Source organism: Rattus norvegicus, chromosome 7, assembly GCF_021556685.1.
Source record: "Rattus norvegicus strain SHRSP/BbbUtx chromosome 7, alternate assembly SHRSP_T2T, whole genome shotgun sequence".
Lineage (NCBI taxonomy): Eukaryota > Metazoa > Chordata > Mammalia > Rodentia > Muridae > Rattus > Rattus norvegicus.
The window spans coordinates 98,351,100-98,404,043 of NC_141540.1; the positions used below are offsets into that span (position 1 = coordinate 98,351,100).

General features: G+C 39.8%; 2 pseudogenes; one reads left to right on the plus strand and one right to left on the minus strand.

The window, feature by feature from the left end:
- Positions 1-11,417: 11,417 nt before the first annotated feature.
- On the minus strand, positions 11,418-15,732 carry LOC148004799 (uncharacterized; annotated as a pseudogene).
- A 16,176-nt stretch (positions 15,733-31,908) lies between these two features.
- Positions 31,909-34,056, plus strand: Ctnnb1-ps1 (catenin beta 1, pseudogene 1; annotated as a pseudogene).
- The last annotated feature ends 18,888 nt before the right edge of the window (positions 34,057-52,944 follow it).

Here is a 52,944-nt window from a genome sequence, read left to right on the forward strand (position 1 = left end):
CTCTAAGAGCTTTGAAGAGGAAGAGTAGGTTGTTAATTTTGGGGAAACCCAATGAGACACAAATTCTGGAGCTTGTCCTAAGAGTTTGTAATGTTCTGAGATCAATGAGAAAAATGGAAGAACTAAATCCGATGCATATTTGAGAGTTTCTTTTAGGTACCAATGTGATGAGCCTTTTTTAGATGATGTGTATAAATGAGACATGGGTGGAGTGCCAATCATATTTCACAGGTGCAATGCCGATTTAAACATAAACATAAGGCCATGTTTACTTCACAAAGGCAGCAGCTCAGATAACAAACCCAGCTGCAATCTGAGTCATGACCAAAGCCTCCTTTTGAAGCAAGCTAAGGGAATGTGAAGAATTCTGTGCTAATTAGTGTGATAAATAATGGTCCAAAAATTCAATTTCTTCTTCTCTTTTCTGAAATACTAAAAGGATAAAATGTGTGATTCTTATTCTCTATGTGGGCAAGCACAGGGAGGTCAATATTCTTTTACTTCAGAGAGAAGAGAAATGGATGGTGTGTCCTACCACTCAGAAAAGACAAATCACCTCAGAGAACGTGTATTGTAAGGCCCTGTCATGAGAATTATATACCTGAATGTCCCTGATCTGAAAAAGAAATCAGTAATACCTACCTGGAAAGAATGCTACAAAATTACACAAAATATTTGCCAAGTGCAGAAAAAAATGGAATTTGAAAGCAGTTCTTTAATAAATGCAACTATGACTATTTGCATGTCTGCATTTAAATTGCTTAAATCATTCTTTCTGTCAACAGTTGTCTCTTTTGCAAATAATTTTTAAAGATGCAAATATGTAACCCTTTAAAATAGCAGTAATTGACATAATGAAGTTAAGTATCAAAAGCATACATGTCCCTAAGCAACTATAATAAATTGAAATTTTCATTTTTTCTCATCTTTGTCTCTAGAAAAGCTATTATAAAACATACTTGGGATCTTGTCACATATACACTTTGTAAGCAGCAGAGAATCACTGGACAGATCTAGAAAGGATGTTTAGAATTATGTGGAGAAAAAATATGTAAACAAGGAGAAATCAGTTATAGCATTCATATTTCATAGACTTTGACTACACTTCCTACCAATTTGGAACACATGGTTTCTAAAACCACTCAGTGACTGGAGACAGGATGGTGGGAGAAGTGAAGCAGATAAGGTCGTGCACAGCTGTGGCTGTCAGGGTGATGCTATCAGAGATGATTAGCAGGCATCCACGAAAGACAACAGGGCTTGAAAGCACCAACAGAGAACAGATAAATGTCAAGAAACTTAGAAATAGAGGGTGAGATCCAAAGTTATCTTATCACCAGACTTGCTGAGAGACAGCCACAATGTTCCCATAAAGAAGTTTCCAGACCTGAAGTACTCAGAGGTACATGAGAAAGCCTGGAAAATCCTGTGCACTGACAGAACCTGAAGAAATATATGTTAGAAGTCTCCCAGGACAGACTAAAGAACTATGTATGCAGCCAACCATGTGTTTATAATAGAAGCCAAACAAGTCATCCCCAAGCTTCTGGGTTTGCTTGGGAAGCTCATCTGGACTTAGGTTGTGACTTTCAGTACTTTTCTTAATACTTTTGACATTTTCCACACTGTGTAGAAATATTCCAAAGACATTAGTTCAATATCTTTATGGTGAGAATGCTATCTACCACATCCCTGGAAACTGATGTTTAAAGGGCAGCCATTCATTCATTCATCCACCCATTCATTCATTCAACAAATGGACTAAGTCTTCATTGTGCTGGTTTCTGGGGACAGCAACAAGAAAAGACATCAGGATGCTGGTCTATATGGAACACTGCATTCTAGTACAGCAAATATTGAACAACTAATCACATATCCAGTCTTAATATTCACTGATAAAAAATGTGAATACCATATGGAAATATGTACCAATGAAAGCTCTACTGTGTTTTAATAGGAGCAATGGGAAGCCATTGATTATGGTCAGGACCAGCCATAATCATTCTTGCTGTCTGAAATATTATTGAGATGGTCTGTGTGGAAGTCTTCAGACATTTACATTGTTAACTCTTTAAATATGCACACACACACACACACACACACACACACACACACACACAATTTTACATCCTGGTGGCAGTTCTCTTCCTTCTTCTCTTCATAGTCCCTCCTCTTTCTACTCTTTCCTCCAATCCACTCCTCCATTTTTCTTTAGAAAAGGGAAGGCCTGCCTTGCATATTTACCAACCTGGAATTTCAAGTTTCAGTAAGGCTAGGCCTCTATAGGTTCTCCCTCCCCTTTGTTGGGCATTTTAGCCACCCACCCTTCTTAAAATTTTAACCCAGAGTTGTTCCTGTCTAAAGGAAATAACAGGGACAAACGGTGGAGGAGAGACTAAAGGAAAGGCCATCCAGAGACTGTCCTACTGGGAATCCATTCCATATGCAGCCACCGAACTCAGACACTATTGCTGATGCCAAGAAGTGCTTGCTGACAGGAGTCTGATATAGCTATCTCCTGAGAGGTTCTGCCAGAACCTCACTGGTACAGGTGAGGATGCTTGCAACTAACCATCAGACTGAGCATGGGGACCCAAGTGGAGGAGTTAGAGAAAGACTGAAGATGCTGAAGGGGTTTTCAACCCCATAGGAAGAACAATACCAACCAATCAGACACACACACCCAGAGTATCCAGGGACTAAACCACCAACCAAAGAGTACACATGGATGGACCCATAGCTCCAGCTGCATATGTAGCAGTGAATGGCATTGTCTGGAATCAATAGGAGGAGAAGCCTTTGGTCCTATGAAGGCTCAATTCCCCAGTGTAGGGGAATGCCAGGGTGGTTAGGTGGGAATGGGTGGGTGGGAGGGGGACCATCCTCATAGAAACAGTGGGAAGGGGTATGGGAGAGGGGGGAACCAGAAAGGGGAAAAACATTTGAAATGTAAATACATGAAAAAGAGACTAGGCACCTCCCTTCCTATTAAACTAGACAGGGTAGCTTGTAAGAGGAAAGCATCCCAAAGGCAGGCAAAAGAGTCAGAGACAGCCCTGATCTCACTGTTTGGTGTCAGATACAAAGACCAAGCTACACAGCTGTTACATGTGCACAGAGGACCTAGACCAATCCCATGCAGGTTCCTTGGTTGTCAGTTCAGTGTCTATATGTCAATATGAGCCAAAGTTAGTTGATTCTGTGGGTTTTCTTGGGATGTCCTTGACTCCTCTGGACATTACAATCTTCTCTCTCCTTTTATCACAAGGTTCCATAAACTTTACCTAATGTTTGACTGTGAGTCTGTTCTTTGTAATGAAAGTCCCAGGGGAGGGGTGATACCTTTTATAATCTCAGATTTAAATAGAACAAGATTTCTAAATTATATTTAACTATGAGCATTGCGAAGGTAGAGAGGGAATAGAAGTTAAAATTCCTTTCAGCTGTAATGATTTTCTGTTCTTTGTAAGAAGTCATGAGATTATGCATCAAAATTCAATGAGACCATATAGTACTATCGACAGAGAAAGACAGACAGAGAGAGAGAGAGAGAGAGAGAGAGAGAGAGAGAGAGAGAGAGAGAGAGAGAGATATGATTTGAGGATTTGAGGTTATGCTTGATTCAGTTCTTTAGATCATGGTATTTTCCGTATTCCACCAGTTTTTCCGTTTGTTTCTTACTATTTGTTTTTCTTTTGTTTTTTTCATTTTCTCTCCATTTTAAATGTCATTTTGATACTCCTTTTTACAGGCTTTCATAAAATCTCAGATTTACAACATTATTTTTCCATGGAAATCAGTCATTATTTCTGCTGTTTATTGTGTGGTTAGGATTTGTCTTCTAGGAATCCACATGCAAAAATCTTGGTTCCAGCGTGAGGATACTAAGAGATGGTGAGATACTGAATAGATGGGCCTAGCAGAAGGTGGCATAGTATTGATTAAAATAGCTCTCTGAGAAATGCAGTCCGTCTCCATGACAGTGCTGGTCTGATCTCTGGCTTCTCTCTTTAGCACTTTCTCTGTCTCTCTGTCCTCTCTGTCTCTCTCTGTCTCTGTCTCTGTCTCTCTCTCTGTCTCTCTGTCCTCTCTGTCTCTGTCTCTGTCTCTGTCTCTGTCTCTGTCTCTCTCTCTCTCTCTCTCTCACACACACACACACACACACACACACACACACACCCTCCCATTATGATGTCACCTGCCAGAATGTGCCAATTAAGGCACCTTCATCCTTGCCAGTGAAAGCTATCAAATGGCCAAGACTGTAAGAGAAAATTCCTCTAATATCCACTCCAATGTGATGTGTACTTATGATCCATCATATGATGCATCCTGAATTATATCCTTAGAAGAGAAAATAATAAGAAACTTCCATAACCAATGTTAGTTTATAATCTTAAGAGCAGAAAGAGATATTATAGATACTTCATTTCCATTTAAATCACAGACTGAATGCTAGATGTAAGTCTAGAGTGCTATAGAAGCATGAAATGTTACATTAAAAAGTGCATTCCTAAGAACATTTTTAGGGCTTGCTCAAACTAAAAAGGTTTTTATTCTTCTCTCATATATTATATCTCCAGCTTTAAAGTTTCATGTCCCTCTCCCCCAACCTCTCCCTACCACTTTCCCTCCTTCTCAGATCCATGCCTCCAACCTCAGAAAAGAGCAGGCCTCCAAGGGGCATCAAGCAAACCCTGCATAACAAGCTACAATAAGACCGTGAACATATCATCATCACAGCAAGCCTGCACAAGGCAACCCAGTAGGAGAAAATGGGCTCCTCAGGTAGACAAGAGAGTAAGGAACAGCCTTCACTCTGACTCTTAGGATTCCTACAAGAACATCAAGCCTCTCAACTACAATACACATGCAGAGAACCTAGGTTAGACCCCACAGGCTGCCTGAGCTTTTCGAGTCCCCATGAGTCCTAGTTGCTTCTATAGGCTGTGTTCTTGTAATGTGTCCCTGACCCTTCTGGTTACTCAAATCCTTCCTCCCCCAACCCCCTCTCCTCTGCTGGGCTCTAGAAGCTCCTCCTAATCTTTGGCAGTGACATTGTGCATCTGTTCCCATCGCCTGCTGGATGAAGTCTCTCTGGTCTCTTTGATGATGATTCTGCCAGGTTCCTGTCTCTGAACACTCAGAAGACAGGACAAACTGTAGATCAAAGGTTTTGTGGCTGAGGTAGTGTTCCAATCACTCCACTCTACCAATACCCTACCATATCCCTAACCTTTGTGGGACACTTCTCTTTCTATGTACTTTCTTGGTCATTATAGCAGTGAGAAGCATTTAAAGTTTCTTTCCAACTTATCCACCTTTCTAAGCTTTAAGCTTACATGTGCTGGGGCTAGAATGATAGCTCAATGGTTAAGAGCACTGGCTGCTCTCAAGAGGATCTGATTTCAAATCCCAGAAATCACTTAGTTTCTGACAACTTCAGTCTCAGGAGATTTAACACTCTCTCCCTGCTTCTGGAAGTGCTGAAGGCAGGTAACAGACAAGCATGCAGGCAGGCAAAATACACACGCACACAAAATGAAAGTTATTTTGAAAGGTTGCATGTGTTACTGTCTTTGTGAATCACTTACAAAAGTACCCTCATATCGCAGGAGTTGGTTGTACTTTGGGCTCATACTCCTAACAGTTTTAGTCAATCCTTCCACCAATCACCCTGTAGGGTAAGCTTCCAAAAATCTTCCTTTAGTTTCAAGTTATGGAACAGAGTCCATCTTAACTCTAGCCTACTCTCTAATAAGTTTGCCTTCATATTTGAGAACTGGCAAGGGTTACTGTCACGATATATGTTATCTGTGAAGTAAAAACACAACAGTTGTCCTTTGGTCCCGTTTGCTTGATGTATGCTTATTTTGTGGTAAATAAATCTATCCTTAATTTAAATGAATATGTAAATCTACTCTTTTAAATTTGTTTCCCTTATGGAAACTAATTATAACAGTCAAGGTCTAGCCATTCAGAATTCTGGTTTATGGTAGGAAACTAATTCTCTAACCAATATGCAAATATAAATTAATCAAAGAAATTTGAATTTCTCTAAAGCTACTTGCCAAATATTGAGGTGAGAGAGAAATGAAAAGGAACTTCAAAACCGTAATGAAGCTAGCCTCCTAAAAGCTGAGCACCGGTTTTGATTAAAAGATTTGCCATTTCTTCTGAAACTTAGGCTAGATTGGCAAAAGAAAAAGCAGTCTGAGTTGATATTTATGTAATCACATTAATATGCATATGCACTGTTATGAAAAAATGCCAACTCTAGATGGTAATTATGTTTGTCATAAAAAAGAAAGGCTATCATTGGGAAAAGAATTAGTGGAAATTTACTGAAACCAGGAATTACAAAGAGCACGATTATTCATGATAAAAAAGATCTTAGTTTAAACAAAAATAAAACAAGTATTTGTGAAATATAAAACTAACTAAAGAAACTAAAAGTTGCATTGGATCTAATTTCTACATTAAAAAAAAATGTTCTCAACTGTCCCAGAAAAAGACAACAAGAATAAAATAGGCTAAAAGTTTCATAACTGTTTGGTGTATATTAGATTCAGTGTTTTAAACGTTATATCCCAACAGATCATTTCAAGAACTGTTAAAAAAATATTAGCGATTAAAATGCAGACACTATGGGACAAAAAGAGGTGAGCCCCATATCTATATGTTCTAAGATACTTCTTTTGATGTTGATGCAGAAAAATAGATCCTAAGAATAGGAAAGAGATTCTCTTTTTTTTTTTGTATTTGAGGATCAAAGCATGAGAGGTACAGGAAGATTGCCAAACGGGAGGACTACATCTTCCCTTTTGTTTCTTTATCAGTTTCTGTTCTTTGTATGATAAGGCTCTTGGACTTCCAAGAGACATGGACTCTCAAGAGGCTGATAGATAAGTAGAGATTCTGAAATATTGCGGTCCTGGAAGAAAGGGTATTTTCTTTTTAAAAAAATTTTAATAGCTATTTTATTTATTTATGTTTCAAATGTATCCTCCTCCTCAGTTTCCCATCTGCAAACCCCCTTACCCCTTCCCCCTCCACCCTGCTTTTATGACAGCTCTCCCCTACCTACTTCACCTCACTAGCATTCCCCTATACTGGAGTATCAAGCCTTCACAGGACCAAGGACCTCCCCTCCCACTGATGCCAGATAAGACCATCCTCGCTGGATGTGGCTGGAGCCATGGATCCCTCCATGTGCACTCTTAGGTGGGTGGTTTAGTGCCTGGGAGCTCTGGGTGTCTGGTTGGTTGATACTTTCTTCTTCCTATGGGATCAGCTCCTTCAGTCCTTCCCTTACCTCCTCCATTGGGGTCCCTGTGTTCAGTCTGATGGTTAGCTGCAACCATCCGCATCTGTATTGGTAAGGCTCTGGCAAAGCCTCTCAGGAGACAGCTATATCAGGCTCCTGTCAGCAAGCACTTTTTGGCATCGGCAATAGTGTCTGGCTGCATATGGGATGGATTCCCAAGTGGGGCAGTCTCTGGATGGCCTTTCCTTCAGTCTCTGCTCCATTCTTTGTCCCCATATTTTCTTTAGACAGGAGCAATTCAGGGTTAATATTTTTGAAATGGGTGGGTGGCCCCATCCCTCAACTAGGGCCCTTGCCTACCTCTGGATATGGTCTCTACAGGCTCGCTCTCCCATTTGTTGTGTATCCATCTCAAGTCCTTTTAAATGCTGTGACACTCAAGCTAGTATCTGCCCCCCCACCTCACACCCTAGCTCTGGGTTGTGGAGGATTTGCTCAGGCTCTGAGAATGAAGAAAATTTCCATTTACAACAGCTGCCTGAGAAGGCACTGCTATAGCAGAGATGTTTTGTAACCACTGAACATTGGAAGATCATTTTTCCACAACTAAAAAAATAATGCTGTGCCCATTAGATAATGAGATGGTAAAGCCATGTCTCCATGTTAAACCCTGACATGAAGGAAGAAACGAAAGCATCAATGAAGTCTATGGCCACCTATCTCTGTAAGTGTATTGAAGAGTTATTGTAATGAGTTCAGCAGCTGGGTCAAAGGTCACACCAACCCTGTCATTATAGAATGTCAAAATAAGTTAGATGGGTTCAAAAGCAAAGAAACAATACAAAGTAACATTTCCTTGATTCTGGGCTCTTGTGAATCTGTGTCACATGATAGTACAGCCTGATGGTGGTGTCATGTGACTCTAAATGGAGTCACATGAACTCAAACTCATAAGATTGCACTGTAGAAAGGACCCAGGCAAGGCAATGGTGAAGACCAGTTCACTACCTTGAGCTTTACTCTTCAGAGGTTTGCACGGGTAAGGATTGGAGGAAGCCTTGGGGACTAGCAAACCCTTGCTCCCTGAGGGCTTTGATTTGCTATGTATCAGACATGGAGCAATTTGTGGCACAGGAACTTATGAAAATTAATAGAGTAGTTAAGTATAACTTAGAGAGGCTCAGTGCTCCATGTAACTATAAAAGAAATTGCAACCAGAGGTTAATGGAAGAGAGAAATGTGACAAAGGGAATCCACCCAAACCCAGTCACCCCTGGTTTATGAAGGATGGTACTAATTCACAAAGAGACACCCTCTGAGGAGCAAATGGAGATAGAAATTCTAAGCTATAAGTGCCAGGCTGGACAACAATCAAATTTATTGATTCCATAAGCAGGAAAGCAGTTAACTAGCCACCAAAGAATTCATGCTAAAAGATAAAAATCTCACCTAGGGAGGAGATGCTACTCCATTTGGTCAGTCAGTGGCTTTTCTCGTCATAATACTAACTCAGGAAACACACATAAACCCACTTTAAAAACAAGTGACAACATTGCAGGACAATTTGACATTCTGCCCAAAACAGGAGGAGGAAACATCAATAAATTCATTCAGAAAAATCAGTTAAAATAAAAACATATATACAGTCAGCCAGTTAGACCAGCATCATTTATTGAGGATGCTCTCTTTTTTTCCTCTCTATGTTTTTGGCTTCTTCGTCAAAGATCAAATGTCCATAGGTATATGGATGTATGCAGTGAACAGACAGGGCAGCACAGTCAAAATTTCTGACCCAAAATTGTTCTTGTCTAAAAGAACTACAGGGACAAAAATGAAAAAAGAGACTAAAGGACAGGCAATCCAATGACTGGCCCAACTTGGAATCTATCTCATGGGGGTTAACCAAGGCCTGGCACTATTACTGGTGCTGTGTGATGTGCTTGCAGATGGGAGCCTGGCCTAGCTGTCCTCTAAGAGGCCTTACCAGCAGCTAAGACAGATACTTACACCCAGCCTTTGGTCCGAAAATGGGGACCCCTAAGATTGAATAAGGAGAAAGACTGAAGAAGCTGGAAGGGAGAAAGACCCTATAGGAAGACCAGCAGACTTAACTAACCCAGACCCCAGGGAGCTTCCAGAGACTGAGTCACCAACCAGGAGCATACTCTGGCCAGGCTGAGGCCTCTGGCATGTGTGTTTATATAGCCTAACTAGTCTGACAGCACTGGGAGATGCTCTTAATCCTAGAGAAACTTGAGGCCCCAAGAAAGTGGAGGCCTGGTAGGGGAGGGAGCACCCTCTTGGAGGCAAGGAATGGGATAAGAAGCTATGGGTTGGTGGTGGGGGGTGTTGGAACCAAGAGTGACACAACTGGAATGAAAATACATAAAATAGTGTATGTGTGTGTGTGTGTGTGTGTGTGTGTGTGTGTACATACACGTGTATATACCAAGATGAGCAAAGATAGAAAACTAAATGTTCTAGAGAAAAGATTCTTGGGATGCAACATTTCTATGTACCATTGTCTAAAATGTCCAGCTTCCAAAAATAATTGAAAGAGTTTTGAAAGGACAAGGCAGTAAATGTATATTTGTGTGCACATGCAAAGACAGCAGACAGATCCTAAAACTGATACTATGACAAGTTAAAGGAACTAAAGGAAATGTCATTTAGAAGTAAAGGAAGTTGGTAGTAAATATTTAAACAGATGGGTAAAGAACAAAAAGGTCATGGATCTGGGAAGGTGAAATATTGAGCATGAGGACAGAGTACACGTCCCATGTCCCAGAACCCACCTTAGGAGTCCCAGTCACCACATACAAGCCTGCAACCCCAGAGCTTATGGGTAAAATAGATATGTGACATTTGCTGACAGGAAGCCAACTCTATGTTCATCAGGAGACCCTGACTCAAAGAAATGAGTCAGAAAGTGATAGTGAAGGACATCCTGAGTCCTCCTCTAGTCTCTGCAAAGACTACATACACCAGTATACAGTAGCATATAAACCACACACATAAATACTACAAACACATAAACATAAAATTTAAAAATTATAAAATTAAAGCTAATATTACCATAAATACCTCTAGACTTCCAAACCTTTCAAACTTTCAGTCAGAGTTGTAAGAGTTAAAATTGTAAGAATCTTAAAAGAAACCATGAGGAAATATTCATGACATTGTATTCATTAATCACTCATCGGATATGATACCGAAAACTGGTACCAAACCACAGATAAATGAAACTTCCTAACTGTCCCACACGCGACCTCGCCAGCAAGAAAACACGCGGGGACATACGAATCCTTGCGGCAGCCAAAACCTTTTATTCAATCTTAAGGAGAGCCCGGCGCGCCCGCATGGCGCGGCTTATATACACCCTAGCGCAGCGCATCCACACCTGATTGGTCGCTTACCCATGATCTCATTAGGCACGCCCCGGAGTGGGCAAAGACCTGGCACGAAGGCACTCTTACACATGCGCACACAGTTAACTTCCTGAAAGGAAGTCGGCTGGCGCGGCGGAGGCCAGCGCCATCTTGTAATGGCGGAAGCTATCCTGGCCTTCCACGTGGGGCTCAGTGGAAGCCAGTGCCATCTTGTGGTGGCAAATGTTAAAGCGGTCCTCTACATCTCCCCCTATTTATTTATTTTATAACAGTCCTGATCACCCTATCGCATGCAATGAGGAAACCTCAGCGATGTGGAAGGGCTGATCAAAGGATCATTGAATCTCTCTCATCCCAGTGCAATGGATCCACAGATCCATGGGGTGCAAGAGCAGAGAACTCAGATACCGAGAGAGAGTCTCTCTCATCCCAGTGCAATGGATCCACAGATCCATGGGGTGCAAGAGCAGAGAACTCAGATACCAACTAATTTTTTGAAGATAGATAACCAAATTCCAGGGGAGGCCCCTTGTACAATGGCCACAAGTGCTTGAGTGATAACGGCCTTGTCACGTTTCTGTTGAGATCTGAGTTTGCAAACCAACCATAGCATGAACACTAATCCACAGCATAGGGCTGCACCAAACAGAGCCACTCCCGATAAGTAGCGGGCACCTCATCTGGTTCACCTCAGCTGTTACCACCAAGGCCGTAGTCAAGCCGCTCCTATAATAGAATTTAGAATTTCCCATTGTTAGCAACTACTCCAGAAAGTTCACCCACTGTGTTTGTCTAACAATAGATTGGGGAAGGATAACTCCAGACACTGTAGACACAATGTCTGCAGCAGTAATGGCTGCTACAATAGCAGCGAAAGTGTCAAGGTCTTTTCCAGGACAGTTCAGGATCAGTCATTTTTCTCTGGAACAACCAGCAGACAATGGAACCATTTCTGAGATCTGTACAACCAGGGCAGAGTTCCCCAGTCCATAGCAGCTTTACGCAGGTGGCATTCCTGTGAAGCTACAGTCTGTAAAATGACCAGTTAAGGCAGCAAGAGTCACCAGGGAATGAGGGGGGCAGCAACGGCTGGAGTCCAGTCTTCTCCAGAAAGCAGCAGTGCACAGAGGATCAGAGAGCGGGCCATAGTGGGACGGGACACACGCAGCGGTAACACTGACTGCAGCAATGCCAAAATCTCTGTGATGACAAAAGGTGAGGGGGAATCTTCTATCTTCCTCTCAGGGCAGAGGAATGACTCCAGGGACCCGAACCATGAGAGCTGAATCTTCATGTAACCAGGATCAGCAAGTCTCAGCAACCACTCAGGCAGCTGGCACACTCTTGTAGCATCCTGTAGAAAAAACACAAACATTCCCTCTTCCCCATATAAAATATCTGGACAGGATCATGTCAATATGTGGATCTCTCTATTTCACCTAGGCAGAAGTATGCCTAGTTGTAGGGTGCCATAAACTTTGGCATCCAAATTTTAAAATTGAAATAAAAGGAGCATTATTTAGCGTACAGGGATAACTCCCCCTTTTTATTTATAAAGATATAGTAAAGATATTATTTATTAAGGTAAGTCCTCGAGGATTAAATTGAGGACACTGAGCACTTGTATTTATAAATTGACTTGTATACCAAATTATTGTCTCCAGCATTATTGTTTTGGATATATAAAGAATGAGATTTTTTGACTAATTGTTCCTATGTAAGGCCTATAATCTGTCTGGTATCATTGTTCTCCCTTGCTAAAGAGCCCAGGCAATCCAGTTTGAGTTCTTAAATGTCCTATAAAGGAACAGTACTTAGTGCTCTTAACCACTAAGCCATTTCTCTTGCACCTCACAAACTTTATTTACCTAAACATAAGCATTAATTAGAAATGTCAAATCCTGTAAATAGTGTCCAATTTCAGTCTTACTAGAAATCCCTGCCTGAGCTGGCAGGGTGGGGCTGAGAATTTAAAGTAAGCAAATGGAGTCTTCTTTTTTTCATATCAACTCTATTACCATTTTCAAAGTTAGGTGTATGAGCCTAAGGTTTAAATTAGTTGTCTGAGCCAGAGCACTGAAAGGACAGTGAGTTGTCAGACATTCACACTGAAATCACTCATTGATTTTAAGTAGAAAACCTGTCTCTAATAAAGCATTAAGTAATTGAAATCAATTGTAAACCACAAGCCACACATTGGCTATCAGTATGTGAATTGAAAGTTTGATTTAAAAACCGTGGCTAAACCACAGAAATTAATAATCTGTGTTGAAGCAACAGAAACTCAAGAGAATAAACAAGTGATCCAATCATATATGTAGCCTTTTCATTAGATGAACCACCTATAAATACAGTAAGTGCATTTTCTATGGGTTGCATGCACAAATATACAGGAAGTACAAAAGCATGTAAAGAGTAAAATTATCAATTTTGCCTGAAGAATTTGTATGTGTAATAGGCCAAATATCAGTATTTGTAGTAATCAATAAACTGTTGTTTGGAATAAGATATGTTTTACCAGGTTTCTTTTTAAAATATTTTCATGACTCTAGTCTACAATTCTGTATTAACACAGCTGAAGCTTTATCTCCAATGTGCATAACAAAGACCTAAGTCCTCTGGTAGGGTGAGGTACTTAGCCAATTAACATATCCTTAGAAGCTTAAAATTAGCTTTAAATATTCTTTTTTTTTTTGGAGTAGTGCAACAGCTACTCCCCAAATATAAAAGCTCATTTTGAGAGCAAAGGTTTGTAGTAAAAATTTACATATACACTGAAAGATTTAAGGTTCTAACCTTTTACATTGAAGAAGCAACAAAATTACCTAATACAAGGCTGTTAGCAATCCTCTAAATCTATCTTGAAATGGCAGTTGGAGTAAGTAAACTGGCTGTAATGTTCTCACAAGTTCCAAAACCTCATCAATCCTTCGTAAATCTTGTAACAATCTCTACCTGTTTGATTTTTTCTTAATTAAAAATAAGTTTGAGTTAGTCAATGTAACACTGGCAATCCTTAATCACAATCTTTAAGTTCTCTTTGTAACACTAGAGCACAACCACAAGGTTACCTGAGTTCTGAGTACATGACTAGGCAGCTGTCCTTGGGGCAGTGGAATTAGCATTAAAATACAGATAGCTTCAGGGCAAACCACAACTTTGGAAAGCAAAACTCGACCTCCAACAAACTAGTACAAAGTTTGACTGCCAATTCCTATATATGAACGCACGATGGCATAGTCTCTAGTACCTCAACAAAGAGACATTGTCCTAAATTCTTTTAGAAGCCTGGTTTCTAGAATAAAAATTCCATAAAAATATTATCTCAATTTAGATCTGTTTCCCTGGGTTGGCTCATGCCACATGTTGTCTAGAATGACTCTATCCAAATTACCAGCTTTATGTCAACTTTCTGTTGCCAATATTATACCTTTTTAACCATATCCAATAACTTGAAAGCCAATAGTCCATAACCAAGGCAAGTAGAGCATATTTACACATTTAAAACCAATCAGAAACAAATTGAAGTGGCTACACTTATCTTTAATATTTAGACCAAACACCATTTTTACCTTTTTAGCTATGATTTTAAGAGAAGCACCTTGTCACCTGTTGAGTCAAATAATAAGTCAGGGATTTCTCTAAGAGAAACAGCTCTCAGCTCTTGTACCAAAGAAGCTGAGAAGCTGCTGGCGCCTTTAAGATCAGCTCGTGCAGACGCTTAGCCTCTGGGCAGCTTCTCCAGCTAACCTAGACTCCTGGCTGCAGGTGCAGGGCTCTAAAGGCCTGATTGAAACTGTTTTTTATTCATTTGTTCCTTTTTGAAATGAGTTAAAACCAAATCAAGGTGTGAACCAGCAGATAAAGTTTTTACCATTTTTTCTTTTGAACATGAAACATAAAACATTTAAACAACGAGAAGCAAGAACCACAGACATAAACTGACAGACATGGGGACATCCTGGTGCACCAAGGACAGACAATAGATAAAGAGGGAAAAAAACAGATGGTGTTCATGGTGACTATCCACTCGAGTGGAGTCTATATGGACGATGGATTGTCTCAATTCCTGGACTAGTCCATCAACGTGTTGAAACCCAATTCCTGTAAGATACTGAGATATATTACGAGATATCTGAGCAGCACAACTGACATTCACAAATGGTATGGAAGTTAAACACAGTCCTGAGTATTTTTACTCACAACCAAATTACATTAACTCCATCAAGCTGTGCATGGGCATTGAGATGTCCTTTTGTTTGATTCTCCTGAATAAATTTTTCAGGCGGTCTGCCTCTATCAAGTCTAATCAGTATGACTCTGCAAATCTTCCAGAGCCTAATCACGCCTTTTACAAGCACAAAGACAAAGTTTTTCTCCCAAAACGCTGTGTTCCTTTTATCTCCTTTTCTTTTTGTTTTTTCTTTAGAGACCTTTTCTCCCTCCAACATACTTTCTTGTTGCTCTGTAAGGACCCTCTGACCTGTCCTAACGGCTGTACTGGCTTCCCACGCAAAGAAAAAAATAAACAAAATTACCAGTCTTGTCCACGAAGGGTCCATAACTTTTGGTTTCTTCACAGTGGCTCTCCACCTAGGCCCATATCTTTCTTCTTCATAGCGAGCTGCCTCATCTTCTAAATCCTCTTCCTCAGAGGAGCCAAGCTCGTCTGTTTCTGAACTATCAAGTCCCAAGACCTCTAACTCCTTTACCGGATCAAGGCTTTTTTCGGGGTTTTCTCCTCCTTTCCCTGTTTATTTAATTTAATCTTAGCAGGGGGCTCCCTTTTTTATTCAGGGTCCCCTTTGTATTCGGGGTCCCCGTTTTTGCAGGGGTCCCTCCCTCAGTAGCCGAGGTGGCCACTGTCCCCGGGGCATCCTTTCCCCGTACTATCACCTCTGACGGTGGTAAGACCGCAGAGGGGCCTGGTGCTTGAGATCGATCAGTATCATTTTTTCGTTGCAACCTTTCACTACGCTCCGTTTCTGACATGCTTTCCTGAATTTCGTCCAGGGCCTCTTGGCCTGCCGCTATTATAGGACGAAAAATGTCTTTACCTAAACAATCCTTAACCATCTGCCAAATTCTTAACGTTCCCAGCCTCAGACTACCATGCAATAGAGGCCTCAACAGCACCCTCAGCAGAAGGAGAAAGATATGATAGGTCAAGACCAAACAATTCGGAAATTATCATGTCTCTCAGAGCTTACCTCAATTCCTGCCACTTCTGGATTCTCTCCACGGACGGAGGACTCCCTCTCAGCGCCTGGCGATGGTGTGGCATTTTTTATCCCGGGTTCTCGGCACCAAATGTCCCACACGTGACCTTGCCAGCAAGAAAACACGCGGGGACATACGAATCCTTGCAGCAGCCAAAACCTTTTATTCAATCTTAAGGAGAGCCCGGCGCGCCCGCATGGCGCGGCTTATATACACCCTAGCGCAGCGCATCCACACCTGATTGGTCGCTTACCCATGATCTCATTAGGCACGCCCCGGAGTGGGCAAAGACCTGGCACGAAGGCACTCTTACACATGCGCACACAGTTAACTTCCTGAAAGGAAGTCGGCTGGTGCGGCGGAGGCCAGAGCCATCTTGTAATGGCAGAAGCTATCCTGGCCTCCACGTGGGGTGCAGTGGAAGCCAGCGCCATCTTGTGGTGGCGAATGTTAAAGCGGCCCTCTACACCTAACAATGAGTAACTTCTGTGTATCAAACAGTATGCTAAACAAAATACAACTAAAGTATTACAAATATCTACAAAGAGATTCAGATGGGCACCAGACTCTCAAATACTTTAGCTTACCTATTGAGGGAACCAGGAGGGCTTTGTTGTCACAAATAAGCATTATAGAAATCAGGAATGTGGAGGTTGCAGGCTTGTCTCTTCAACTACATAGCTGTGTATACATATTTTCCACCCAGAAAGCTGGAGATGGAGGTTGTTAATAATAGCCTGCTAATCTATGCTATCTATAGGGCCAAGCCACACCTGATTCTCCCAGACCAGGAGTCCTCAACTTATGAGTCATGACTCTTTGGGCAATCTAATGACCCTTTCACAGGGATAGTCTAACACCATCAGAAAACACAAAACTTTATAGTATGATTAAAATAGTAGCAAAATTACAGGTACAAAAAAAACAACAAAAGTTATTTTATGGTTCGTGTCACTGCTTGAGGAAATGTATTAAAGGGTCACAACATTAGGAAGTTTGGGAACCACTGTACCAAATGATTATATTTATCCCAGACACCTCCTCCCTGGAACTTTTATCTTGAGCATAGTTTCCTCATTCAAATGAACTCATACTTAGAGATGTCACATGTGCTTTATAGCCTGGTGGTATCAGTTCTGTTTGCATAACCAAGACTACACCAGATCCTACATCCTTAAGCTTTAGATCTCATCTTCGTGGTAGAGGTCACATGTACTTTCAAAAGAGTTTCAACATAGTCACACCTTAAGCTTTCTTGTACGTGTATTTGAACCAACACTGGCTAGCTATTGAGGCAACTTTAAATTGTATTGTTTTCTGTTATTTACACATTTTTATTTTTTGATGGGTATTTTTAAATTTTAATCACATTTTTCTCCTTCTTATAGACATACAGCTTAACTTTCCAATATAAAGGTTAAAAATCACTAGTTTGTGAATTTAAATCTATAAATTTTTCTATAACAATGCATTGCCCTTCTGAAATATACTTTTATATATGTTTTCATTTTTCATCAGCTTAAAATATCTTTGATTTTTGATTATCTATTGAGCTTATAATTAATTACTATAAAGTATAAATCCTACATATTAGATATTTTCTAAATCTTTGTACCTTTGTTGTTTTCTTTTTATTTATAGCTTACTTACATACTGGATGAGTGAATTTTTAAATACTCATTATTGGCATATTACAAAAATAAAAGAATGTGACATAATAATATTACAATGCTGAATCTTCCATGAACAGTAAAAATACTGTGTCAACTCAAGCCTTGTGACAAAGATGTTCATGTCATTTATAGGCTTACCTATTTTCTACTATTTATAACTTATTAATGTTTCAAATATTCCCAAATAATGTAGATTTCTCGAATTTTCCCCATATTTTTAGTTCTAAAAATTTATCTTCTGCATTTTGAAGTCATTTTCTTAAGAACATGCTAACTGGGGCTGGGGATTTAGCTCAGTGGTAGAATGCTTACCTAGGAAGCGCAAGGCCCTGGGTTCGGTCCCCAGCTCCGAAAAAAAGAACCAAAAAAAAAAAAAAAAGAACATGCTAACTTATAAGAACTAATCATTTTCCATTGAATTAACATTGTTTTTTCTATGTTTCTGAAAATAACCTCTACCTGAAAGTCTAATTTTATGATAGTGATAATACCACCTCAATTCTTCAAAGAGTTGAAATGTGCCTACCTTATCTTTTTCTTGTCCTAATTTCTGTGAATTTAAAAGGCTAAAGTGAGTTTCCTGCAGACAGTGTGGATTTTGTTCATGATTTTTATCCAGCCTAACAATCGCTGTTTTGTTGTTAGGATGCTTAGAATATAAATAGGAAAACTTTTCTGCAAAAGGCCTGATCATAAATGTTTTGATGTTTGTAGCCCAGTAGTGGTCTGTCACAACGAAGAAGTCCTGGCAGTGCAGTATAAAAGCAGCCATTACTGATGAACCAGCAAGCATGACTGGACTTGGCTAATGAACCATACTTTGCTCACTGCTGGCTTAGATCACTGACATTTAATGTTATTATTGATATGGTTGGATTAAAATCTTTGGGCTGTTTTCTGTTTATTTCATCTGTTCTTTGTTTCTGTGTGTACTTTTTTTTCTACTTCTTTTGGATTGAGTACTGTTCTTTATTTCACTTTGTCTTTTCAATCTGCTTATTAGAATTCACTAATGTGTTTTCAACTTCCCCGTGGATAACTTTTGGTTTTAATATATGCATTTAGTTGTAGTGACCAGCATTTAACTACTAGTTTCTTTCTGTAACTGTGGTAATCTCAAAACATATACCCCCAATTCATTCCTCTGATCCATTGCAGTAATTTTGTATCATATTTTACAGTTTTAAAAACATAATATACGTGACTAAAATATAGATTTTATAGTATCAAACACATTTCTCTACTAATGATAGCCTGATACTTTGAACTAAGAAAACAACATAACCACAAGTACATTTACTAATAAACTAATGAACCTTATTTGGTGATGGGCCACAATTTTACTCTTAGGAAAGATGATTGTTCTGCAGAGATGGCAACATAGTAAAGAGCTCTTGTTACTGAGAGGACACAGTTCCCAGCATACACGTGGTAGCTCACAACTATCCCTAACTTCCAGATCCAAGAGACCTGACACTGTTCTCTAAACCCCACAAGCACTAGACAAATATGTAATACACATACATATTCACAATGCCCATACACATAACATAAACTACATCTTAAAAATACAGATGATTGCATTAGTCAAATATTTAGTCACTTAGGTCTGATCAACTTCTACCAAAAGTGTGTTCTTCTAAAGAATACAATTTAAACTATGTGTACATTGTTTCAGTGGTTTTTCTCTAAACAAAAATAAAATACATCTTGGTAGAAAAACTGAGGGATGGTGTTGCTCACACCCAGATCTTCCAGATATGCACAATACTGGCTTTTCTCTAAGGGATACCAGATGCCCGGGGTAAGGAAGGTGGCCTTTAGATTGTGATCGTGAAGTCTTAATTAACAGTTACAGCAACCACTGTCAAAACAATAGTTTTAACATTGCTGTTTGAGATTTTCTGTGGTCTGGTCACACACAGAATTTCTTCATAGTCCACATTTATTCACTTTGTCCCGTAATCAATTGTGACATTTTAGGGTAATCTTTTCAAAACAAGGGTTCCAAAATGCAACCAAGTTAGCAGAACCCATCATCACTCAGAGTCCTTGGCTATTACCACTATGAGAACTATTTCCTTATGATGAAAATATTTTGTAAAAGGTAATTCATCTTCTTTGCGTTTTTTAGATACACAGTTGCATAGTCTAGACCATTTATTTTCATTCTTCAGCACAGTGAAGTTGCTGTTCAACAGATGGGCCTTGGTGAAAACAGGAAACACTTCTTTATTGACAGTTGTTACAACTATGTCTTGAGGATTCATGAGTCCATGTACATCTTCACTAAATTGTTTTCCTCTTTCCATGTTTTGCTAGGGTTCGATACATTTAAAGGTAAGCCCCTTGGCTTCAAGCGTGATATACTTTGGTAGGTTTAGGCTTTCCTAATTCAAAATAATTTAATAATTCAAATTAATTCAAAGTAATCAGAGTGAAGAACAAGCTTATAGGTTCATAGAACAACATCCAAACCATACACAGAGAAGAGTGAAGAGCCAAGGAACTAAGCTGTCCAATGGTAAGAAAAGAAAGGATTAAAAGAAAAAAGCCAAAGGACCTAAAAAGAATTTTTTCCAATAAAAATGTACAAATGGCCACAAGAAAAACTGTTCAACACCAACAATCATCAAGAAAAAAACACAAAAAGGAGTTGGGGTTGTAATTTAGTACTAGGATACATAAGGTTCTCAGCCTAATCATGAAACCTCAAAATTGAAAACAGACAGCAAAAATCAAAATAAATTATTCTAAAAAAAATAAATTATTCTACACAATTCGTCTTGAGATTTAGATTATCAGACAAAATGATTTTAAAAGACAAAATGGTAAGGCTGGAGAGATGGCTCAGTGGTTAAGAGCACTGATTACTTATCCAGAGGTCCTGAGTTCAATTTCCAGCAACCACATGGTGGCTCACAACCATCTATGATGGTATCTGATGCCCTCTTCTGGTGTGTCTGAAAACAGGTGCAGTGTACTTACATATACATAAAATAAGTAAATAAATCCTTTTTTAAAAGACAAAAAGGTAAGGGCTGGTTAAAATGTCAATGAGGGATCTCTTTGCAATTTGTGGGAATAGAAATTATTAAATGCATGAAAACCAGCATTGGGACCCTCAAAAGACTAAAACTAGAACCGCCCACTGATCTAAAATCCTTCCTGTGGATTCGTCCACATAGGTAATTAAATTAATATCTGGAAGAGAAATACAATACAGCTATGATAACAACATTCAAAATAGCCAGACAGAGTCAAACTAAGCATGAGCAAAGAAAAGAGTATATAAAATAATCTGTTTCATGTATACAACTGAATACAACTCAGTGTTTAGAAAGAAATAAGTCCCATCATTTGCAACAACAGAGCTGAAATATACTAGACATTATGCTAAAGGAAACAAGCCAGGCTCAGAGAGACAATATGTTATCTTACTTATATGTGGGATCTTTTAAAAAATACACTAGTAGGAAAGGAGATGACCAAAAGGTGGCTAACATTGACTAGAAAGAGCAGTGTGGTTGAGGAAATGTCTGACAAAAGAAAAGACTTCAGTTTCACAACGGTAAAGACTTCGGAAGACAATGTTGACTGTTGCTAACGTTCATCTGTTTGTATACTCCAACATTACTAAATGGCTTTTAAATATTCTCAGTACAGAAGAAAAGTTAGACATAGGAAGTCATGGATGCATTAACTTCCTGACATACCCATTTCATGGAATGTAAAACACCAGGCTCATGAGTATGCTGTGTATATATTTACTGTTCTGTCACCCCAAGATTTCAAGTGTCACTCTATTATTGCAAGCTTGCATTTGAGAAACTCTTCTATTATTTCACAGTGCATAAGGGAGCCCTCATAGTGTAAAGCACAGTCTACTTTGGAGCAGATCCATAATGTGATAAACAAATATATTTCTTATAAATTAATGATATACTTTTTGTATCACTGGGAAGTCCATTTTACTTATCATGTAAATTGATTCTAATTTTTCTTGTTTGCTTTGTGTGAGTGGTCTGGACGGCAAAACTACTGGTAAGAGTGGCTATAAAAATCACCTGTTATTATTGTATAGGGGACTATTTATCCCTGCATGTCCAGTACTTTCTGTTTGTAAAATGAGTTTCTTCATGGTTGTATATGTACGTAGGTGTGTGATATGAGTGTGTGTATAAATATGTGTGTGTATATGCATGTGCACAAGTCATATAACTTTTCTATGAGTTGTTCTTTTTATGACATAATGATATTCTTGGTCTCTTCTGACTGGTATTATAGCAAAGTTTGTTTTAATAAATATAAATGAATTTCTCCTAGATTGCTTTAGAACGTCATTTTCTTGGTATAAAATTTTATGTACTTTCATTGTATACATGCGTACATCACTATCTGCCAGCTATGTGTGTGTGAGTGCATGTGCGTGTGCTTGTGCCTGTGGCTGTATGTGTGCTTGTGTGTGTGCGTGTGCATGTGTATGTGTCCTGACAGTTGTGTCTTTTAATTGAAAGATTAGGACCATATCTAAACCAGGAAAGGTAATGACAATTGAAGTGTAAATAAGAGATACCCAATTTAATAAACATGGAGAAAAAACATTAATTGCAATTATTAACTGAAAAAAAAGAAAGGTATCCTATCATGGCTAGAATTTAGTTGGTTATTCTCCTGGCTGTTTCTTTTTTTCTTTTTTGTTCATTTTTGCCTTAGCCACACTTGATTCCTTCCTAGTTCTCATTTGCTTTTGCAGTCCTCTGAGGACACTAGTTTTGTTTTGGTTTTGCTTTTGCTTTTGGTTTGGTTTTAGTTTATAAATATCTTGAAAGATATTTCTCTTTTGGAAAGGTAACTTTGCTGAGTTAAAGCAGTCTAGGTAGTCATTTACTTATTTCCTTTCAGCGTTTGAAACACGTCATTTCGAGTCTGCCTGCTTATTCAACTTCTGGTCAGAAATCTGCTTAGTCTAATAGGTTTGTGCCTTTGACCTTTACTGTGAAATCCTCTGCTTGTGCTTCAGATGTTTTTGTTCAGATGTGTTTAGATTTTGCTTTGCTTTGTTTTGTTTTTGACTTTGGTAGCTTTACTAAAGCATATCATGGAAACATTTTTCTTTTTGTTCAGATTTACTAGAGTTCTAAGTGCCCCTGTATTGAATACTGTGTTGTCCTAAACCTTTGGAAATTACTTGCTATTATTTTACTGAATTGCTTTTCTATGATTTTTTTTTCTCTTAAATTTCCTGTATGTTCTATCCATCCTACTTTCCCTTGTTACTTCCCGAACATGATAACCCAGCAACAATGTCCTCAGGCTTAATATGCTCAAGACTTTTAACTGGAGTTTGGGTTTTACATCTGATTTTTTAAATTCCAAAATTTACATGTGCCTCATTTTCAGAATTCTTATACCTATGTAGAATTGCTTTCTTATGTCTATATTATTTTGCTTAGCTAATTCTACAATATATTCTTTGAATTAGTTAATAATTTTTTTTATTAACTTGAGTATTTCTTATATACATTTCGAATGTTATTCCCTTTCCCGGTTTCCGGGCAAACATCCCCCTCCCCCCCCTCCCCTTCCTTATGGGTGTTCCCCTCCCAACCCTCCCCCCATTGCCGCCCTCCTCCCATAGACTAGTTCACTGGGGGTTCAGTCTTAGCAGGACCCAGGGCTTCCCCTTCCACTTGGTGCTCTTACTAGGATATTCATTGCTACATATGGGGTCAGAGTCCAGGGTCAGTCCATGTATAGTCTTTAGGTAGTGGCTTAGTCCCTGGAAGCTCTGGTTGCTTGGCATTGTTGTACTTTTGGGGTCTCAAGCCCCTTCAAGCTCTTCCAGTTCTTTCTCTGATTCCTTCAACAGGGGACCTATTCTCAGTTCAGTGGTTTGCTGCTGGCATTCGCCTCTGTATTTGCTGTATTCTGGCTGTGTCTCTCAGGAGCGATCTACATCCGGCTCCTGTCAGTCTGCACTTCTTTGCTTCATCCATCTTGTCTAATTGGGTGGCTGTATATGTATGGGCCACATGTGGGGCAGACTCTGAATGGGTGTTCCTTCAGTCTCTGTTTTAATCTTTGCCTCTCCCTTCCCTGCCAAGGGTATTCTTTTTCCTCATTTAAAGAAGGAGTGAAGCATTCACATTTTGATCATCCGTCTTGAGTTTCCTTTGTTCTAGGGATCTAGGGTAATTCAAGCATTTGGGCTAATAGCCACTTATCAATGACTGCATACCATGTATGTCTTTCTGTGATTGGGTTAGCTCACTCAGGATGATATTTTCCAGTTCCAACCATTTGCCTACGAATTTCGTAAACTCGTTGTTTTTGATAGCTGAGTAATATTCCATTGTGTAGATGTACCACATTTTCTGTATCCATTCTTCTGTTGAAGGGCATCTGGGTTCTTTCCATTTTCTGGCTATTATAAATAAGGCTGCGATGAACATAGTGGAGCACGTGTCTGTTTTATATGTTGAGGCATCTTTTGGGTATATGCCCAAGAGAGGTATAGCTGGATCATCAGGCAGTTCAATGTCCAATTTTCTGAGGAACCTCCAGACTGATTTCCAGAATGGTTTTACCAGTCTGCAATCCCACCAACAATGGAGGAGTGTTCATCTTTCTCCACATCCTCGCCAGCATCTGCTGTCACCTGAGTTTTTGATCTTAGCCATTCTCACTGGTGTGAGGTGAAATCTCAGGGTTGTTTTGATTTGCATTTCCCTTATGACTAAAGATGTTGAACATTTCTTTAGGTGTTTCTCGGCCATTCGGCATTCCTCAGCTGTGAATTCTTTGTTTAGCTCTGAACCCCATTTTTTAATAGGGTTATTTGTTTCCCTGCGGTCTAACTTCTTGAGTTCTTTGTATATTTTGGATATAAGGCCTCTATCTGTTGTAGGATTGGTAAAGATCGTTTCCCAATCTGTTGGTTGCCGTTTTGTCCTAACCACAGTGTCCTTTGCCTTACAGAAGCTTTGCAGTTTTATGAGATCCCATTTGTCGATTCTTGATCTTAGAGCATAAGCCATTGGTGTTTTGTTCAGGAAATTTTTTCCAGTGCCTATGTGTTCCAGATGCTTCCCTAGTTTTTCTTCTATTAGTTTGAGTGTGTCTGGTTTGATGTGGAGGTCCTTGATCCACTTGGACTTAAGCTTTGTACAGGGTGATAAGCATGGATCGATCTGCATTCTTCTACATGTTGCCCTCCAGTTGAACCAGCACCATTTGCTGAAAATGCTATCTTTTTTCCATTGGATGGTTTTGGCTCCTTTGTCAAAAATCAAGTGACCATAGGTGTGTGGGTTCATTTCTGGGTCTTCAATTCTATTCCATTGGTCTATCTGTCTGTCTCTGTACCAATACCATGCAGTTTTTATCACTATTGCTCTGTAATACTGCTTGAGTTCAGGGATAGTGATTCCCCCTGAAGTCCTTTTATTGTTGAGGATAGCTTTAGCTATCCTGGGTTTTTTGTTATTCCAGATGAATTTGCAAATTGTTCTGTCTAACTCTTTGAAGAATTGCATTGGTATTTTGATGGGGATTGCATTGAATCTGTAGATTGCTTTTGGTAAAATGGCCATTTTTACTATATTAATCCTGCCAATCCATGAGCATGGGAGATCTTTCCATCTTCTGAGGTCTTCTTCAATTTCTTTCTTCAGTGTCTTGAAGTTCTTATTGTACAGATCTTTTACTTGCTTGGTTAAAGTCACACCGAGGTACTTTATATTATTTGAGTCTATTATGAAGGGTGTCGTTTCCCTAATTTCTTTCTCGGCTTGTTTCTCTTTTGTGTAGAGGAAGGCTACTGATTTATTTGAGTTAATTTTATACCCAGCCACTTTGCTGAAGTTGTTTATCAGCTTTAGTAGTTCTCTGGTGGAACTTTTGGGATCACTTAAATATACTATCATGTCATCTGCAAATAGTGATATTTTGACCTCTTCTTTTCCGATCTGTATCCCTTTGATCTCTTTTTGTTGTCTGATTGCTCTGGCTAGAACTTCAAGAACTATATTGAATAAGTAGGGAGAGAGTGGGCAGCCTTGTCTAGTCCCTGATTTTAGTGGGACTGCTTCAAGTTTCTCTCCATTTAGTTTAATGTTAGCAACTGGTTTGCTGTATATGGCTTTTACTATGTTTAGGTATGGGCCTTGAATTCCTATTCTTTCCAGGACTTTTATCATGAAGGGGTGTTGAATTTTGTCAAATGCTTTCTCAGCATCTAATGAAATGATCATGTGGTTCTGTTCTTTCAGTTTGTTTATATAATGGATCACGTTGATGGTTTTCCGTATATTAAACCATCCCTGCATGCCTGGGATGAAGCCTACTTGAACATGGTGGATGATTGTTTTGATGTGCTCTTGAATTCGGTTTGCCAGAATTTTATTGAGTATTTTTGCGTCGATATTCATAAGGGAAATTGGTCTGAAGTTCTCTTTCTTTGTTGTGTCTTTGTGTGGTTTAGGTATAAGAGTAATTGTGGCTTCGTAGAAGGAATTCAGTAGGGCTCCATCTGTTTCAATTTTGTGGAATAGTTTGGATAATATTGGTATGAGGTCTTCTATGAAGGTTTGATAGAATTCTGCACTAAACCCGTCTGGACCTGGGCTCTTTTTGGTTGGGAGACCTTTAATGACTGCTTCTATTTCCTTAGGAGTTATGGGGTTGTTTAACTGGTTTATCTGTTCCTGATTTAACTTCGATACCTGGTATCTGTCTAGGAAATTGTCCATTTCCTGAAGATTTTCAAATTTTGTTGAATATAGGTTTTTATAGTAAGATCTGATGATTTTTTGAATTTCCTCTGAATCTGTAGTTATGTCTCCCGTTTCATTTCTGATTTTGTTAATTTGGACGCACTCTCTGTGTCCTCTCGTTAGTCTGGCTAAGGGTTTATCTATCTTATTGATTTTCTCTAAGAACCAACTTTTGGTTCTGTTGATTCTTTCTATGGTCCTTTTTGTTTCTACTTGGTTGATTTCAGCTCTGAGTTTGATTATTTCCTGCCTTCTACTCCTCCTGAGTGTATTTGCTTCTTTTTGTTCTAGAGCTTTTAGGTGTGCTGTCAAGCTGCTGACATATGCTCTTTCCTGTTTCTTTCTGCAGGCACTCAGCTCTATGAGTTTTCCTCTTAGCACAGCTTTCATTGTGTCCCATAAGTTTGGGTATGTTGTATTTTCATTTTCATTAAATTCTAAAAAGTTTTTAATTTCTTTCTTTATTTCTTCCTTGACCAGGTTATCATTGAGTAGAGCATTGTTCAATTTCCACGTATATGTGAGCATTCTTCCCTTACTGTTATTGAAGACCAGTTTTAGGCCGTGGTGGTCCGATAGCACGCATGGGATTATTTCTATCTTTCTGTACCTGTTGAGGCCCGTTTTTTGACCAATTATATGGTCAATTTTGGAGAAAGTACCATGAGGAGCTGAGAAGAAGGTATATCCTTTTGCTTTAGGATAGAATGTTCTATAAATATCCGTTAAGTCCATTTGGCTCATGACTTCTCTTAGTCTGTCGACATCACTGTTTAATTTCTGTTTCCATGATCTGTCCATTGATGAGAGTGGGGTGTTGAAATCTCCCACTATTATTGTGTGAGGTGCAATGTGTGTTTTGAGCTTTAGTAAGGTTTCTTGTACGTATGTAGGTGCCCTTGTATTTGGGGCATAGATATTTAGGATTGAGAGTTCATCTTGGTGGATTTTTCCTTTGATGAATATGAAGTGTCCTTCCTTATCTTTTTTGATGACTTTTAGTTGGAAATTGATTTTATTTGATATTAGAATGGCTACTCCAGCTTGCTTCTTCTGACCATTTGCTTGGAAAGTTGTTTTCCAGCCTTTCACTCTGAGGTAGTGTCTGTCTTTGTCTCTGAGGTGTGTTTCCTGTAGGCAGCAGAATGCAGGGTCCTCGTTGCGTATCCAGTTTGTTAATCTATGTCTTTTTATTGGGGAGTTGAGGCCATTGATATTGAGAGATATTAAGGAATAGTGATTATTGTTTCCCTTTATATTCATATTTGGATGTGAGGTTATGTTTGTGTGCTTTCATTCTCTTTGTTTTGTTGCCAAGACGATTAGTTTCTTGCTTCTTCTAGGGTATAGCTTGCCTCCTTATGTTGGGCTTTACCATTTATTATCCTTTGTAGTGCTGGATTTGTAGAAAGATATTGTGTAAATTTGGTTTTGTCATGGAATATCTTGGTTTCTCCATCAATGTTAATTGAGAGTTTTGCTGGATACAGTAACCTGGGCTGGCATTTGTGTTCTCTTAGGGTCTGTATGACATCAGTCCAGGATCTTCTGGCCTTCATAGTTTCTGGCGAGAAGTCTGGTGTGATTCTGATAGGTCTCCCTTTATATGTTACTTGACCTTTTTCCCTTACTGCTTTTAATATTCTTTCTTTATTTTGTGGGTTTGGTGTTTTGACAATTATGTGACAGGAGGTGTTTCTTTTCTGGTCCAATCTATTTGGAGTTCTGTTGGCTTCTTGTATGTCTATGGGTATCTCTTTTTTTAGGTTAGGGAAGTTTTCTTCTATGATTTTGTTGAAGATATTTACTGGTCCTTTGAGCTGGGAGTCTTCACTCTCTTCTATGCCTATTATCCTTAGGTTTGATCTTCTCATTGAGTCCTGGATTTCCTGTATGTTTTGGACCAGTAGCTTTTTCCGCTTTACATTATCTTTGACAGTTGAGTCAATGATTTCTATGGAATCTTCTCCTCCTGAGATTCTCTCTTCCATCTCTTGTATTCTGTTGGTGAAGCTTGTATCTACAGCTCCTTGTCTCTTCTTTTGGTTTTCTATATTCAGGGTTGTTTCCATGTGTTCTTTCTTGATTGCTTCTATTTCCATTTTTAATTCCTTCAACTGTTTGATTGTGTTTTCCTGGAATTCTTTCAGGGATTTTTGTGTCTCCTCTCTATGGGCTTCTACTTGTTTATTTATGTTTTCCTGGAATTCTTTCAGGGATTTTTTCGATTCTTTCAGGCATTTTTGCGATTCCTCTCTGTAGGCTTCTACTTGTTCTCTAAGGGAGTTCTTCATGTCTTTCTTGAAGTCCTCCAGCATCATGATCAAAAATGATTTTGGAACTAGATCTTGCTTTTCTGGTGTGTTTGGATATTCCATGTTTGTTTTGATGGGAGAATTGGGCTCCGATGATGGCATGTAGTCTTGGTTTCTGTTGCTTGGGTTCCTGCGCTTGCCTCTCGCCATCAGATTATCTCTAGTGTTACTTTGTTCTGCTATTTCTGACAGTGGCTAGACTGTCCTATAAGCCTGTGTGTCAGGAGTGCTGTAGACCTGTTTTCCTCTCTTTCAGTCAGTTATGGGGACAGAGTGTTCTGCTTTCGGGCGTGTAGTTTTTCCTTTCTACAGGTCTTCAGCTGTTCCTGTGGGCCTGTGTCTTGAGTTCACCAGGCAGCTTTCTTGCAGCAGAAAATTTGGTCTTACCTGTGGTCCCGAGGCTCAAGTTCGCTCGTGGGGTGCTGCCCAGGGGCTCTCTGCAGAGGCAGCAACCAGGAAGACCTGTGCCGCCCCGTCCGGGAGCTTCAATGCACCAGGGTTCCAGATGGTCTTTGGCTTTTTCCTCTGGCGTCCGAGATGTGTGTGCAGGGAGCAGTCTCTTCTGGTTTCCCAGGCTTGTCTGCCTCTCTGAAGGTTTAGCTCTCCCTCCCACGGGATTTGGGTGCAGAGAACTGTTTATCCGGTCTGTTTCTATCAGGTTCCGGTGGTGTCTCAGGCAGGGGTCCTGCCGCTCCTGGGCCCTCCCCCACGGGAGCCCAGAGGCCTTATACAGTTTCCTCTTGGGCCAGGGATGTGGGCAGGGGTGAGCAGTGTTGGTGGTCTCTTCCGCTCTGCAGCCTCAGGAGTGCCCACCTGACCAGGCGGTTGGGTCTCTCTCTCACCGGGTCTCTAGTTCATAATTTTAATATTAATCTTGTGGATTCTTTATCGAACATGGTATTCATTTTGAAAAATACTAAATCTATCACTACAGACTTCTAAAATTTGGAGGGGTCAAATCACCTTTTCTGGGGATGATATATGTCTGTTTTCTTGAAAACATAACAGCCACAATTTTATCATTTCTCTCTGCTGTAGGTATGGGAGTGAATGTTCACTATCAAGAATTTACATCTCCTCAAATACTCACGATTATTTGGGACTGTGGCTTAGGTAAGGGCATTTATCTCCTCTGTTCACACTGAACACTCACCAGTAGTTAAGCACAGTGTGGCCATCGAATGTGCAAAATTTTTTGCAGCTCAGAAACATTTATATCCCAGTGGCAAAGATTCTGATCGATATGATAGAAGTGCCAAATTTCATTTCTACTCACTTATATTGAAAATAACACTCCTCCATTGCTGCTGGGATTACAAACTGGTGCAACCTCTCTGGAAATCAATCTGGAGGTGCCTCAGAAAATTGGAAATAGACCTACCTAAATATCCAGAAATATCACTCTTGGGACTAAACCCCAAAAATGCCCCACCATGGCACTGAAGCACATGTTCCACTATGTTCACAACAGCCTTATTTGTGACAGCCAGAAGCTGGAAACAACCCAGATACCCCACGACAGAAGAATGGATACAGAAAATGTGGTTCATTTACACAATGGAATATACTCAACTATTAAGAATGAGGGCATCCTGAGGTTTGCAGGCAAGTGGATGGAACTAGAAAATGTCATCCTGAGTGAGGTAACTCAGACCCAAAAGGACAAGCATGATATATTCTCACTAATAAGTTGATATTAGCCAAAAAAAAGTACAGAATACCCAAGATACAGTTCACAGAACTCAAAAAGCTGAAGCGACCAAGTGAGGACACCGCAGTTCCATGGGGAGGGAGAAGAAACCAAACACAAAGGAGAAAGGAGAGAGGGACAGGGGAGGGAAAGAGGATGGAGTGGGGGAGAGGGAAACATGATCTGGTATTGGGTAGGGGAAAATTACTGAAGCCCTGAGGGCCAGCAGAAAAAAATGGAAACAGGTGACCTCACGAAAAAGGAGGTAGGGAAGACCTTCTAGAATGTACTAGAGACCTGGGGAGTAAGAGGCTCTCAGGACTCAAAGAGGGAGGACCCTAGATGAAAGGCCCTACAGTGGGGAGAGGAAACTTATGAAATCCACCTCCAGCAGAAAGACAGGACAACAAGTGAGGGAAGGGGTTGCTATCCCACAGTCCAAGCTCTGACCCATAATTCTTCCTGTCTGAAAGAAATACAGGGGGCTGGAGAGATGGCTCAGTGGTTAAGAGCACTGACTGCTCTTCCAGAGGTCCTAAGTTCAAATCTGAGCAACGACATGGTGACTGGCTCACAACCATCTGTAATGAGATCTAAAGCCCTCTTCTGGTGTGTCTAAAGACAGCTACAGTGTACTTATATATTAATGAATAAGTAAATAAATCTTTGAAAGAAAGAAAGAGAGAAAGAAAGAAAGAGAGAAAGGAAGAAAGAAAGAAAGAAAGAATGAAAGAAAGAAAGAAAGGAAGGAAGGAAGGAAGAGAGAGAAAAGAAGAAGGAAGGAAGAAAGGAAGAAAAGAAAGAAAGAAAGATGCTTAGGGATGGAAATGGAGCAGGAAAAGAAGATCCAGTGGCAGGCCCAAAGTGGGTTCCAACTCAAGGGGAGGCCCCAAGACCTGACACCATTACTGAAGCTATGGGGCATTCACAAAAAGGAACCTATCATGACTGCTCTCCAGAAGACCCAACAAGCAGCTGAAAAGAGTTAGATGCAGACATGTACACCCAACAAATGAACAAAAGCTGCTGACCCCTCTGGTTGAATTAGGGAAAAGGTGGAGGAAGCTGGGGAGGAGAACAGCCCTATAGAAGGACCAGCAGTCTCAATTAGGACCCCTGAGATCTCTTAGACACTGGGTCACCAAGCAGGAGGCAAACACCAGCTGAGATGAGGCCACCAACACATATATAGCAGAGGACTCCCAGATCTGAGTTCAGTCAGAGAAGATGCACCTAACCCTCAAGAGACTGGAGGCCTCAGGAAGTTTAGAGGTCTGGTGGGGTACATGGGGTGGGGAAATCTTTGTGGAGAGTGGGGGTGGAACTGTGGAGCGGAGTATGGAATGTGGAACCCTCAGAGGGTGGACAAGGAGGGGAATAAAATCTGGAGGACAAAAAATAAATACCCCCCCCACCTCCATGGCCCAAGGAGCTGGGATACGCGGGACCTGGTGCGTGTCCCCTCTGTCCCTCGTGGAGCATGCACAGATAACTTACCCCCCACCCCTGCCCGCCGCAATGACCTGACTGGTATCTGAAACTCAGCGAGCAACTGCTGTGACACTGTGGTGCGGACAATGGCTACTCAAGCTGAACGCATGGAGTTGGCCATGGAGCCAGACAGAAAAGCCTCTGTCAGCCATTGGCAGCAGCAGTCTTACCTGGACTCTGGAATCCACTCTGGTGCCACCACCTCAGCTCCTTCCCTGAGTGGCAAGGGCAATCCTGAGGAAGAAGCTGAAGACACCGCCCAAGTCCTTTGTGAGTGAGAACAAGGCTTTTCCCAGTTCTTTACACAAGAGCAAGCAGCTGACATTGATGGTCAGTACACTCAGGCTCTGAGGGTCCGAGCTACCATGTTCCCCGAGACACTAGATGAGGGCATGTAGATCCCATCCATGCAGTTTGACACTGCTCATCCCGCTAATGTCCAGTGCGTGGCTGAACCGTCACAGGTGCTGAAGCATGCAGTTGTCAATTTGATTAACTATCAGGATGACGCGGAAGTTGCCACACATGCAATTCCTGAGCTGACAAAACTGCTAAATGATGAGGCCCAGGTGGTCATTAATAAAGCTGCTTTTACGGTTCACCAGCTTTCCAAAAAGGAAGTTTCCAGACATGCCATCATGTGCTCTCCTCAGATGGTGTCTTCCATTGTGGTCACCATTCAGAATACAAATGATGTAGAAACAGCTCGTTGTACAGCTGGGACCTTACACAACCTTTCTCACCATCGAGTGGGTTTGTTGGCTATCTTTAAGTCTGGTGGCATCCCAGTGCTGGGAAAAATGCTTGGATCACCAGTGGATTCTGTACTGATCTATGCCATCACGACACTGCATAATTTCGTGCTACATCAGAAAGGAGCTAAAATGGCAATGTGCCTTAGCCGGTGGGCTGCAGAACGAACATGAAGTTCTTGTCTATTACGACAGACTGCCTTCAGGTCTTAGCTTACTGCAATCAGGAGAGCAAGCTGATCATCCTGGCTAGTGATGGACCTCAAGCCTTAGTAAACATAATGAGAACCTACACTTACGAGAAGCTCCTGAGGACCACAAGCAGAGCGCTGAAGGTGTTGTCTGTGTGCTGTAGCAACAAGTCGGCTATTGTGGAAGCTGGTGGGTTGCAGGCTCTGGGGCTTCACCTGACAGACCCAAGTCAGCAACCTTTCAGATGCAGCGACTAAGCAGGAAGGGATGGAAGGCCTCCTTGGGACTCTAGTGCAGCTTCTGGGGGCTCTTGGGCTCACTGTCCTTCATGCTGGTGACAGGAAGGACATTACCGAGCCTGCCATCTGTGCTCTTCGTCATCTGAGCAGCCGACATCAGGAAGCTGAGATGGCCCAGAATGCCACTCGCCTTCCTTATGGACTACCTGTTGCAGTTGAACTCCTGCACCCACCATCCCACTGGCCTCTGAGAAAGGCAACTGTTGGATTGATCCGAAACCTTGCCGTTTGCCCAGCAAATCATGCACCTTTGTGGGAACAGGGTGCTATTCCACGGCTAGTTCAGCTGCTTGTATGAGAGCATCAGGACATCCAACAGCGTACCTCCATGGTTGGAACACAGCAACAGTTTGTGGAGGGCGTCCGCATGGAGGAGATAGTTGAAGGGTGTACTGGAGTTCACCACATCCTCGCTCAGGATGTTCACAACCCGATCGTAATCCGAGGACTCAATATCATTCCCACTATTTGTGCAGTTGCTTTATTCTCCCATTGAAAATATCCAAAGAGTAGCTGCAGGGATCTTCTGTGAACTTGCTCAGGACAAAGAGGCTGCAGAGGCCATTGAGGCTGAGGGAGCCATTTCTCCACTCCAGGAACGAAGGCGTGACAACATATGCAGCTGCCGTTCTATTCCAACAAGCCACAGGACTACAAGAAATGGCTTTCAGTTAAGCTGACCAGTTCCCTCCTCAGGACAGAGCTAATGGCTTGGAATAAGACTGCTGATCTCAGACTGGACATTGGTGCCCAGAGAGAAGCCCTTGGATATCGTCAGGATGATCCCAGCTACTGTTCTTTTCACTCGGGTGGATATGGCCAGGACACGTTGGGGACAGACCTTATGATGGAGCATGAGATGGGTGGTCACCACCCTGTTGCTGACTATCCATTTGATGGGCTGCCTGACCTGGGACATGCACAGGACCTCATGGACAGGCTGTCCCCAGGTGATAGCAATCACTTGGCCTGGTTTGATATTGATCTGTAAATCATCCTTTAGGAGTAACCATACAAATGGATTTGGGGAGTGATTCAGGAAGTGAAAAATGCACACGAATAGATCACAAGATGGAGTAATCAAACTGTTTTTTTTTTTTTAATATCTGTACTGGTACTGACTTTGCTTGCTTTGAAGTAGCTTTTTTTTTCAGTAACTGTTAGTTTTTAAGTCTCGTTGTGTTATGTTCAAGTGAACCTGCTACAGCAATTTCTGGTTTCTAAGAACTGAGTAATGGTGTAGAATACTAATTCATAATCACAATAATTGTAATTTGGAGATGTGTAACATTGTGCAGCCTTTTATATAAATAGACAGATAGAAATTGCCCAATTAGTTTCCTTTTCATATACTTAAAATAAGCAGGTGGATCTATTTCCTGTTTTTAAACAAGAACATTATTGGGGATACGTGCAGTAGGGTAAATCAGTGAGAGGTGTTATCTGGGCCTTGTTTTGGACAGTATACCAGTTGCCTTTTATCCCAAAGTTGTTGTAACCTGCTATGATACAATGCTTCAACAGATAAGATTATAAAAATGGTTCAGAATTAAACTTTTAATTCATATAAATAAATAAATAATAAAAGAAAACAAGAAAACCACATTTGCTTTTCACGTTTCTCTGTTACCTTCATGACAATCTATTATTTAGCTACCTTGAAATCATTTTATTAATTCTCAGCATTTTTCTTTGAAAAATTGTTTATCCTTTGTTGTCCTATCTCCTTGGTTCTCAAAGTCCTAAATTACATCATTTGATTCCTCCATCTTGTCTGGAAGACTGAATATCCCATCCATGTGCGTCAGGTACAACTAGTAGTCAGAGACTTCAGGATATTTTGAACAGAACAATTTTAAAACAAGGAATAGGATAGTCCACGGAGATGTCTCAGTGGGTAAAGACACTTGCTGCAAAACATGATAACCTGAGTTCAATCTCAAGGACTTACATGGCACAAGGAGAGAACAATCCCCACAAGGTGTTCTCTGACTTCTACGTAGGTGTTGTGGCCCACATGAATACTGCCCCAGACACTCACACACACACACACACACACACACACACACACACACAGAGAGAGAGAGAGAGAGAAACTAAGAGCATATTATAATAAAAGAAGGAATGAATGAATGACAATGTTTGGATATTTACATATTAGTAGGAGATAAAAGAGACTTTTATACACTACCCCTAGGTCAAAGAGCCATTAAAGAAACAAGTACAACTTCAGGTCCATACTACAGGTGAGGTTTGGTCAGCCTTGACAAGGGCATAACTATAGCTCACTGGATAGGAAGAAGTTTCCTAAATTATTTTAGGTCAAAGAATTTTCCTACAGTTGGCACATAGATGAGTTTGGTGGTTGTGGAAATCAAAAGTAAGGATGACATACAGTAAATTCTCAGAAGAGAGTATAAGAAGACTGTGGTTGGTAGTCAGGAAAGCACTCTCTTAGGATGCTGGAGAATTTTCAATATACTTATGGTGACTTTGAAAGAGCTAAGAAGCCAACTAGAGGACATAGAATTCAGTGGAAGCCAAATGGCCAAGAAACTATGAGATTTATTAAGATATTTAGATTTGGAGAGAAGTCGCTGCTCACCATCCAGAGGAAAACATGGTCAGGCTGTACAGACTTCTGGGAAATTATAGTGGCTTCTGAAACTCCCAGAAGATAAGCAGGACTATACACATGTGAGAAGATCACTGACATTCATCCAGGGTCTTCCCTCCTGGGATCAGGCATGCAGACCTAGCTTCCAACAAGAGAACAGGATGGGGACAGTTCAAAAGCCCATCTTCTAACAACATCCCTCCAGTGCCCTCTACTGTCAAAACTTTAAAACCATTTCCATGCCACAGCAAGGACAAGTTGAGGGCTTTATCAAGAGATAAGCAAAACATTAATAAATAAATTCCTTGGGCTTAATCCCAGGTATAGGACCAAACCAATCCCAGTTTTCATGCCCTTGAGTTCATCTCTTGGTACCACTTTTTGAACAAATATACAGCAAATCAAGATCTCTTTAGGAAATAAAAGCAACCCAAAGATATGGGTAATAAGAATTATGAATTTCCTCTTTACAAGAAACTGGATAGTAAGAAGAAATTAATAGTAATACCACTGCTGAGTAAGAATACCCCAGGAAGGCATTGGCTTGAAAGGCAATAAAGTATCCCAAAGCTGGGTTGGAGATTCTAAACTGGGAATGTTGTGTGAGAATGGAATCTGTAAAGCACTGACTTGGCTCCCAAAGCCTGGAATCTTCACATGAAATCTCTATTCAAGAGCCTGCTAGGGATCTGGCTCTGAATACCCAGCATTGGAAACATTGAATGTTCAGGCTAGAAATACTGTTACAATGATCTTTCCTTTCCCTTTTATCCAGTATCTGAACTCAACTGGCTAAGCTTCTATACATTTCCTACCATGCTACTATCCCTTTCACCCCCACCCCTGAGAAACTAAACATTACTTGCCTATCCATCATTTGTTTTCTGCTTAATTTCATATAGTTTTCCTCATTTTTATTAGAACTATTTAAGTAGCATTTTTCAATAGATTTCTCAAGCGTCTTACCTTTTCTGTACTTTTAAGAATAGCAGTGAAAGTATTAATTTGTTTATTAACCTTCATTATCACAGGAACCTACGGAGTATAAGAACAAGGGTTATGTGTCTCTCTGGCTTGCTACTATCATTTTGTTGCCTAATTTTGATAGAACTCTTGAACATATTAGTCTTCCAGAGCTTACATACTAAAACAAACTCCTTTCCAAATACACAGCTTCTTCTCACCAGAATCATCCATTTCCCCCATTAGTATGTGTGTGTGTGTGTGTGTGTGTGTGTGTGTGAGTGTGTGTGTGTGTGTGTGTGTGTGTGATCTGTGTGTGTGTACTTGATGCTCTTATTTTTATTGTCAGCTAGACTTATTCTGTGATGAACAGTCACTCAAATTGTTGTCATATTCTATTCATGGCTGGGGCAAATGACTCAAACATCCCATGTGGTAATTTTTGAGACTGCTAAATACCATGAAAACTAAGGACTAAGCAGCACTTGTTACAACCACAGTGTTTTACTAACAAGATAGCTCAGGAAGTTGAAGTGTTTGCCACCAAGACTGACTGCCCCAGTTCAATGTATGACCCACAAGGGAGAAAGGAAGAACAAACTTCCAGAAGGTTTCCTCTGATGACCACATATGGGCTATGGCATATGGAAATAAACACACATATGTATGTACACACACACACACACAATTAAAGTGAATGCAACAAAATACAAACATTGTGTTACATAGAGAAGTCTAAATGTGTATTTTAATTACGAATCAGAAAGTAGTCACAAAGGAATTCTACAGAAAAATAAATAATAAAGGCAGGTAAAAGAGAAAGGAGTGACTGAACTCATATGATGATATGACTTTGTGAAGAAAGACTTGACAGGGCAAGCAAGGGAGTTTGAAGAAGCTTGCCACCTATATTAAAAAATCTAAGAATACACAGACTGTTTCAGACATTTCAACCAAGAAACCATAATGTATTACAGTTTACCAAGAATCAAGCTATATTGTGGCTCTAATATAGCATTTAATGACAAGTAGTTTTAGTTTTCTTTTTAAATTTTATTGAACTTTTAATTTATGGAAGACAAACTTTTGTCATGAAATTAAATTCTGTACACTAAAAGACTGAATCTGTATATTCAGTAGTTTTTTTTCTACCTTCGCTTTACTGAAAATAGATTCTTTTCTCATTCCCTGATTACAGTCTCCCCTCCCTCTACTTCTCCCAGATCCTTCCCACCTCCCTGCCCATCCAGATCTACTCTCTGTTCTAACTCTCATTAGAAAAGAGCAAGCTTCTAAGATATAATAAGGATGCATAACAAAATAAAAAAATCATAGGATAAAACAAAAGCCATGGCATTGAAGTTAGGCAAGGCAAACCAACAGAAGGAAAAGAGTCCAAGAGAAGGCACAAGAATCAGAGACTCATGCATTTGCACACTCAGGAGTTCCATAAAAGTACAAACTGAAAGCTATAATATATATGAAAAGGAACATGATGGAGACTCTGGCAGGTCTTGTGTCTGCTGTGTCACTCTCTGTAAGTTCATATTAGCTTTGCTCAGTTGATTTAGGGACACATGTTCTGCTGGTGTCCTTCACCGCCCCCTCTAACTCTTGCACTGCACTGTTTCTGCATCCTCTTCCACAGGAGATCCTTAATCTCTGGGAGAAAAGATTTAATGGGGACAACCATTAAAATCTGTGTATTCCAAGGTGTTCCCCTCTGTCCCCCATCCCCCCTGCTTGATCTCTCTCTCTCTCTCTCTCTCTCTCTCTCTCTCTCTCTCTCTCTCTCTCTCTCTCTCCCTCCCTCCCTCCCTCCCTCCCTCCCTCCCTCTCTCTCTCTCTCTCTCTCTCTCTCTCTCTCTCTCTCTCTCTCTGATGTCTGACTAAAGGTCTCTGTATTTGTTCCCTTTTATGAAAGAGGAAGTTTCTCTGAGATTGGCTGAATAAGGCACTGATCTATAACAAAGCAGAATATCATTAGGAAACATTTTTTATTGTGAATATATGCATTTTATTTTTTCCATCTTTATTAAATTGGTTATTTGTTATTTACATTTCAAATGTTATTTGATTTTCCGGTTTCCAGGCCAACATCCCCCTAACTCCTCCACTTCCCCTTCTATATGTGTGTTCCCCTCCCCATCCTTCTCCCATTACGCCCTCCTCCCCAACAATCCCAATCACTGGGTGTCCAGCCTTGGCAGGACCAAGGAATTTCCCTTCCACTGGTGCCCCTACTAGGCATGCCCCTACCTATGAATTTGGAGCCCAGGGTCAGTCCATGTACAGTCTTTGGGTAGTGGCTTAGTCCCTGGAAGCTCTGGTTGGTTGGCATTGTTGTTCATGTGGGGTCTCAACCCCCTTCAGCACTTTCAGTCCATTCTCTGATTCCTTCAACGGGGGTCTCATTTTCAGTTCAGTGTTTTGCTGCTGGCATGTTCTGGCTGTGTCTCTCAGGAGAGATCTATATCCAGTTCCTGTCAGTCTGCACTTCTTTGCTTCATCCATCTTTGGTGGCTGTATATGTATGGGTCACATGTAGGGCAGGCTCTGAATGGGTGTTCCTTCTGTGTCTGTTTTAATCTTTGCCTCTCTATTCCCTGCCAAGGGTATTCTTGTTCCCCTTTTAAAGAAGGAGTGAAGCATTCACATTTTGATCATCCGACTTGAGTTTCATTTGTTCTAGGCATCTAGGGTAATTCAAGCATTTGGGCTAATAGCCACTTATCAATGAGTGCATACCATGTGTGTTTTTCTGTGATTGGGTTACCTCACTCAGGATGATATTTTCCAGTTCCATCCATTTGCCTATGAATTTCATGAAGGCACTGTTTTTAATGGCTGAGTACTCCATTGTGTTGATGTACCACATTTTCTGTACCCATTCCTCTGTTGAAGGGCACCTGGGTTCTTTCCAGCTTCTGGCTATTAAAAATAAGGCTGCTATGAAATAGTGGAGCATGTGTCTTTGTTATATGTTGGGGTATCTTTTGGGTATATGCCCAAAAAAGGTATAGCTGGGTCCTCAGGTAGTGCAATGTTCAATTTTCTGAGGAACCTCCAGACTGATTTCCAAAATGGTTGTACCAATCTGCAATCCCACCAACAATGGAGGAGTGTTCCTCTTTCTCCACATCCTCGCCAGCATCTGCTGTCACCTGAGTTTTTGATCTTAGCCATTCTCACTGGTGTGAGGGGGAATCTCAAGGATGTTTTGATTTGCATTTCTCTTGTGAGTTAAGACGTTGAACATTTCTTTAGGTGCTTCTCAGCCATTCGATATTCCTCAGCTGTGAATTCTTTGTTTAGCTCTGAACCCCATTTTTAATAGGGTTATTTGTCTCTCTGCGGTCTAATTTAGTGGGTTCTTTAATATTTTGGATATAAGCCTTCTATCAGTTGTAGGATTGGTAAAGATCATTTCCCAATCTGTTGGTTGCCCTTTTGTCCTAACAACAGTGTCCTTTGCCTTACAAAAGCTTTGTAGCTTTATGAGATCCCATTTGTCGATTCTTGTTCTTAGAGCATAAGTCATTGGTGTTTTGTTCAGGAAATTTTCTCCAGTGCCCATGTGTTCAAGGTTCTTTCCCACTTTTTCTTCTATTAGTTTGAGTGTATCTGGTTTGATGTGGAGGTCCTTGATCCACAGGGACTTAAGCTTTGTACAGGGTGATAAGCATGGATTGATCTGCATTCTTCTACATGCTGACCTCCAGTTGAACCAGGATCATTTGCTGAAAATGCTATCTTTTCTCTATTGGATGGTTTTGGCTCCTTTGTCAAAAGTCAAGTGACCATAGGTGCGTGGTTTCATTTCTGGGTCTTCAATGCTATTTCACTGGTCTATCTCCCTGTCTCTGTACCAATACCATACAGTTCCTATCACTATTGCTCTGTAACACTGCTTGAGTTCAGGGATAGTGATTACCCCAGAACTCCTTTTATTGTTGAGGATAGTTTTAGCTATCCTGGGTTTTTTGTTATTCCAGATGAATTTGCAAATTGTTCTGTCTAACTCTCTGAAGAAATGGATTGGTATTTTGATGGGGATTGCATTGAATCTGTAGATCACTTTTGGTAAAATGGCCAATTTTACTATATTAATCTTGTCAATCCATGAGCATGGGCGATCTTTCCATCTTCTGAGATCTTCTTCAATTTCTTTCTTCAGAGGCTTGAAGTCTTATCATACAGATCTTTCACTTGCTTGGTTAAAGTCACACTGAGGTATTTTATATGATTTGGGACTATTATGAAGGGTGTCGTTTCCCTAATTTCTTTCTCGGCTTGTTTCTCTTTTGTATAGAGGAAGGCTACTGATTTATTTGAGTTAATTTTATACCCAGCCACTTTGCTGAAGGTGTTTATCAGGTTTAGTAGTTCTCTGGTGGAACTTTTGGGATCACTTAAATATACTATCATATCATCTGCTAATAGTAATATTTTCACTTCTTCCTTTCCAATCTTTATCCCTTTGATCTCCTTTTTTTTTTTTTTTGGCTTATTGCTCTGGTTAGAACTTCAAGAACTATATTGAATAAGTAGGGAGAGAGTGGGCAGCCTTGTCTAGTCCCTGATCTTAATGCGATTGCTTCAAGTTTCTCTCCATTTTGTTTAATTTTAGCTACTTGTTTGCTGTATATGGCTTTTACTGTGTTTAGGTATGGGACTTGGATTCCTATTCTTTCCAGGCCTTTTATCATGAAGGGGTTTGAATTTTGTCAAATGCTTTCTCAGCATCTAGTGAAATGATCATGTGATTTTTATCTTTCAGTTTGTTTATATAGTGGATTATTTGATGGTTTTCCATATATTAAACCATCCCTGCATGCCTGGGATGAAGCCTACTTGATCGTGGTGGATGATTGTTTTGATTTGCTCTTGGATTCGGTTTGCAAGAAATTTATTGAGTATTTTTACATTGATATTCATAAGGAAAATTGTTCTGAAGTTCTCTTTCTTTGTTGGGTGTTTGTGTGGTTTAGGTATAAGAGTAATTGTGACTCCATAGAAGGAATTCGGTAGTGCTCCATCTGTTTCAATTTTGAGGAATAGTTTGGATAGTATTGGTATGAGGTCTTGTATGAAGGTCTGATAGAATTCTGTACTAAACCCATCTGGACCTGAGCTCTTTTTGGTTGGGAGACTTTTAATGACTGCTTCTATTTCTTTAGGAGTTTTGGGGTTGTTTAACTGGTTTATCTGTTCCTGATTTAACTTCGGTACCTGGTATCTGTCTAGGGAATTGTCCATTTCCTCCAGATTTTCAAGTTTTGCTGAATATAGGCTTTTTTAGTGGGATCTGATGATTTTTTGAATTTCCTATGATTCTGTAGTTATATCTCCATTTCCATTACTGATTTTGTTCACTTGGATACTCTATCTGTGCCCTCTGGTTAGTCTGGCTAAGGTTTTATCTCTCTTGTTGATTTTCTCTAAGAACCAGGTTTTGGTTCTGTTGATTCTTTATATAGTCCTTTTTGTTTCTACTTGGTTGATTTCAGCTCTGAGTTTGATTATTTCCTGCCTTCCACTCCTTCTGGATGTATTTGCTTCTTTTTTGTTCTAGAGCATTTAGGTGTGCTGTCAAGCTGCTGACATATGCTCTCTCCTGTTTCTTTATGCAGGCACTCAGAACTATGAATTTTCCTCTTAGCAGAGGAAAACTCTGTCTCATAAGTTTAGGTATGTTGTACCTTCGTTTTCATTAAATTCTAAGAAGTCTTTAATTGCTTTATTTATTTTTTCCTCGACCAGGTTATCACTGAGTAGAGCGTTGTTCAAATTCCGTGTATATGTTGGCGTTATTTACTTATTGTTATTGAAGACTAGCTTTAGCCTGCGGTGGTCTGATAGGACGCATGGGATTATTTCTATCTTTCTGTATCTGTTGAGGCCTGTTTTATGACCGATTATATGGTCAGTTTTGGAGAAAGTACCATGACGTGGTGAGAAGAATGTATATTCTTTTGTTTTAGGATAGAATGTTCTATAAATATCTGTTAAGTTCATTTGGTTCATGACTTCTCTTAGTCCGTCTATGTCTCTGTTTAATTTCTGTTTCCATGATCTGTCCATTGATGAGAGTGGGGTGTTGAAATCTTCTACTATTATTGTGTGAGGTACAGTGTGTGTTTTGAGCTTTAGTAAGGTTTCTTTTATGTATGTAGGTGCCCTTGTATTTGGGGCATAGATATTTAAGATTGAGAGTTCATCTTGTTTGGTTTTTCCTTTGATGAATACGAAGTGTCCTTCCTTATCTCTTTTGATGACTTTTGGTTGAAAATCGATTTTATTTGATTTTAGAATAGCTACTCCAGCTTGCTTCTTCAGACCATTTTCTTGGAAAGTTGTTTTCTAGCCTTTTACTCTGAGGTAGTGTCTGTCTTTTTCTCCGAGGTGTGTTTCCTGTAGGCAGCAGAATGCTGGGTCCTCATTGCTTACCCAATTTGTTAATCTGTGTCTTTTTATTGAGGAATTGAGTCCATTGATGTTGAGAGATATTGAGGAATAGTGATTGTTGCTTCCTGTTATATTCGTATTTGGATGTGAGATTATGTTTGTGTGCTTGTGTTCTCTTTGTTTTGTTGCAAGACGATTAGTTTCTTACTTTTTCTATGGTGTAGTTTGTCTCCTTGTGTTGGGCTTTACCATTTATTATCCTTTGTAGGGCTGGATTTGTAGAAAGATATTGTGTAAATTTGGTTTTGTCATGGAATATCTTTGTTTCTCCATCTATGTTAATTGAGAGTTTTTCTTGATACAGTAACCTGGGGTGGCATTTTTGTTCTCTTAGAGTCTGTATGACATCTGTCCAGGATCTTCTGGCTTTCATAGTCTCTGGTGAGAAGTCTTGTGTAATTCTGATAGGTCTGCCTTTATATGTTACTTGACCTTTTTCCCTTACTGCTTTTAATATTCTTTCTTTGTTTTGTGCATTTGGTGTTTTCACTACTATGTGACAGGGAGCGTTTCTTTTCTGGTCCAATCTGTTTTGTAGGCTTCTTGTATGTTTATGGGCATTTCTTTAGGTTAGGGAAGTTTTCTTCTATGATTTTGTTGAAGACATTACTGGACCTTTGACCTGGGAGTCTTCACTCTCTTCTATACCTCTTATCCTTAGGTTTGATCTTCTCATTGTGTCCTGGATTTCCTGCATATTTTGGGCCAGTTGCTTTTTCCGTTTTACATTATCTTTGACAGTTGTGTTGAAGATTTCTATGGAATCTTCTGCTCCTGAGATTCTCTCTTCTACCTCTGGTATTCTGTTGGTGATGCTTGTATCTGTGTCTCCTTGTCTCTTCCTTTGCTTTTCTATATCCAGGGTTGTCTCCCTTTGTGCTTTCTTTATTGCTTCTATTTCCATTTTTAATTCCTTCACCTGTTTGTGTTTTCCTGGAATTCTTTCAGGGATTTTTGTGATTCGTCTCTATAGGCTTCTACTTGTTTATTTATGTTTTCCTGCATTTCTCCAAGGGAGTTCTTTATGTCTTTCTTAAAGTCCTCCATTATCATCATCAAGTGTGATTTTAAATCTAGATCTTGCTTTTCTGGTGTGTTTGTATATTCAGTGCTTGCTATGGTGGGAGTATTGGGCTCCGATTATGCCATGTAGTCTTGGTTTCTGTTGTTTAGGTTCCTGTGCTTGCCTCTTGCCATCAGGTTGTCTATGGTCTTACCTTGTTCTGCTATTTCTGACTGTGCTTAGACCATCCTATAGGCCTGTCTGTCAGGAGTGCTGTAGACCTGTTTTCCTGTATTCTTTCAGCCAGTTATGGGAACAGAGTATTCTGCTTTCAGGGGTGTAGTCTTTCCTGTCTTCAGCTGTTCCTGTGGGTGTGTGTCCTGAGTCCACCAGGCAGGTCACTTGGAGCAGAAAAGTTGGTCTTACCTCTGGTCTCAGGCCTGAAGTAGCTCCTCGGGTGATGCATTTCAGCTCTCTGAGGGCAACAACCAGAAGGGCCTGCCCCACCTTATCTCGGGTCCCTGTGCACAGAGTTCCCAGATGGCGCTAGGCATCTTCCTCTAGAGTTAGAAATGTGGGCAGAGTGTAGTCTGTTCTGGCTTCCCAGGTGTGTCTGCCCCTCTCAAGGTTTAGCTCTCTCTCCCATGGGATTTGGGTGCAGGGAGCTCTTTGACCAGGTCCCTTCAGATCTGGGCGGTGTCTGGAGTGCAGGGTACCTGCAGCTTGAGTGCCCCTATCTTCCTGTTCCCAGATACCCTATACAGTTTCCTCTTGGGCCAGGGATGTGGGCAAGGTTGGGCAGTACTGGAGGTCTCTCCTGCCCTGCACTCTCAGGAGTGCTCGCCTGCCTGAGTGGTGAGCTCTCTCTCCCACAGGGTTTGAGAGCAGGGAGCTGTGGGCCAGGATCAGCGAGGTTCGGGCTCCAGCTGTACCTCAATTTTTAATAGAATTTTTTGGTTCTCTGGAATCCAATTTCTTGAGTGCTTTGTATATATTAGATGTTAGCCCTCTAACAGATGTAGGATTGATAAAGATCTTTTTCCCAGTCTGTTGGTTGCCATTTTTGTCCTACTGACAGTGTCCTTTGCCTTACAGAAGCTTTGCAATTTCATGACATCTCATTTGTCAATTCTTGATCTTAGAGCATAAGCTATTCTTCTCCTGTTCAGGAAATTTTCCCCTGTGTAAATGTGTTTCAGGCTTGTCTCCACTTTGTCTTCTATTAGTTTCGATATATCTGGTTTCATGTGGAGGTCTGTGATCCACTTTGGCTTGAGCTATGTATAGGAGATAAGAATGGATTGATTTGAATTCTTCTACATGCTGACCTCCAGTTGAACCAGCAGCATTTTTGAAAAGGCTGTCTTTTTTCCTCTGGATGGTTTTAATTCTTTTGTCAAAGATGAAGTGGCCATAGGTATGTGGTTTCATTTCTGGGTTTTCAATTCTATTCCATTTAACTGGCTGCCTGTCTCTGTGCTAATACCATGAAGTTTTTATCACGATTGCTCTGTAATACAGCTTGAGATCAGGGATAGTGATTCCCCCAGAAGTTCTTATATTGTTGAGAATATTTTTCTCTATCCTGTGTTTTTCTTTATTCCAAATGAATTTGCAAATTCCTTTTTCTAATTCTATGAAGAAATGAGTTAGAATTTTGATGAGGATTACAATGTAGATTGTGTTTGGCAAGATGGTCAGTTTTACTATATGAATCCTGCCAGTGCAAAAGCATGGGAGATCTTTCCATCTTCTAAGATTTTCTTCAATTTCTTTCTTCAAAACTTGAAGTTCTTGTCATACAGGTCTTTCCCTTGCTTGGTTAGAATCACACTAGGGTCTGTTTTATTATTTAAGACTATTGTGAAGGGTGTTTTTTTTTCTAATTTCTTTCTCAGCCTATTTATCATTTGAGTAGAAAGATTGCTACTGATTTGTTCATGTTAATTTTATATCCAGACACTTTGCTGAAGTTGTTTTTCAGGCTTAGTAGTTCTCTGGTGGAACTTTTGAGGTCACTTACGTATACTCCCATATCATCTACAAATAGAGTGAAATTTTGACTTCTTCCTTTCCAATTTGTGTCTCTTTGACTTCTTTTTGTTGTCTAATTGCTCTGGCTATGACTTCAAGTACTATATTGAATAAGAAGGGAGAGAGTGAGCAGCCTTGTCTAGTCCCTGATTTTAGTGGGATTGCTTCAAGTTTCTCTCCATTTAGTTTGATGTTGGCTACAGGTTTGCTGTATATTCCTTTTATTTCGTTTAGTTATGGGCTTGAACTACTGATCTTTCCAAGACTTCTATCATGAAGGGCTGTAGAATTTTGTTAAAAGCTTTCTCAACATCCAATGAGATAATCAGGTGGGTTTTTTTCTTTGAGTTTGTTTATATTGTGGATTGCATTGACGGATTTCTGAATATTGAAACACTCCTGCATCCCTGAGATGAAGCCCACTTAATTGTGGTGAGTGATTGGTTTGATGTGTTCTTAGATTCGGTTTTCAGGAATTTTGCTGAGTATTTTTGCGTTGATATTCATGAGGAAAATTAGTCTCAAGTTCTTTGTAGGGTCTTTATGTGGTCTAGGTATAAGCATAATTGTAGTTTCAAAGAACGAATTGTGTAGTGCTCCTTCTGTTTCTATTTTATGGGATAGTTTGAAGAGTATTGGCATGAAGCCTTCTTTCAAGGTCTGACAGAATTCCTGCATAAACCCATCTGGTCCTGGGCTTGTTGTAGTTGGGTGACTTTCAGTGACTGCTTCTCTTTCCTTATGGGTTATGGAACTGTTTAGATGGCTTGTCTTCTCCTGATTTAATTGTGGTACCTGGTATCTGTCTAGAAAATTGTTCATTTCATCCAGAATTTTCAGTTTTCTTGAGTGTAGGCTTTTGTAGTAAAATCTGCTATTTTTTTTAAAAATTTCATCAGTTTCTCTTGTTATGTCTCCCTTTTCATTTCTCATTTTTAAAATTTGGATACTGTCTCCTTGCCCTCTGGTTAGTCTGTCTAAAGTTTTATCTATCATGTTGAGTTTCTCAAAGAACTAGCTCCTGCTTTTATTGATTCTTTGTATAGTTCTTTTCATTTCTACTTGTTGATTTCAGCCATAAGTTTGATTATTTACTGCTATCTACTCCTCTTGGATGTATTTGCTTCTTTCTGTTCTTGAGCTTTCAGGTGTGCTGTCAAGCTGCTAGTGTATGCTCTCTCCAGTTTCTTTTTGGAGGCACTCAGAGCTATGAGTTTTCTTCTTAGCACTGCTCTCACTGTGTCCCAAAAGTTTGGGTTTGTTGTGCCTTCATTTTCATTAAATTCTAAAAAGTATTTAATTTCTTTCTTTATTTTTTCCATGATCAAGTTATCATTGAGTAGAGCGCAGTTCAGCTTCCATGTATATTTATGCTTTCTGTTGTTTTCTTTTGCTTTTGTTTTTTAAATTGCAGATCAGCCTTAGTCCATGGTGATTTGATAGAATGCATGGAATTATTTCAATCTTCTTATATCTGTTGAGGCCTCTTTTGTGACCAATTATATGGTCAATTTTGGAGAAGGTACTACGAGGTGGTAAGAAGAAGGTATATTCTTTGTTTTAGGATGAATATATATATATATACATATATATAAATAATGGATATATATATATATGTATATATATATATCCATTGAGTTCATAACTTCTGCTAGTTTCAGTGGGTTTTTTGTTTCCATGATCTGTCCATTTGTCCATTGATGAGAGTCGGATGTTGAAGTCTCCCATTATTACTGTGTGTGATGCAATGTATGCTTTGAGCTTTAGTAAAGTTTCTTTTATGAATGTGGGTGCCCTTGCACTTGGAGCATAGATGTTTAGAATTGAGAGTTCATCTTGGTAGATTTTTCCTTCATAAGTATAGATGTGTCCTTTCTTGTCTTTCTTTGATAACTTTTGGTTGAAGATGATTTTTTTATTCGATATTAGAATGGCTACTCCAACCTTTTTCTTGGGACCATGTGCCTGGATTAATTTTTCCAGCCTTTCACTCTGGGGTAGTGCTTGTCTTTGTCTCTGAGGTATGTTTCCTGCTTGCAACAAAATGCTGGGTCATATTTATGTATCCAGTTTATTAGTCTATGTCTTTCATTTGGGAATGAGTCCATTGATGTTTAGAGATGTTCAAGAATAGTGAATTTTGTTTCTTGTTATTTTGTTGTTTGAGGTAAAATTATGTTTGTGTGGCTACCTTCTTTTGGGTTTGTTGAAAGAAGATTAATTTCTTGCTTTTTCTAGGGTATAGTTTTTCTCTTTGTTTTGGAGTTTTCCATCTATTATTTTTCTAGGACTGGATTTGTGAAACGATACTGTGTAAATTTGTATTTATCATGGGATATCTTGGTTCCTTCATCTATGATAATTGAGAGTTTTGCTGGGTATAAATAGCAAAGGCTGGCATGTGTGTTCTCTTAGTGTCTGTATTACATCTACTCAGGATCTTATAGCTTTCATAGTCTCTGTTGAGAAATTTGGTGTAATTCTGATAGGTCTGCCTTTATATGTAACTTGACCTTTCTCCCTTACTGCTTTAAATATTGTTTCTCTCTCTCTCTCTCTCTCTCTCTCTCTCTCTCTCTCTCTCTCTCTCTCTGTGTGTGTGTGTGTGTGTGTGTGTGTGCGTTTTTGGTGTTTTGACTATTATATGAGAGGAAGAATTTTTCTTCTAGTCTCCATTTGGAGTTCTGTAGGCTTCTTGTATGTTCATGGGTATCATGTTCTTTAGGTTGGGGGAGTTTTCTTCAATAATTTTGTTGAGGATATTTACTGACCTTTTAAGTTGGGAATCTTTGCTCTCCCCTATACCTATTATCCTTAGGTTTGGTCTCTTTGTTGTGTCCTGGATTTCCTGGATGTTTTGCATTAGTTGCTTTTTGCATTTTGCATTTTCTTTGACTATTATGTCAATGTTTTCTATAATATCTTCTGTCTCTGAGATTCTCTCTTCAATTTCTTGTATTCTGTTGTTGATGATTGCATCTATGACTCCTAATCTCTTCCCGAGGTTTTCTATCTCCGTGGATGTCTCTCTTTGTGATTTTTTTTATTGTTTCTATTTCCATTTTTAGATCCTGTATGGTATTGTTTAATTCCTTCACCTCTTTGGTTGTGTTTACGTGTAACTCTTTAAAGGAAACAAAATCTAAAGAAAGCAAAATTTAAAGGAAGCAAATCTTCTACTTCTTTACCTGTGTTCTCCTTTATTTCTTTAAGGGAGTTGTTCATGTTCTTCTTAAAGTACTCCATCATCTTCATGAGATGTGATTTTAGATCCAAATCTTGCTATTCCAGTGTGATAGGGTATCTAGGATTTGCTGCATTGGGAGAACTTGGTTCTGATGATGCCAGGTAGTCTTGGTTTCTGTTGCTTAGCTTCTCGTGCTTGTCTCTGTGCATCTGGTTATCTCTGATGTTAGTTGGTCTATCTGTCTCTGTCTGTAGTTTTTCACTCCTGTGTGACTGTTAGTCTGTGATCTTAGGTATGAGAGCACTCTTGGTAGACCAGCTGTCTCTGGGCAGGTTTTGTGTCCAGAGGGCTTTGGGACAGCCTTATCTCTGGGCACAGATGGAGACTGGAAGGATCCTGTCCCAGGCTGCTTGGCATTTCCTGTGCTGTGTGTTCTCCTGGTGAGCCCCTCTGTGGACAGTTAGTAGAGCAAAAGTGGGGTCTCATCTATGAACTTAGGAGTGAGAGCACTCCTGAAAGACCAGCTCTCTCTGTGTAGGATTTGAATCTCGAGAGCTGTGGGACAGCCTTAGCTCTGGATGCAGATGGAGACCCCTCAATATTATTTTTAATGGCATGGATGCTTACATTTGACATAAAAACAACAATCAACTTCCTCAATTTTTCTCTTTATCAAGCTCTTCTGTTTGCCTTGTGGATTTACTTTCAATACTTCTATGGTACCTATAAATTTTCTATGATATTAAAAGAGAAAAGATAAAATACCTTATGTTGCACAAGAATTCTTGTACACACATAGAAAAAGAGATTGTCTTGGATGGAAAGAGAATAGCTAGTACAAGAATACTAGAGTCTGAGAACACAAAGGAAGCAAGCTGATGCTGATCTGGAGTGTTCATTCCTACTGTCTAGCTTTCATAGTGCTGGAGGATGCTATGCACACTACAGGGGGAGAAAGTAGTAATCACTGTCACTCAGATGTGTATCCTCCAAACTAAAAAAATCAACTGGTATGACAAGATTATGTTCACTGTTACAAGAGTGGTTACAAGAGTAGCATAAATGTTGTGGGGATAACCAAGTCAAATTTACTTAGATGTAAGTGAAACTAGAAATCAGACCTGCCACTATTTAAGGGATCAAGAATCTGGATTGGATTGTTCAGAGAGCTTAGTGCTACTATTCTGCTAAATAAATATAGCATTAAAATAATTCCAAATGGTACACCTTAATATCAGTGCATGTAACAACCCTTATCTGAGACGTTTTCCTATCAGCAGATAATAATTAACACTGAGATCCTGCCCTGTTCAGCTTGCAGAGATTAAGAAACTGTAAAGTTCTGGACATAATTGTAAAGTTATGTACATATCACACTACTCCTCACAAGGCTCAGAAACCTTGGCTGGCAAGGAGGATCATTCTGAGAGCCAGAAGTGGTGGATAAGTTCAAGGAAATGGTGTTTTCCTGACACAGCAAGGTAGTTGTATATATTAATTCACAGTGGTTGTAACAAAATGCAAAACATATGGCAAACTTGTCTGAAAAAATTCTAGCATAGAGGGGAGAAGTGCGTATAAAATCTTAACAGTAACTGAGAAGCTAAGAGCATTTTATAGCTGGGGTGTTTTCTTTAATGGTGTGATGTTTGCAGTTCAAGCACAGTATGAAGTAGGCCCTACTTCCAGGAGTAGTTGGGAAGTACTAACAGGATTCAATGGAAAGGGGAGAGAAAGAAGGGAAAACCTCGGGTCGGTAGGGAGGTAAAGTGGGAGAAAGGGTAGGTATGAAAAGAGTTGCAGAGGATTAATTGAGATCAAAATTCACTGTATAAAATTCTCAAAGAATTGTTGCAAATACAAGTTTTAGAAATTAATGCTCAAAATAATGCTTGAAAAGATAAGGAAATTAATACAAGGATGAAAGAAAAAAAGATGGAAATGATCATATGAACAACATAATAAAAAGAAAAGAAAAAGTCAGCAAAGGGCAATGGAAATAAAGAAAAATGTAAGAGAAAAGATGAGACTAAAGAAATAAAAGAGGAAAAAATGTTGCAGTTGAAAAAAAGATAATTGAATGGGGACAAGCAGAAAGGAGAAAAGACTGAAGAGTTAAATATTTAAAATTGAGTGTTAGGATCCCTGTCTGCAACCCATGTGCTCCAGAGATTGAGGCATAAGGACTCCAATTCTCAAGTTAGCCTGACCTTGTGGGGAGAACCAAAATTTACAAAGAATGTAGAAAAGAAAGAGTATAAGAAAAATAGGAGAAATGAGAAAATAAAAAAGAGAAATTACAGTAAAATTAGATTGAAAACTTGTAAACTTATATGTAAATATTTAAAGCACTCTGATCTGTTCAAAAGACTATAAGCAATGGGGGAAGGTCAGGTGCTGTTCACCAGCCTACTCTTCTGAATGGAGAAAGAGTGGCAAGCTTTCTACCAGCCTGTCAACTGCTCTGAAGTCCCAAGAATGACCAAACCAGGTCTCAGTAATCTGCACCAAGGGGTGGTAGGCACACAGTTTATGTGGTGCGCTCTCTCTCTCTCTCTCTCTCTCTCTCTCTCTCTCTCTCTCTCTCTGTCTCTCTCTCTGTCTCTCTGTCTCTGTCTCTGTCTCTCTCTCTCTCTCTCTCTCTCTCTCTCTCTCTCTCTCTCTCTCTCTCTCTCCGTAGCTTAGTATCCACAAGTGACCACATTCAAACACTTGTTCCCATGCTGGAGTTCTTGTAACTAGCTCTCCTAATTAATTCCTAATTAATGGCCATGAAGAGGAATCAACCACATCCCTACATCTCTAACCTGCTTCTCTTGGCACACCTCTCAAGGCTATCACTTATAGGGGTCATTTCCTGACCTTAGTCCGGAAGTCCTGACCATAGATCAATGGAGCAGCTTTGAGTTCCAAGTCAAAGACTCAGATGAATCATATCAAAATGATGTCTCATTCCATCAGTGCAACCAAATGCCAAGGAAAGAGGAAAGAACTTGGCATGAACATTATACTACAGATTCCAAACAAGCATATAATGAGTCTGTGTTTCTGCTTAGTGTTGGTACTACTTTAATGCTGTTTTCTGAGCCTTACACTATTTCTTCCACCTCTGCAGAAATCTATACCCCAGTTGTTTCAGGTATATTGGGGGTTGAAGCTCTCTCTGTCCCTCAATTCTACTCTACAAAATGTCAAATTTTCTGTGTTTTTTTTTTTTGCTTTTTTTTGTTTTGTTTTGTTTTTCATGAACCTGTCTGCTCACTTCTAAAAATTCAGCACCTTTCCACTGCAGAAACACCTGGAGCTGTGAGAAATTGGAAGATGTTAGAAGTTAGCCATGTAGCTTTCTAATAGTTAAACACTGCAAATGGGATGGTGGGTAAATTGACATGCCACACAATGAAATGTGAGGGGGGAGGGTGTATGTATTGATATTCAGAATAAAAAAATTAGAGAATGAATTTAGTAAGCAGTTTCTCCTTGAACAACTCTAAGCATACTAACAAATGCATAGTGTGTTCCCTCTCCAAATATAAATCACTGTCACTGAGAAGATAGCACTCTTCTTACTACAAAAAATTCAGAAATAGAAATTGGTTATAAATTG